Source organism: Poromitra crassiceps (genome assembly GCF_964638095.1).
Source record: "Poromitra crassiceps genome assembly, chromosome: 2".
In the NCBI taxonomy this organism is placed as follows: Eukaryota; Metazoa; Chordata; class Actinopteri; order Beryciformes; family Melamphaidae; genus Poromitra; species Poromitra crassiceps.
The window spans coordinates 92,373,005-92,433,870 of NC_139624.1; the positions used below are offsets into that span (position 1 = coordinate 92,373,005).

The following is a 60,866-nucleotide window of genomic DNA, read 5'->3' on the forward strand; positions in this document are numbered from 1 at the left end:
TTTCCATACTTTTTTTTTCTAGAGCCCGACCGATATTATTGGCCGATAACCGATGTATCGGCCGATATGTTGGCCGATATTTCTTTTATTTTGTATTTTTTAAGTTATAAACAGCATGTTGTGTATATTTGATCTTTTTTCTTAACTCATTATATTTTATATTTGTTCCATTTGTGTTTTTGTATTTCTAGTTATTTATAATTATTAAATTCCCAGTTCAGTTTACTGTTTCATTGCATTGATCTCATTTTCGACAATAAAGTTGATTGATAAGCTGTAAAATATCATGCCTACATTACATATCAAGTCAAGTGTTTGATATTTGAGGGATCATTGCAAAAAAAAGTGTAATATAATGTGTATATATAATATAAGAATATCGTCCGATATATCGTTATCGGAATTTTTTTACTCCCTAATATCGGCATCGGCCTCAAAAATCCAGTATCGGTCGGGCTCTACTTTTTTCCATACTTCTTTTCAGAGATTTTAAATAAAATGTGCTTGTCATCATCGGTTCAGACAGCAGAATTGTGTGTCACGATTTACCCAAATCAACAGATCATCACCATGATTCACGATAAATGATAATGTTGAATCATGGCCAGCTCTTCTTCCAAGTCTAGTTTGGATTTTTTTTTAATGGTAGATGTGCTTCGTTAGATACTGTTTGATGAGAGAGAAAGCCAAAACCATACGAGTGAATGAGATAATGTCCTGACTGTCTTTATTTGCAGGTGAGCATCTACCTACCTCCTCTGAAGACCATGAAGAATGTTGTGGACAGAATGAAGAACCTCTCCAACTTTCTAGTATGAACACTTCCTCCATACTTATACAGCGTTCCTATGGAAGTATGGAAAAGTATGGAATTTGATTTTAGTATTTTCCAGGTCTGGAAAAGTATGGAAATAGGAAAAGAGAGTATAGAAAAATATTAGACTATTGTCTATTGTGCCTATCTGACTATTCATTTTTCTAAATAATAAAATAATGCTCCAATATAAATTGATAATACAAGCAAGAGTGTTATCATGGCATCAGAATGTAACATACGGTACATGTTAACAGTTGGCTTCTAAAACATTTAAATTAGTTACATAACAAACATCTAGCTGTATTCCCAACCCGGTCTCACTCATGGGGAATCAAAATACACTGATTTGTCACGCCCCCTCGTCGTCATTATTGCCAACGTGAAAGGTAATATGCCGAAGGACCGTCTGGAGGCTGCCTCGCGGTGACCCCCAGTGGTCTTGACATAACAGGTTTAAGTAGGTTAAAGTTGCACTAGGGAGAAGGGGTGGGAGTGGCGGATCCGTTCGAGACTTGGTTCGAATCCCGACCCAAACCATAACCTAACCTCAACCAAGTTGCTTTGTTGTCTAAACCTAACCGTTGTTTTACTTACCTTGCCTAAACCTTGGGCTGGGCAATAATTCAATATTATCGTTTATCATCTTTAAGTGGAATCATATTGTGATAATATGAAGATATTTTAATATCTTATTCATTTACACATTTCTGTCTAAATTGATGATGAAAAGCAATTTTTCCATATCGCCCAGCCCTACACATGTGGCTTTGACTTACAACTGAACATTTAGCCCACTTGTAGACAATACATACAGTATCGTATCACCGTTCAGCCTAAAAATACCAATATGATTATTCGTCCATAATATTGTCATCCATAAGTTGTAGCTCACCCATATGGATGTGGTGCAGAAGGTCATTGGTTCAGTCCCTGCATCAGGCTCTGGCTTCAGAAATGTTCACATGCTAAGCTGCTGGCTGTAAGATGCCAGCAGTGATGCTTCTTTATCATCAGTAGTTTGAACACTGATAGAAATAAGCTGATGAAGGAGACTGGCTCTAGCTCAGTGAGATAAACAGCTGCTTGGTGTGTTCTTGTTCACTGGTTTTGAACCATGACACCTCTCACTCTTTACACTGTCAAATCAGATGCCAAACAAAGCTGACAGACATGTTGGAGAGATCATTTAAAGCAGGCATGTCCAAAGTCTGACCCGGGGCCAATTGCGGCCCGCAGACAGATTTTAAGTGGCCTTCGGCTTGTCTCTCCACACAGTATTGGTTAATCAAGCAAGTTTACTTCACATTCACCTAACGATGACAGCATGATCATACAGTTTGTAGAAAAGCACCAAGTAGCAACAAATTGTTCCTACTTGTGTTCCTACAGTACAATGCGGGCAGAACATAATTTTGTTTTCAGATGGTAAACAAAATCCTTAGAGTACAATTGTATTGTATGTGATTTTCTTTAAATAACCCATATGACGCGAGAAGCAGCTGGTCCCCCGGTATTTTCACATGATCTAATCTGGCCCCCATTCAAAAAAGTTTGGACACCGCTTTGGATTGTTAATGTGTGTGTGTCTGTGCACGCACGTATGTGTGTGTGTGTGTGTGTGTGTGTGTGTGTGTGTGTGTGTGTGTGTGTGTGTATCAGGTGATCGAGGCCAACCTGAGTGGACAGATGAACCTGAAGATCGAGACAGACCTGGTGTCTGTCACCACGCACTTCAAAGACCTGGGCAATCCTCCCTGGGGTAAAACTGCTGATCCTTCACTCAGCCTTTCCACCTGTCTTCACATTCACAACATTTTGTGATGGTCACTTTTCATTTCCTTCATGACTTCACTAGCTCCTCCCTTCTCTCTCACCTCTTTCCTTCCTTCCCATCTACATTTCTACTCCCTTCCTCCTGTTTTCTGTTTTCCTCTTTCCCTCCCCCTTCAATTTCTCTATCCTCCATCCAATCCATCCCCATAGAGAGCTAAGTCCCTCCCCTTCCGCTGTCCACCATGGTACCTTATTTAAATGTACTGTAGTCATCCTGTTTGAATTGTGCCATGAATTACATTTTATCATGTTTGTCAATTTCAAAGATCCTTTTGCAAGTCAAGAAATCAGCAGTTTGTCATAAAACTGTTTCACTATAAGACTGAAAATACGCAATTCCCACCTACAGTATGTAACCTCCCCCCCCTCTCTCTCTCCCTCTAGATGATGATGATGGCTCTCAGGATGGGGGCGTGTCAGAGAGCAGAGACCCAGAGGCCATGGCTCAGGCCCGGGTCGACATCAGGAAGCTGCAGCAGTTCCTCATGGGACAGCAGGTCAACCCCAGCAAGGCCATGTGCAGTAAGTAAACACACACACACACACACACACACACACACACACACACACACACACACACACACACACACACACACACACACACACACACACACACACACACACACACACACACACACACACACACACACACACACACACACACCCCATCACCCACATCAAATCATGTGAAGTCAAGGACAACATTTGCACATCTGCTAATGAGGATGTGAATTCATGCAATGAGAGTTGCGCACCTGTAGAATATTTTCTCACAAATATATTCTATATTCTTTTATATACATATATTATTTTCTTAGAGTTTCTAGCACAAATACAAGTCAATAACTACAACTGCTTGAATCTGCCGCTATGAGTCTCAAATGCAGTTTTTTCGCTCACAAATCGCAGTTCCCTGCGCTCTGCTTTTTGCACCACTTATCTCAGTGAAGTGTCGATTTGTAATTGTAGATTTCTTGTGAGTTGTATCCAGTGACTGTATCTGTAGAGCAGGGGCGGACACTGTTCAGAGATCAACCCTTTTGACCAATCAAAGGAGGTCGTTTTGGCACCTGACCTGTCCCTTCAAGAGACTGGATTTTCCCCTCAGAGGAGCTACTTGGCACCTGATAACCTCCAATCTCCAGCATCTTCCCAGTTTAACAGATCCATGCTTCTTCAGATTCAGCAGAACAGCTGGCACCTGATGTTTAAAGTATGCTTTCTGATATCACCGTGACTGGATATCATCCATCCCCCCCCCCTTTTTTTTTGCGTGTTTTTAGTGGGGGGGGGGGGGGGGGGGGGGGGTCCTATTCATTAATTAATCGTTCGGGGCGGGCAATCGCTTATATCAACGAATTAAACGAGCAAACTCACGGATTCCTCAAGTGCTGCAAACCACTGTCACTGACACACGACTAACTTGTGTCCTCTATAAACACTGCAGAAGCCCGTGACATTTGCAGCTCTGAAACTACACAAACAGCTAAACAATCTCTCAACCAGCGATCACACAAGTTGCACAAGGCAACTGGCATCTGGCGATGCAAATTGCAATGGGGTGATTAACGCTAACTTTTGATTCAACTGCGTTGAAAAGAAACACGCTTTTAACATTGTTTCTTCATGCTTGTAAACGTACCTTAGCAGCTGGTCCGAAAAATGAAAGGATGTTTGGCTGCCTTTTTCATCTTTACTTGTTATAGTGAGGTACTGGTGGAAAAAAATATATTTTGATGCTGAAAAAGCCAGTATGTTTCAGTATAGCTTTTATTAAACTGAGGTTTCCCCCGCGCTGTAGCTAGTTAAGGTGGAATGTTTCCTTTTCCTTCAAGCCACGAGTTGATGCTGTGTGAATCATTCAGCCCACCTTAAATATAGTTAAGGTGGATGTTTCCTTCTTTCTTCAAGCCGCGAGTTGATGCTGTGTGAATAATTCAGCCCACCTTAAATATAGGACGAATGGCAACGTTGTCAAGTTTCACTCGTTTTATTGGCTCGACATGCACACACACACTGACACACACAAAACACCCCTTGTAGAAGTATGGGAACGCCGTTCCCACGCGTTACACCGGGACTACACCACTGGTTATGATGCATTTTATACATGGATAATGTGTATTATTATACATGCACCAACTCAAAAAACAAATATTTTGTCCTTTTGTACTGTAACAACTTAAACTTCCCACTATCCTTTAAAGAATACCACAAATGATCAATCATTTGATAAGAACACGTGTTGAATATCTCAAATTATCTCGTTTCCAGATATCGTCCACAACAGGATCCTCCACCTGATCCTGCTCCACGAGGACGTGTCCCTGCAGTACTTCATCCCTGCTGTGGCCTAGAGACCCTCCTCGGTCCTTCTGTCTGTCCACAGCAGAGACACTGAGGGCACACGGCTGGCCGGGGATCACTTTTTGCCGTTTGCCCCGTGGCACGAGGACGTTTTCTATACAGTTCCAAAGTCACGCCCTCTTCCCGGTTTCGCCATACGATCCAGGAGATTTCATTCCCCATTAATTTGTCCATAGAGGTTTTGTAAAATGCTTATAAAAAGTTTTACTTGGTCAAAATTAAGTGTTCAGCTATATTCAGAATCAGATTTTTTATAAGCATTTTACTCTTAGGTCGCATGCCGACCCAATAAGAGACCATGACTTTAGCACACTCTAATTTGGGACAAACTCACTTGGCAGTAGTTTTACTGCACCTGGAAGACTTTCCACAGATTTGTATCTGTTGTCAGTAAACACTGTTTATACTGTATATATTTATGTATATATAAATGCACATCTGCCAAGTTATCTCTATGACTGCATCTACTTACTATGCGTAGTATAAACAACTCCAGTGATGCAGATCAAATTATTTTGATCTTCTCATTCCCCAGAAAATCTTAAGTGAAACCTAGGAGAACTATGACATACTTTCAAGTGATGCAGCTTGCCCTCTGGTGGTCATATTGGAGGTCCACGACTCTTTGGTGAAAGTGGCTGTGAGCAACTGATTGTGCGTGTAAATGTACAACTTGGCGATCTGAACAGAATTAAATAGGCTTGGTTCATTTCTGTGCTGTTTTTGACTGGGATCATTTCATCACTGATACTGTCGTACATCTCATTTAGTGTTTAGATAATGTCAGCTTGTTAGCTAGCTAACGGCTAACCATCACTTTCTTGTTAACACACTTTGTGCTAACGGCTAACCATCACTTTCTTGTTAACACACTTTGTGCTAACGGCTAACCATCACTTTCTTGTTAACGCACTTTGTTAGCGGTTACCACACTTTCCTGTCAAAAATGACAGGAAAACGGGGCATGGTGGCGCAGTGGTAAGCGCTGTCGCCTCACAGCTACAAGGTCATGGGTTCGATTCCCACCTGGGACACTGAAGGATGAGTGCCCACCGCCTGGGTGGGGTCGTCAAAAGCGCCTTTCTGTGTGGAGTTTGCATGTTCTCCCCATGCCCCCTGGGGGTTTCCTTCATATAGGAAGCCCACACCAAAACATGCAATATCCTGGTTGCTGATGTGGTGCCTCCTCTGGTCGTTCGGGGCGCCTGTTCGGAGGGAGCGGAACTCGTTGGAATAGCGTGATCCTCCCACGTGCTATGTCCTATTGGTGAAGCTTCCCCTGTCAGGTGAAAAGAAGCGGCTGGCTAACTGCCCATGTCTCGGAGGAAGCATGGAGCCAGTTTCGGCTCTCCCCAGATCGGCAGAGGGTGGAGCAGCAACCAGGATAAATAAATTAAAATGAGCACTGATGGGGGATAAAAAATAAAAACCGGGGAAAAAAATGTAAGAAAAAGAAAAAATGACAGGAAAACCAATAGGTTCAACAGTAGCTAAATCAGGGGTAGCCAACTAGTCAAAGCCAAATAACTTGTTGTGGTACAGTACTGCAAAGAGCCACATGTATCAGGCTGCTCTCATTCACTGTTCGTACTAGGAGGCGTAAAACACTGCTTTCACATCCCTGTGTTCAAAGTCAACCACAAGTCACATTTAACGTTTTTGCTACCCTAACCACGCCCCTTAATATGATGCAAGTGTTACGGTCTCTGAGAGCTTGACACATTTTCTGAACTGAGTCCGTTTCCAAGGTATATGATTAGTTTGAAGTGGTTCGCTCTCACACTGAAGCAGCTGCTGTACATAAGCATGGCCTGTAACAGGCTCTCACACTGAAGCAGTGCTGTATATAAGCATGGCCTGTAACAGGCTCTCACACTGAAGCAGTGCTGTATATAAGCATGGCCTGTAACAGGCTCTCACACTGAAGCAGTGCTGTACATAAGCATGGCCTGTAACAGGCTCTCACACTGAAGCAGTGCTGTACATAAGCATGGCCTGTAACAGGCTCTCACACTGAAGCAGTGCTGTACATAAGCATGGCCTGTAACAGGCTCTCACACTGAAGCAGTGCTGTACATAAGCATGGCCTGTAACAGGCTCTCACACTGAAGCAGTGCTGTATATAAGCATGGCCTGTAACAGGCTCTCACACTGAAGCAGTGCTGTACATAAGCATGGCCTGTAACAGGCTCTCACACTAAAGCAGTGCTGTACATAAGCATGGCCTGTAACAGGCTCTCACACTAAAGCAGTGCTGTACATAAGCATGGCCTGTAACAGGCTCTCACACTAAAGCAGTGCTGTACATAAGCATGGCCTGTAACAGGCTCTCACACTGAAGCAGTGCTGTACATAAGCATGGCCTGTAACAGGCTCTCATACTAAAGCAGTGCTGTACATAAGCATGGCCTGTAACAGGCTCTCACACTGAAGCAGTGCTGTACATAAGCATGGCCTGTAACAGGCAGTGTGTTAAAAACACACAATTTGATGTGAATTGAAGAGCCGCATTATTTAGGTCAGTGATAAGAACGAGCGAAGAGCCGCATGCTGCTCGAGAGCCTCGGGTTGGCACCAGTCACGTCCTTTACCAGGCCACACCTGAGCTAAATTAACTATTGGTTTGTTCCATTTTTCTACAATAATCTGCACCACTCTCAAAATGTACTGCTTGTAGTAACTCCCATTAACTTACAAGCATTGCAACCATTTCATGTCTCTTAAGGGACTTTTTTTTTTTTTTAATTCTTTTTTTATCGTTCTTCAGCATGGTATACAGAGCATCTGATACATCATTACTATTATTTTCTTGTGTCATACTTAACACGTTCACTGCCAACAACGAGTTGAGTCGTCAAACAGAATCCAACCGTTCACTGCCAACGACGAGTTGAGTCGTCAAAAAAAAATATATTTTTTTTTTGACCGTGGGATGTGCATCTAACCCTTTTACATCTCTTATATAAGTATTGGACGTGTACAACGTGTACAACCCATTCCACCGACCCACTAAGTGGCGACAAGGAAGGAGGAAGGCAAGCAAAAAGCAGTGTGACGAAGCCATTCTCATGAAAATGGATTGGCGAAAACGCTTTCGTTTTCGCGCTGATTGCTGGCAGTGCGGGATTGCAAATTTGCATAATAGATCACGGATGGAACACACTTTGAAACACGCAGCATAAATATGACCAGAATCGCAAAAGCTTCATCAAAGCTCTCAACCAAAACTCCAAGAAGCGAGCGAGTCCAACCAGACTTCCTCAAAGAGCGGCCGCGCAGACAGGCACAGCCGCACAGCAGCAGCAAAGCAGTGAGACTGGTGACAAGCTTGTAACAGGCCGCTGCAGCCAAGAAGAACGCCCACGGAGGGAGGAGTTGGAAGCAGAGGGGAGTTTCCTGCTGTTATGGAGGAAATTACTGTTCAAAACTATTGTTTAGGTCTTACTGATGCCAAAAATGAATGGTTAAAGTGACTGTTCTATCGAATTTCACAAAAAGCCGTTTATCTCTGAATAATTTTTCTGACGCTGAAACCATGCTGTATTCAACTGCTAATGCCTACATAACTACTAACTCTACAAACTAACTCTTTCAGACAGAGAAAGCACACATTCTATTAGTTCTTTTGAGATATTTTGTGTTGACAAAATCTTAGCAGAAAAGAATCCTCGGGTCTTGAAAGATGAGCCAGAATCCTCAAAAAAACCCTCTGGCAGAAGCTACCTACAGTAAAAAAAAAAATGGCTGGCAGTGAATGTGTTAAAAAAATGACAAAAGGCTGAGGAAATATATGATTTCTCTATTTACTCCTCCGCCAACAAAAATAGTTCCCTCAGCTTTCTGCTTTGCCGAAAATGTAGCCTAATCAACTGCAGGCTGTCTACTTTACTACTGTCTACTCTACAGCTGTGAAGCATTTTGTTGATTAGGGCAGCTGTGAAGCGGAGTGATCTACACACAGTGAAGCGCCAGTGCATTATCATGAAATATTGGCACTGGTAGGATCCCTCTTGTCCAATCAAATTGCCCGGCCGGAACTAACTGTTGTATAAATAGTGTTATATCATTCATACATACATACATACAATTATACCCCTGCGTTCCCCTCCCCACTCTTTCTCAATTCCCATGTATGCTTATTGACAGTTGTATTTAGTACCACACATTTCTTTATGCTCTTCTCCATACATCTACTTAGTCATCTCTATATCAACTCACTCTTTTTTTACATTCATTAACAAAAATACAAAAATAAATCATAACATGTACATATCTGTAGCTATTAAACCTTGAACTAAGGGATTCCTTGCCCTGCACAATCTCTTATACAAACTCTGCTCTAATTGGCGCTATATACTCGATCCAATTTTCCCAAATTCCTTTAAACTTATCCTGTTGCAGTCTGATAGAATAAGTCAGCTTCTCCATCACATATATATCATGCATTACTTCAATCCAATCATCCACCCTAGGTGCTTCGGCCTTCAGCCATTTCCTGGTAATCGCTTTCTTACTTGCAATTAACATCATTCTAAATATATGTTTGTCTCCTAATCGCACAAGCCCTTGGTCTACTTTCCCCAAGTATAATACCTCAAATGAGAGTGGAAGATTCACTTTGGTTATTTCATCCATACATTTATTTAACTCTTGCCAGTAACCTTTTAGAATAAGGCAGTCCCAGAATATATGGAAATGGTCAGCTCTGTCTGCTCCACACATTCTCCAGCACCTTGTGTTTTGATATTTTTTCTGTGCAGGAGTTAAAAAATATCTTGTGATATTTTTCCATCCATGTTCTCTCCAAGATGAGGAGCATGTTGTTTTCCACTGTTGTTCAAAGACCTCTTCCCATTCCTCCACTGTCATCTCAATAGTTGCTTCTCTCTCCCATTTCTCTTTTATATATATTGTGTCACTGCCCTTCAAATCTTCCACTCTCATATATAAATTCGAAATTAATTTTCTTCCCAAGTTTGATTAATGTGCCGAGGTAAACATATTAATTATTCCCAATTCTGATCCATCTAGATTCCCCTCTCTCATTGTTTGCTCTATATAATGTCTTAATTGCAAATACCTATAAAAATCCTGATTAGCCAAGCCAAATTGATCCTTCACTTCTTGAAAACTTTTAATATTCCTATTCTTCAGTAACTCCCAGTGTATCTTGGGTCCCCGCGCCCATGTTTTGAATCTCCTGTCTGTTCTATTTGGTATGAATTCTGAATCATGTGCAATCCATCTCATCAACCTACTATGTATTGTCAAATTATTTTTTGTTATTGTGGACCACATTTTAATTGATATGTCCAGCCATGGATTTACCTCCTCTCGCTCCTCAATTTATTATCGGCTATTATAGCCTGGATAGGAACCCCATCTGTTGTCATAACCTCAATTTCTTTCCACCTCGCTTTATAAGAGGGATTGCACAGATTCAGCAATGTTTTTATGTGCGCTGCTTGATAGTAGGGGTGGGGGAAAAAATCGATTCACCTAAGTATCGCGATTTTTAATGTCACGATTTTTTGGATCGATCTTTTATTCCAGAATCGATAATCGCAAATTAAATAAAAAAAAAAAAAAAAAAAAAAAAAAATTTTTTTTTTTTTTTTTTTTGGGTGCTTGCAGTCAGGCCACTCACTGAACAGCAGGCCAGGCGCCGCCTACTGGTTTACTAGTGGTTTTATTACTTTATTAGTTAGTCTGAAGTAATAATTACACTTCAGGGTTAAAGTGGGTGCATCTCATTGTAAAATTGGACCCAAATCTGGCTTCAAACGGCCCAAATTTCACGCGCGTTGGCCCATATCGGCCTGGCCTGCTTGGTATCTAATGCCCAGCCTGAATTATGATCCCAGTCCGCCCCTGTTTTTAACTATATCGCCCAGCCCTACTCATGATATATAATATACAGTCTCTAGTGTATGATTCAACTTTTCCCATGTTCTAATCTAGTGTAAAAAAGCAAACAAACTGAAAAAATAAAAGAAAAAAATAAACAAAAATCGCAATAAATCGTAATATCGAATCGCAATAATCGTAGAATCGCAATAATCGTGAATCGCAATATATATCGAATCGGCACCAAAGTATCGTGATAGTATCGAATCGGGAGATAAGTGAATCGGCACAGCCCTACTTGATAGTAACTCTTCAAACACGGTAAAGCTAACCCTCCCTTATTCTTAGGTAACTGCAATGTCCTATAACTGATTCTCGGTCTCTTCCCTTGCCAAATATATCGTGAAATCATTTTGTCCCATTCTATGAATTCCCTTTCGGTTACTTCCACAGGTAATGTCTGGAATAAATAAAGTAGCCTCGGAAGTATGTTCATCTTAATCACTTCTGCTCTGGCATTAATGCCCATAAAAGGAATAAGATTCCATCTCCTAATATAATTTTTAATTTTACAAAGCAGAGGGTCATAGTTAAGATTTTAGTTGACCTAGATCTTGTGGCAAATTGATTCCCAGATACCTCATTGATTTCAACTCCCAATTAATGTCATATCTTTCTCTAATGGCTTGGTCTGGCTCTTAAGGGACATTTAAATGGCTGTTGTCCCCCCCCCCACAAAAAAAAATTAAATGCCAGGTTTACAGCAAATCATCAGTTTATTTCCTGCACATTTAATAACAAATAAGATCAAACGCTTGTATCTATGAATCTGACAGCCCCAACATCATTTTAGAAAAACTAAACAAAAGCAGTTAGCTTGGCTCTGTGGGTCTACAAGCGGAGACCGCTCTCAGCTGCTGTGGGCAGACAAGACAGCTGGTATCCAAGTCCTGGACCAAAACATCAGCCGCCGATTAGTTTGGACAATGCCAGTGGCAGCCATGCTCCCCGATCCTGCTCGGCTGGCTGTAATGTGAGTTGTAAAATGTTTGTCTTCTAAGAGGGGGCAGCGTGCGGCCATGGTAACGCAACTTATTTGCAACAGCCACAAAGCAGGATTGTGGAGCTGTAATGGACGCCCAACTCCCAGGTCCATACTTTAGTCCAGTGACCCTGAGGCTCGTTACACACACACTGAAATCAACACCTTTCTCTGGCCTGGCTTTGCAGTGCAACAGCTGTAAATAAATGTTCCAGGCCTGGAGACTAAATCAATGTCTGCTAGTGGTAACACAAATCAAATACAGTATAGAAAACCCCGTTAAACCCCTTCTGTCACTCAGGAATAAATTAGCTTGTAATTTCGTTCTCACCTCAGCATCCATCAGCCAGTATGTACACCAGTGCTTCAGCCAGTTAAACAGCGTTCTTCTGTTTCTTACAAAAAAAAGAAAGAAATGCTACTTTTGTAAATGATTTTGAAGGGAAGCCGAGAAATCAATGCAGAGGACAAAATTTACAATATAATTACAAACAAAAGTAGAAAACAGGCACACATTGAGGACTAGAAGAGGAAGAGGGCGACAGTTTTTAGGATAATTCGCGGGCAGCGCTTTTGTGTTGCCCTTTTTGTTCAGCAGAGGGAGTGCGCTTCAGACTGACAGTGAAGGCCCGTTCAGCAGAGGGAGTGCGCTTCAGACAGACAGTGAAGGCCCAAAAAACCAAAGTGTAACCCTAGTTCGATATTCACCGTGATCCCATATGGCATTGTATTTGCATCTTCTGCCAGTATTATGCAGTGCATTGGTCATCCTAACACTGGTCAAAGTTGGGACAGGATGAAGTAGGGCTGACGATATCGGCTCGTCACTGGCATCGGCCGATAAAGGCTTTAAATTTAAATATCGACATTGGCCCAAAACGAACATTTCTGCCGATATGACAACCCATAAAATGACACTTTAATTACATGTATGCCAAAAGTAGGATGAATCAATTTTGTTTGAATGAAAATATTACATAAATAAAAATATGGCATGTTTTACATAGCCTAAGATGCAGTCGTTTTCTTATTTTGCCCAGTGAATCAGTTTTGAAAAGCATTATATTTACCGGTTGTCTGCATCTGACAGTGGGCCATCACGATAAGAGTAGGCATAATAATGTGTCAATTCCACTACAGGAGAGACTCGATGTTCTCAAATAGGTGGGAAAAAATGCCTGCATGTATCGGTAATCAGCCAAAAGAGTTGGAAAATATTGGCATATCGATTATTGGTTAAAAAAAATCCCAATATCATAAAGCTTAGAGTAGGATGCACCAATTTGAAAACTTTGGCTGTTATGGCCAATAACCGATATTTACCGATGTCGATATGATCTGTATAAAAACAAGCTTCTATGATAATCAAATTTGTTCATACTGAAAAACACTATGAATTTGAAATAGTAATGTCTTTCTTTATTTCGAAAAAATTTGGAAAAGCCCATAAATCATAGATTTACTGCATTGTTTCCTCTCAATATGAACATTTTGGCTGATACCGATAACAGATATCAACATTGCTGTTATTTTGCTCATCGGACCAATATGATATATTAAATAAAAAAATTACCAACATTGCCGATACCGATGTGATTGCCGATATATCGTGCATCCCTTTAGAGTCTAGGGGGCTAAAGGGCAGGCGTATAACCAAGACCGCATTCTACTCTGTCAAGTCGTGTTCTTTCATGTACCTTCAGTCCATTCCTGTCCACAGACCTGACAGTGCACGGCTGGAGGTGTTGAGTCAAGAGTTTCCCCAACACAATCCTCAAGACCTGTGGAGGGGAATGAGCAAAGGGCGTGCGGGATGGAAGGGGGATGAGGTAACAACCGTAATAAACAAACCCAAAATGTGCAGATTGCAGGGCGCAAAATTAACACCAGGCACCAACCAAATGCTGGTAAAATATGACATTCACTAGCCATTTGGCCGGTGGGGGGGATGGGGGGGACAAAAAAACTAACAAAGCCCCCCAAAAATAAACTGCATATTATATCATGGCCTAGTGACGCATCAGAGGGGAAAAACACAACACTACTGTCTCAATGATAATGTCAGCAGTTGTCTTGCTAAGGCAGTCACAGACAAAAGTAATGATCAGGAAAACAAATCAACCTGAAATGTGCCGTGCCTAAACCCTACACCGACCCTTTCCATCAAACTCATGAGATTTGCACTCTTGATTTACACTCCCCCTCAAGTGACAGCTTGAAAAAATAAAGTCATCGTTAAACAAAAGGGACTGTATTTTGTGGTTATGTGTGTGTCTGCATTTGTATTCAACAGTTCATAAGCTGAAAGTCGAGAGCCAGCCTTGCTGTGGTCGGTTGGCACTGTAGAAAGTTTCTCTGTAGAAAGGGGCAGGGTGCGTTCGTTCGGACAGTCGCTCCCGGCCCTCCTCGTACGCAGACAGGTGGGTAAAGTTTGGCGCGGTCGCGGGATGTCGTCCGCGTCGGGCCCGTCACTCGTCGGAGCCGGCGGAACGTTTCTGGTTCCTCTTGCGGGGAGATCGTCTGGGAGAGGCTTTATCTGAGGAGAGAGACACAGACACCAATTAGAGAATAAGGCTACTGCACACCTAAAGGACCACTTTACCGATTTTCAATCAGATCTCCCCAGTTCATTTGCTGGTTAAACCAAATGCTCCAAATGACGTCATGTCATTTGGAGCAGTTTTGCCAGCAAATGAACGTGGAGATCTCGGTGCAGGCTACATGGAGGGAAGTTAAAGGTGGTTCATTTGCATATACCACTGATTTTGTTATGATACAAAGCTGGTTGAAAATCGTCAGAGTGGCCCTTTTAATGGTGAATCCAGATGTTGCGATATTCCGATCATCTTATTAAACAAGGCCTGATTATCACCCCCAAGGGCCCCTGGGTAATGAAGCTCCCAGGGGGCTGATGATTTTCAATATAATAAATGCTGAAAAATAAGTGCATGTGTTTTCTATAATTTAATCTAGTGATAAAATTAGAGGTTGCGGCATGACAATATTTTTTTGGCCCCCAGCAACAATCTGGGTTTCTCATGTGGCCCCCCAGGAAAAGTAATTGCCCACCCCTGCTCTAGAGCCAGTCTTTGGTTTGTCCGTTCTGTAGAAACGTTGAAGAAATCGCGATTTTTAAAAATCGCATTTACACTTCAAAAGTCATAGAATTGTTCCTCATTTGTGAAGATTATCTTGCTGAACACCAAGTTTGCGGTTTCATAAACGTTTGTTAACCACAGACCTTATTTCAGGCATTTAACCCAAATCCCCATATAAAAATCCCATTGACTTTGAGACAAGGGAAGCCAAAGTGCTAACATCCAGGTCTTAAAGGTCTCATTCCTGCGCTACTCTAAAACATGACATGAATCATTACATTCCTTTTCTGCCAAGTCTGTTCCACTAGATGTCACTTCATCTGACACAAATGTTACTCCTTGCACTCCTATCTTAAAAACTAAGTGTGCACTTACATAATAGATCTACACCATTTTTCACCTCTAGAAATGCTGAAACGTGAAGTGATTTCCTGCAGTGGACAGGGTCAGAGAGAGGAGAGAGAAAGCTTTGCAGGTAGCCAGTTAGAACGCTTCATGCAGGTTAAAGCCACCGAAACAGACTTTATATACGCCAGCTACGCTCACTCAAGTCTACAGCATTGAAGCAAAGATTAAAGAAGAGTATTTACTGTCAAACTATTATCAACTGCACAGAGTTGGCTGGAGTCCATTCAATTCATTTCAATCAATTCGGGAAGGGATGCTCCCAATTGTTTTTCCCCAGCTGATGTCGATCATTGATTTCTGCATAACAAATCAGATTCCCTCAATTCAATTCGCCTCTAGACACACTTAAATGCTTTCCTTTTAACTGATAGGGGTGTAAATATAAAATATCATCATGGCTGACACATGGTATTCAGTGAAATTAGGGGATGCACGTTGATATCAGCACCAGCCCATAATTGCTTTAAAATTAAATATCAGTACTGGCCCGAAAACAAACATTTCGGCCGATATCATCCAAACCTGTTTAAGTAGGACGCATCTTACAGTTTTGTTTGAAAGAAAATGTTACATAAATAAAAAATATGGCATGTTTTAGTAGTTTTGAAAAGCATTGTATTTATGTCTGCATCTGCCAGTGGGCCATCACGTTAAAGCCCAATTTATGCTTCGTCTGCCGACACTTTTGAAACGGTCGCCGACAGAAATGAGGACTTGAGTCGAGACTTTCAAGTGTCGGCAAGCAGTGTCTGCTACCTGGTGAAATGTCTAGTGTCGCTGACTACGTCATAGTATCGCACAAGTCTGATTGGCTATATAGACGGCACGCACTTGACTTCCTTGTTTTGGTTGGGGTCCACCCGCTAGTCTTTGCTCGATTTAAAGGAATGAACGTGTCCCCGCTATTTTTATTAGCCTGTCCTTGATGTATGACTTCGTGAAAATCACAAAGAACGTTGTGACCAATTTCCCAGAGAGAGGTGGTGAGTTGTGTGCCGTTTATATGCGGCTGCAGCCAAGTACGTTACATCTTGCCTCCGAGGTGGTTTCACTGTGCATTTCGTTCCCTCTCTTCTCTTGGCTGTCAGTCTGCAGCTGCTTATAGCGTTCGAGTGTCACGTGACCGTTGAACCGAGGCGACCGTCCTCTGAAGTATAAATGCAACACCATGAGCGACACTTTCTTTTTCGTCTGTGACCATGTGCTGAGCGACACTTTATAATAAGTATAAATTAAGCTTAAGAGTAGACATTAATTCTTCTTCTTCTGTGGTGTTCTATGACAGTTGACATCTTTTAAGTTGCATTAAGAGTGTACATTCAAGACAGAGACGGACAGAGCCTTCTGTCTGTACTCTGCGTTCATTTCGTGCGTATTTATGTCCGTCCTCTGAAAGCTTACGGATACGCATGAAATGGTGCAGAACCACGCACACTCACGCATTTGACTCTCTACTGCCCACTGGTGGATATATTGCTTAACATGATACCAATATGAAAGACGCATGGAAGTATGTGGGCAGTGAGGATTACACCGTTTGAAATGGACCCATTTATCGTATGAAAATGGAGTATAATTGGGTCTTTAACCTCTCCTTCTGGATTTATCCATCCACTGTTTCCCTACGTTCTGTAAAACCCCATATCTGTGCTCGATTCCCTTCTCCACACAGACCGACTCCTCTCTGTAACTCTGTGTTAATTCCACTACAGAGAGACTATATATGTTCTCTGAAATGAGGTGGAAAAACTGCACACATATATTGGTATCGGCCAAAAGAGTTGGAAAATATCAGGATATCCGCAAAAACAAATCCAATATTGTGCATCCTTAAGTGGACTAGAGGAATCATTTATAAATTCTGATTAATCTTTGACAAAGCTTCATTCATTGACCAGCAGGCACAAAAATTAATTTGTTCCTGCTGCCGTTGGCTTCTTAAATAGCTCCATGATTTTCACTGTAACTGTTGTAATTTGTTGTTGCCGTTTGTTTGACGATGTGTTGTTTTTTATGCCTCTACTGGCTGCTTCACAAATTGTCCCTTGGGGGTAATAAAGACTACCTTAAACCTCGAACCAGAACACCTCTATTGTAAGGCGATTGGGCATACTTTCTTCAAAATGTGAAATTTCAAAAATATTTGGAATGAGATTAATTTGAACCGTCATCAGCAAATTCAGAATTGAGTAAACTTAAAGAGAAGTGACTCCAGCAAGCGTTACACATTTCGAGCACACAGCAGCATGGAAACCTCACCTCGACGACTCTGCACTGAAGACGCAAGAAAACATGGCAGCAAGGAAGGGAGAGAGGGAGGGAGGAGAGAAGAGAGAGTGAGTGATCCCCATGCACAGACAGGACCCCCGTGTAACACACAGGACCCCGTGTAACAGACAGGACCCCCGTGTTACAGACAGGACCCCCGTGTTACAGACAGGAACCATGTGTAACACACAGGACCCCCGTGTTACAGACAGGACCCCCGTGTTACAGACAGGACCCCCGTGTAACAGACAGGACCCCCGTGTTACAGACAGGACCCCCGTGTAACAGACAGGACCCCCGTGTAACAGACAGGAACCCCGTGTAACACACAGGACCCCCGTGTAACAGACAGGACCCCCGTGTAACACACAGGACCCCTGTGTTACAGACAGGACCCCCGTGTTACAGACAGGACCCCCGTGTTACAGACAGGACCCCCGTGTTACAGACAGGACCCCCGTGTAACAGGCTCAGTCACAGACACAGGGCAAGCAGCAGCCCAGTGAGGCGGCAGCTACACCTCCACATTCACTACAGTGGAATATGTGCAAAACAATTGGGGAACATGTGCGAAGACTCAAGAGTGTTGGTTTAAGTTCATTCTTCACATGATCTTTCCCATTTTACAGCCCTTTGAAATAGAGTCCGACTGATATATCAGCCGATATTGGCCTATCACAGCTATATCGTATCGGCGTATACGGTATGTTGTCCGATATGGCTGATATCTTATTTTATCATTATTAAATTCCCAGTCAAGTTACAGTTTCAGGGCACTGATGTCATTTTGGACATACTGTAATATCCTCGCTCCATTACCTTTGTCACAGGTGTTATATATAGAGAGCCAAAGTGAACATCACTTCCTGCCTTTCTGTGTGTACCAGCGTATGAAAAGATATGGACGGTGAGACAATACTTTTTTGATCCAGTTTGAATTGTGCCACAGGGTACACAATCACATAATGTTTGTCAATGAAAAAGATAACTTTGCAAGTCAAGAAAGTTGCAGTTTGTGGTAAAACTGTTATAAATCAGAAAGACTACACAAATCAGTCGCATAGGTGACGTCTCTCCCCCCAGTCCATGTTGTTGATTTGTGTGACGTATATTGTGTGACACTAGAGACGTAGTCGATTGAGCGGTTTCATACAAAACTAAATGTTACATTTCAGTTTCAGGACAAACTGCGACTTTCTTGACATGCATAGTTATCTTTTACATTGACTAAATGTACATGTGTACCCCGTGGCACAATTCAAACGGGATCAAAAAAGTAACGTCTGTCTTGTTCACCACCAATCATATTTTTGCAGATGCTAGTACACAGAGAAAGGCAGGAAGTGACGTTGACTTTAGCTCTCTATAGTGTAAAGTAAAGAGGGCGATATTTGAGGGATCATTGCAAAAGGTGTGAGTTTATATAAAGAATATCGCCCGATATATCGATATTAGAATTGTTTTACTCCCCATCATCGGTATTGGCCCAAAAAAATCCAGTATCGGTCGGGCCCTACTTTGAAACAGCCCAGTATATCAGATATACTATTGGACATATACGCCATTGTTTCTTCTTCTTCTGAGAAATACCTGGAAACAGCTGCCACTGCGTTGCCATCCTGTTAGGCCAGAGATATACTTGCTTTTGACTATGCCTTTGCATGTGTATCTTGTGTCCGTTTGGCACGTCGGTCGTACATGCAAGGCAGCCATCATGCGCACGCGAGTGCATAGATAAAAGCAAGTATATCTTCCGGCCTTACTCGTCTCATATTGATATTTTGACCGTGCTGTATCACAGACTTATGCAGCAAATTGCAGAGGCAGACAGGAGTATGGCTCATAGCAAATCATATTATGAGCCAAACCAAGTAGAATGAAAGATGTCAGCAGGGATAACAGAGCGCTACACCACACAGCCATGCAGGAGGCAGGAGCAACCGTCAGAGAGGCAGGCTTGTGACCAGAGGTTCACTGGTTCGAATCCCCACACTAGAATTCCAATAGATTTAAATTGAGTTATTTTTCAGTGAATCACCCAAATAAGAAATGTCCTCTTTTGTCCTATTCAACCGACTGGCCATAACCAATTCTGATCCTGACCCATACTCCCTTTTACAGCTGGCATTTACATGCATCTCATGTCCAGATTGTGTCTAACGTTAGAGCTGATGTCGCTGGATTATAGCTACATATTTACTGGGTCTTCAGTGACATCCATTTTGCCCTCTCCTCACCAAAATGCTGATTGGTGGTCTCCAGACCCCATGTTGAGAGCCACTGTGCTACATGATCCAGGTAGAGTCTAGAGTGGAGGCATTAGGCTGTAGGCTGAGGTTGTCAAAAGTATCAATAACTATGTAAGGGATAATCAATGACTAGGTGTGCATTATACGATTTTAATGCACGACGTGGAGGCGAAGAACCACCCGACGCCGCAGGTGGAGGGCGGGTGCCTACTAGGAGTCGATTATCCCACTTATACCATGGTCATTTGATTATCCCACTTATACCATGGTCATTTGATTATCCCACTTATACCATGGTCATTTGCGAACAATATAAAATAAAAGCATTCTTGAATTTTTGGTGCAAGTTAAGCAATCAAACTCTTCGGTTTTTCACCAGCCATAACTCTGTTTACCTAGCAACACTTGGGGAACCGACTAATACCTGGAACAAGTGTAACCATCCCGTCGGCTTCTCATGCAATGGAAACGTTGTTTTCTGTTCCAGTAAATAGGATGAACGTTGGATACGAGCTGGTATGGTGCAGGGAAGCTATAGTCCGCTCAGCTCCTAGAAGCTGAGGTAGCGAGTTGAATAACGTTACTGTGCTGTTTGATTAAACAGCTGTGCAGGTTGGGTAGCGGGAAAAATGTACAACATGTGATTAGACTTGAGCCGGACTACGTGTCCATTATAGGGTTTTAATGCACACCTGCCGGCCAATCAGAAACACTTATTCACCCACACCATGGTATAAACTAAAATATTTAAACTGATACACTACTCATTTGAAACAGTATCAATACCAGCAGTGTTTTCTCTTAATGAAAAATCAAACATACTACTGATTTTTCCCTCCCTATCATTGGTGGGTATCTGTTGTTAACAAGCTAAATGTGTTCTGATAGGCTGATGACTAGTGCAGGGGTAATCTGCTGTGTAAGTGCAATGTTTTTAATTAGTTTTATTGGGCTCTAGATTATAGAGAAGCGTGGGTATCAGTATCAAAGTTAGATATTCTAGTATTGTGAGAACCCTAGTCTAGGCCAGGGAGCAAGAGACAGTATACATACTGATCTGGTTGAGTGTCTCCTGGGGGATCCAGCTCATGTCAACGTCATTGTGGCTGGAAGTTCCCATCTCCACCTTAGCGGCTGGGCGCCTCCTCTGCACGCACACACACACACACGAGTTGATGCTGCAAGATGCCAAGTGCAGTAAAATAAATCTGTTCATCAAACCATAAAGACGAATAATGGCAAATGAGTTACTGATCACAATATCTAGCTAAATAATTCTAATTATTATTTTAGAAAAGATCGTGACACTGTGTGTAACTTAACCTCAGCTGATCTGAAAGGCTTTTTTGCACTGCGTTGATTTAAAGCTTGTGTTAACTTTGACTGGAAGCTGCATGATTTTTTTTCTTTCTTTCTGGACAATAAGGTTGCTGGCTAATGGCTTTCAATTTTCACTTCCAGTGTTTCCGTTATCCGGTCATTTCCGGACTTTTACTAAAGACTTAAGTGACTTCGATTCTGGCCAAAGTGTTTTTCAAATATGAAATATGACATGTTCTTCTAATGTATAAACTATATTTGAAGAACATGTGGCAGGTTCCCCTCATCGCAGAACCCTCTGACTCGGTCTGAACAACTACAAACTAAGGGTGTGCCATATCGTATAGTTATCATTTATCAATATATCATTACAATTCATATTCATATTCCGCTGCATAACGGTATGACGTGCGCACAGCAACAAGCATGGCTGAAAGCGGCTCCACGGTGGAGGAGTTAATTCCAAAAAGAGGAGTGGCTTCAGTGGTGTGGAAGTGGTTTGGTTACAAAAGAGCATGTAAAACAAACCACGATAATATTTTATAGGCATTTTTCAATATTTGAAGGCAAACTGTTACGGCAAACTGCTGACATACCGCTTATTTTGTTTCTTTTCTTTTAACAGAATTTGTATTAGTTTTCAATAAAAACAGGATATACATCTCACATCAACGATACCCTGACCATAATGGAAGAACAAAAACAAAGATGAGATCCACCATCAAGCGCAATGCATGTTCTTGAAATTAATAAATTTTTTCAGTATTTTGTCACATCATTATCGCAGAAATAACCTGAAATATTGTGATAATATTTTAGTGCCACATCACCAACCCCTACTACAAACCGCCTTTTTTGGCCACATTAGTCTTCACATATTCAATCATAAGCCTTCATCAGAGCATCATGATTTGTGTTTAGTTCAGCTACGGTACCTTTCTGGACTCCAGCAGCTGGTGAAGACCGACGACGACCAGCAGCCCCAGACCTGACAGGAACACATACATGAAGATCCTGGGGGAGAGAGGGGAGAGAGAGAGAGAGGGGGGGGGCAGTAAGTTTGAGAGAAGACAGAGGGATTTTGAGAGGGACGAGAGTAAAGGCAGGAACAACAGACGGGGGAAAGACGGGGGAGAGACAACTGATCAGTCAAACTGCACCTTGTCAAATAAAGAAACAGACAAGCAAACTAGAATAACGTTTAGATGGAAACTTTAAGAGATGTAAGAGGTGCAAGCCTTACGTCTCTCCGTCCAAGCCGTCTTCCCTCTCAGTGACGGTGACTGTCTGGTTGAATACGGCATCCTGGAAAACATTTCCCTACACACAGAGTGAGAGGGTGTGTGAGAGAGAGGGGAAAGAAAAATGAAGAAATTATACAAATTAAAAAATTCTTAATGTGCTCTTGTCGCTTCATTAGGGCTCTAACTAACTACGGTATTCTTTTCATTGTCGATTTATCTGACGATTATTTTCTTGATTAATCAATTACTTTTGTTCTATAAAATGTCAGAAAATGGTGAAAAATGCACAAGATGATGTCCTCAAATGTCTTGTTTTGTTCACACAACCCAAAGATATTCAGTTTACAGTCATAGAGGAGTAAAGAAACCAGAAAATATTCACATTTAAGAAGCTGGAATCAGATTTTTTTCTTTCCTTATTTATTTCCACAACATATTGCATATTCCCACAGCATTGCATAGCCTGTGAAACATAAAAACGTAGAAGCCTAGATATGTTAAAGACATTTGTGTGGGCTTTAAGCCGCAGGCGCTGCATATAGGCAGCTGCAACTCACTTTCAACTGCATCACAGCTCTTCCTCGCACTGAGCTGATGGTGCTGCAGCTGAGAGGAGCAGCCAGGCTCAGTGGTAGAGCATTGCGGTTGTTGTGGTGTTGTATGTGTACACAGAATGACACTGTTTGCAGGTGGCATTATTTTCTCCTTTCCGTTCACTTCTTCACCCGCTTTATTTTGGCAAACGATACTGTTCTCGTCTTTCTTTTTCCTCTCTTTGCGGACCCCGATGTGACTGACTGCCTGGTCAATAGGAGCCGGGTGCGCGGTGGGTTCATTGAAACATGCTTTGAAAATACACAATTTTACTGACAGTTAGAATATAACATGAGACTACACGTGGTTTGATAGTAGATCGAGTACATTTCACATGTTTGAGCAAATCATTAACGAGCAAGTAGTCGATCTTCGATTAATTGTTTGCATCCCTAACTCAAACGATTATCAAAATAGTTGGCAATAGGCTCGCCGTGGTGGTCGGTGTTACAGGTGCTACATGGTGGTGAGGCATACACCGATTACATTGCCCACCAGCAACACTGTTAATTTTTACGGAGGAAGACAAAACAAAAAACTTAACATTGGTTGTACATGTTGTGAATGTGAACACAATCCCCTCATACTCATGTAGCCCCTTAGCTAAGCCTGGGTGTGTTCTGTTGTCACTGCCATCTTTGATCATGTACTTTCACTATAGCCAAAAGTTCATTGGCATCTTTGCTAACTAGCTATCGTCATGAGTTTATAGTGAAAACAGGGTTGTGCTTTGGGATTCTACACAATAACTTGCTACTCCCATGACCAGAAACATGTTGTGAACACAATGCCCCATCCTGCACATGTAGATAAGACCCTTAGCTAAGCCTATGTGTCATCCCTGGAAATGTGCTTTTACTGCAGTTAAAGGTCCGCTAGCATTGATGCTAACTAGCTACTAGCTAGCGTCATTGCCTGGCTTACTGCTGCTTGCTGGTCATTTTAATTGCATGGCCAGAAAAAGTCAGATTTGTCGCTAGTCTCCTTTGAGAAAGAAAGTGTCCAGGAGGGTCTGAAAAGGAGGGATGCAGCCATGAATGACAGTGTGCATGGTGCAGGCTGAGCCAGTCAGCCAGTGTTGTGTCCAAGCTACACAGACTGACTGGAGAACGAGATGCTTTGCTGAAGCACTGTATGCAAATTAACCTATAGACGGACAAGCGTAACCGCTTCAAACTATTTTCGGTGGTTAACCGGACACCCCTACCACACTTGTATTGGTGACTACCTTAACGGCTGCGTCGTACTCAGAGCAGTTAAATGAAAAATCCCGACCGTGAGGACAGCTTGAGGCCGTGAGGAGTATTCTTTTTACCTTTATTTATACGGTGTCAGCGGGGCTGTCAGGTGTTTATTAAAGGTCCCAATTCGTGCAGCTGTAACCTCTTAAAAACGTGTGTCTCTGGTCCATAAAACATGATTCTGGATTAATTTGTCGAAAATATAGCAACACCGTTCGTTCTGACGGAGTTCTCACTTCCTCATCTCGTCGCTTCCCAAGAATGGTCTGTTTCTATAATATATTCAGAACTAACAGTTCCCATTGGCCGCTGAGGGAGAGCCCGCCCCAATCAGATTAGCGTCCGTGGACCAGCACGCTAGGTTGTGTCCACAACTAACGTTAGCAACGAGCTATCGCTAACTTAACGGTTGCTACGCTAAAGAGGACATCTCAAAATGCCTAGACTTACCGAATGCACCTCCGCAGTTGCTGGATCACGTACAGTTGGCGTCGCTCCAGCTAGAAGTGTTAATTTTGTGGCTATAGACAAAATGGTGCAGGTAGCTTGTGTGAGAGAGACCGCGTGCAGTATGCTTAAGGACCCGCGTGACGTAACATTAACCCGTCTGGGGAAACAGAGCGTTTGGGGGCGTGGCTTGAAGGAGACTGCAGGGGGAAGCTGGATAGGGACAAATCCAACTCTGGCAGTTCTGAGGTTGTGACCACTCATTACAGGGAGGGATGACAGCAGTATATATGCATTTACAAGTAAAAACAGCTTTTGCACGGAATGGGACATTTAAGCCATGGGAAAACATCCCTAGTTGTTTATTTATACGTTGTCAGCGGGGCTGTCATGTGTTTATTAACCCATGGGAAAACATCCCTAGTTGTTTATTTATACGTTGTCAGCGGGGCTGTCATGTGTTTATTAACCCATGGGAAAACATCCCTAGTTGTTTATTTATACGGTGTCAGCGGGGCTGTCATGTGTTTATTAACCCATGGGAAAACATCCCTAGTTGTTTATTTATACGGTGTCAGCGGGGCTGTCATGTGTTTATTAACCCATGGGAAAACATCCCTAGTTGTTTATTTATACGGTGTCAGCGGGGCTGTCATGTGTTTATTAAGCCATGGGAAAACATCCCTAGTTGTTTATTTATACGGTGTCAGCGGGGCTGTCATGTGTTTATTAACCCATGGGAAAACATCCCTAGTTGTTTATTTATACGGTGTCAGCGGGGCTGTCATGTGTTTATTAACCCATGGGAAAACATCCCTAGTTGTTTACGTATACGGTGTCAGCGGGGCTGTCATGTGTTTATTAACCCATGGGAAAACATCCCTAGTTGTTTATTTATACGTTGTCAGCGGGGCTGTCATGTGTTTATTAACCCATGGGAAAACATCCCTAGTTGTTTATTTATACGGTGTCAGCGGGGCTGTCATGTGTTTATTAACCCATGGGAAAACATCCCTAGTTGTTTATTTATACGGTGTCAGCGGGGCTGTCATGTGTTTATTAACCCATGGGAAAACATCCCTAGTTGTTTATTTATACGTTGTCAGCGGGGCTGTCATGTGTTTATTAAGCCATGGGAAAACATCCCTAGTTGTTTACGTATACGGTGTCAGCGGGGCTGTCATGTGTTTATTAACCCATGGGAAAACATCCCTAGTTGTTTATTTATACGGTGTCAGCGGGGCTGTCATGTGTTTATTAAGCCATGGGAAAACATCCCTAGTTGTTTATTTATACGTTGTCAGCGGGGCTGTCATGTGTTTATTAAGCCATGGGAAAACATCCCTAGTTGTTTATTTATACGGTGTCAGCGGGGCTGTCATGTGTTTATTAACCCATGGGAAAACATCCCTAGTTGTTTATTTATACGGTGTCAGCGGGGCTGTCATGTGTTTATTAACCCATGGGAAAACATCCCTAGTTGTTTATTTATACGGTGTCAGCGGGGCTGTCATGTGTTTATTAACCCATGGGAAAACATCCCTAGTTGTTTATTTATACGTTGTCAGCGGGGCTGTCATGTGTTTATTAAGCCATGGGAAAACATCCCTAGTTGTTTACGTATACGGTGTCAGCGGGGCTGTCATGTGTTTATTAACCCATGGGAAAACATCCCTAGTTGTTTATTTATACGGTGTCAGCGGGGCTGTCATGTGTTTATTAACCCATGGGAAAACATCCCTAGTTGTTTATTTATACGTTGTCAGCGGGGCTGTCATGTGTTTATTAAGCCATGGGAAAACATCCCTAGTTGTTTACGTATACGGTGTCAGCGGGGCTGTCATGTGTTTATTAACCCATGGGAAAACATCCCTAGTTGTTTATTTATACGTTGTCAGCGGGGCTGTCATGTGTTTATTAACCCATGGGAAAACATCCCTAGTTGTTTATTTATACGGTGTCAGCGGGGCTGTCATGTGTTTATTAACCCATGGGAAAACATCCCTAGTTGTTTATTTATACGGTGTCAGCGGGGCTGTCATGTGTTTATTAACCCATGGGAAAACATCCCTAGTTGTTTATTTATACGGTGTCAGCGGGGCTGTCATGTGTTTATTAACCCATGGGAAAACATCCCTAGTTGTTTATTTATACGTTGTCAGCGGGGCTGTCATGTGTTTATTAAGCCATGGGAAAACATCCCTAGTTGTTTACGTATACGGTGTCAGCGGGGCTGTCATGTGTTTATTAACCCATGGGAAAACATCCCTAGTTGTTTATTTATACGGTGTCAGCGGGGCTGTCATTTGTTTATTAACCCATGGGAAAACATCCCTAGTTGTTTATTTATACGTTGTCAGCGGGGCTGTCATGTGTTTATTAAGCCATGGGAAAACATCCCTAGTTGTTTACGTATACGGTGTCAGCGGGGCTGTCATGTGTTTATTAACCCATGGGAAAACATCCCTAGTTGTTTATTTATACGTTGTCAGCGGGGCTGTCATGTGTTTATTAACCCATGGGAAAACATCCCTAGTTGTTTATTTATACGGTGTCAGCGGGGCTGTCATGTGTTTATTAACCCATGGGAAAACATCCCTAGTTGTTTATTTATACGTTGTCAGCGGGGCTGTCATGTGTTTATTAACCCATGGGAAAACATCCCTAGTTGTTTATTTATACGGTGTCAGCGGGGCTGTCATGTGTTTATTAAGCCATGGGAAAACATCCCTAGTTGTTTATTTATACGTTGTCAGCGGGGCTGTCATGTGTTTATTAAGCCATGGGAAAACATCCCTAGTTGTTTATTTATACGGTGTCAGCGGGGCTGTCATGTGTTTATTAACCCATGGGAAAACATCCCTAGTTGTTTATTTATACGGTGTCAGCGGGGCTGTCATGTGTTTATTAACCCATGGGAAAACATCCCTAGTTGTTTATTTATACGGTGTCAGCGGGGCTGTCATGTGTTTATTAACCCATGGGAAAACATCCCTAGTTGTTTACGTATACGGTGTCAGCGGGGCTGTCATGTGTTTATTAAGCCATGGGAAAACATCCCTAGTTGTTTATTTATACCCGTGGGAAAACATCCCTAGTTGGCGATTAATTTAACAGTTTCAGACACTTTGACGTGGTAAAATGTTTTCTCATCAGAACCAAAAACCAGAACCAAATGTTGGCCACTGCCCCTCCTTACATTGCTGTCCTTGTAGTTGAGGTTGATGACCAGTCCGAAGGGCCGTCCTCCCATGGGCTCTGCGGGGATGAAGGAGTACTCAAAGGTGGCCTGTCTGCCGGGCGGAACCATGATGCCTAGCTGCAGGGCCGTGAAGTTCTGGATGTAGAACTGGAAATCCTGACAGAGGAACAGACACAACCATGTTAGAGGGGCTGTGGCTTTTCCCCAGGCGCAGAGTAGAGCAGAAATAACACAAACTTAACACCTGATATCTGTTCATTACATATCTGATAACCGCTGCTCTATTTTGGTGATATCTACAGTTAACAGAACACCTACAGTTGGTTTTCGTCAATCTGAACCCGGGTGAAAAGTTACTTTGTTGCAGGTTTTTTGTTGATGATTTCGGTTCTCGATTCCCAATTAGAACAAGTCACATGGACCTACAACTGGCTCATTTGTGTGTGTGTGTGTGTGAGTGTGATTATTGTAAGCATGCTGAATTTGAGATATTAAGTTACAGTTACCAGGGTTCCCACACCTTCTTAAACATCAAATTCAAGGACTTTCCAGGCGCAATTTTGAGACACGGATCGAGGTTAAATGTGGTTACATCACTGAGAATTTTATAATGAGAACTAGCAGAAGCCCCCAGACAACAATTACAAAGAGAGGCTTGAATGTGTGAACACTTCTCAACAACCCATTTAACGTTCAGTAAAGAAAAGATCAAAAGAACTTAAATTTATATTCTTGTACAAAATATATAAATTCAAGCAGTTTCAATGACCCATGTCTATATTTTCAACAAGCTTCAAGGCCTTAATTCTTTTCCCCCTTCAAATTCAGAAACTTTCAAGGATTTCAAGGAGTTACTAATATTTTTTGTACTGGTTGCAATATACCCAGTATGCCAAATAACAGCCTGTTATTAAGTATGTTATCATGTATTGGGAGGGAATGGGAACTTTTATTGTGAAGGTATTGAAGTGTTTTGTTGTCTTAAAAACGTGTTTTCTTTTCGAGTACCAAGAGACACCTCAGGAATTTGTGGCTTACTTAAAACGGAGGAAAAGACGAAGATTGAAGAAGCTTAGAAAAACAAAACCCAGACGTTTTCCGGACTCTTTCCATTCCTTGAATTACTGCAAAATGATAACGCTGGAAGCTAGTATCTGTACTGTTCTGTACAAACTGAACTTCTCTCTGCAATAAATGGCATTGTATTTAAACTCGGGATATAACGATATGCCTGGTTGCCAGCTGCATTAGGAACCGTTTATCTGACTAAAACCCATTGAAAGTGCTGGGAAGGTGTGAGAAGTGGTCTGAGGTTCTGTACTTGTGGGTAGCGGAAAGACGCATCCAGAGACTCCACCACAAAGTTCTCTGATGATCCCTTGTTGGTGAAGCCCAGCAGGAACTTCACAACTTCGTTGGCCGGGAAGTCTGGAGACACACAGGGAGAGAGGAGTGGATCAAACATGCACTAGAATACATTCAGGTTCACAAGACAAAAAAACAAACCATAATTTTTATAAATCCTGCACTTTAAAAGACAATAATAGAGCCAATACTAGCAAGATGACCAGCTAAATCCAGCACTATTGGTTCTGGTTTTGATCCTTGACCTGCTTACTATTAGTTGGATCAGAGAATCAGCTCAATGCTTAAAGTATAAATGTATTTTTACCAAAAAAGAAGAATGGTTAGTTTTCACATAACCATCAACTGGGAACGAGTCGCTTGAGAAACCGTTTCAAAGGGCAGGCAATTTGAAAAATACCTGGCAGGTGATTGGATGAACCAGCTGTCTATCACGGGCTCGCTCTCGCTGGCGTCACACCAAAGCCCGCCTGTAGCTGCATCATAGGACGCTGATTGGTGTGAACCACTGGTGGTTCAGATTCAAACCAATAGAATGGAGTGTGCCAGTGTGGCCAGATGGATTTGTGATCATGATCTCACGCATGAAAGACCCACCTTCTGACCAATCAGCTCTCTGGAAACAGTGTGTCACCATTCATATCACGGATATATGCCTCCACCAACAAGTGAGCAGTCGACATCCATGTCTGTCCAAACTTTGACGTTTGAGCCAAATTAGATGAAATTCCATCAAGGCGTTACTGAGATATAGCATTAACGAGCAGTCGTGATGTCACAGTAACCTTGAACTTTGACCATCAAAATCTAATCAGTTCATCCTTGAGTCCAAGTGGAGGTTTGAGGCAAATGTGATTAAATTCCATCAAGGCATTCCTGAGATATCACGTTAACAAGCTTGAAAATGGCGTTCGAGAGGTCACAGTGACCTTGACCACCAAAATCTAATCAGTTCATCGTTGCATGCAAGTCAACGTTTGAGCCAAATTAGATTCAATTCCGTCAAGGCGTTCCTGAGATATCGTGTTAACGAACATGGGACGGACAGACAACCCGAATCCATAATGCCTCCAGCCTGGCTATTGCCGGGGGAGGAATAAAAAACATTAACAGCTCCTGTTGAATTAATCGAGGACTGAAGCTTTGCACTTGTTGTACATAATTAAATGAAGCCTACTTACCACTTTGGAATATGTTTTTACATTTATTAAATTAGTATTTGTTCCCAAGTAGTTACATTTGACCCTGCCGATTCCAGCTGAATGGTGCATGGAGAAATATCACTAAATCCCTGGCTTAGGTTACCTAAACGTCTCCAAAGCAGTAAGGTGCCGTGTGCGCAACGGAGCTGAGGCTCAAGTTGGATTAGGAAATTGTCATACACGCCAGAATAGCCTACAGTACATCATCTAAGCAATTTAATGCGATAGCCTACTAGGGCTGCCCTCGACCAAAGATTATCCTGGTCGTCCAGAAATCGACCACAGCTCGACCAATCGATTGGTCGAAACAGGGTCTTAAAAAAATAATAATAATAATAAAATTGCAGTGCACTTTTTATTTTGTAAAGCTATTTGCAGCATTGTAACATTACCGGAATGGACAGACTGATCAGCGTGCCGTGCAACTGCAACACATATTAATCAATTATAGCCATATTCAGCTAATGGGAAACAGCTTTGAGTTGCGTGTGCGATGGTTATGGTTATGTAACGTTAGCACACGTGGCATGGTTAATAAGTTGGGAGAAAGGACAGCTAGACAGCTTTTGCGATTTATTCCAGTAACATCTTATAAGTCTGTCTAACATTACCGGAGTTGGAGTGTATCTCTGTGAACATCCAATCTCACCGACGACTGTAGTCTCAACTCATAAGGTGCGTACTGCGTAGTTAGCCGCTTGTTAACAGCTGATGGTGGCTGCGTGCTGAAACGTGTCCATTGTTTGCGCTGATAGCTGAGCCATTTAATTGTTAATTCCATCACTCTGCTGGTTGCACTCAGTCTAGATAGCCTGCTAACTATTAGCCTGTCTCTCTCTAGCCTGGATCACTTCCTGTGTGCTACAATAAGAACAATTACAGTAGTTACATGTTTGCCGGTTCCGATTTCCGATTCTTGAATAGTCTGACTTGCCGATACCGATTTTTGCCGATTCCGATTTTCTTTCTAAGAACAACAATTGACAGCTTACACAAACGTTTTTGTAACTTTCTTTGAAAATTAAGATTCATATAACAATTCTTATCATTTGCATGAAGTAGGACCATCTCACTCAAACACATCTCAAAATAAAAGTGTTCCAGGTTACTGGACAGAGCTTTTTTGTGCAAATACAATGAATACAAAAATAAAATAAAATCCAATAGCCTATATCCCACAGCTATCATGCATTTACTTTTCCAAAAGAAAACCGGTGCAACAGAACATCAAAATGATCCATGGACAAGGAGTTTATAGCCTGGCTCCAGACCAGTCCTCTTGAGTAGAGTGGAAATTAGTTTATGAGTTACAGTAACGATCTTCAGTCTGAATATCAGGCGGAGTTTACACACAGTCCGAAATTTCGTATGCGTTTTTTTTTTAAATCTGCCATCCGAAAAAAGAACGTCACGCACAGAAAACCTTGCACACTTGCGAGTTTTATTATTATGTCCGTCTTTCTATTTGCAATACGAAACAAATAGTCTCTCCTGTATCCACGTTACAACATGACTGACAGGCTGAGGCAGCAGCGCTGATGTGGAATGGAGAAGGCAGGTCGGGGAATGGTTATACTGGACACAATGCTCACGTTCACCTCGCCAAGCCAGCTGTACGCGGTGGCCGGGTGCAGCAGCGCTGCTTCCCGGGTAGAGAGAGCAGAGAGAGGGGGGCCAGTGAGGTGAAGCGAGCCGCTCAGACTGGACTCCAGCCGAGCGGGACTCGGCCGCACCTCGGTCTCCACGGCTTAATTTCGACTTGCATGTGTGACAAACTGCGAGCTTTATCTACTTCACTGACGGTGAAAAAATTCCACAACGAGGAAGGTATGCTGGCGTGTGTGGTGTGGTGGCTGGGTGCCTGTCTCGGTGCTTTGGGGTGCGCGCACGTCACGTGAAAATCGGCTCACAGAATCTGCTATTTAGAGTGACCGGCGCAGATCACCGATCGAGGCCGATCACGTGAAAATTGGCCATTTCCGGTCACGTGCCGATCGATCGGTGCATCCCTAGTTACATGTTAACAGACAACAGGTAAAACAAACAGGATAGAGGTAAAAGTACATCAACCAAAATGTCTGATATGTGATTGAGAACGTGTTCGATAACAATTGTCGCTCAGACTGATGAGCGAGGACAGGTAGTCAGGAAGCTTCCCAATCAAGGCTTCATAAATAAATAAAAGACAATGATGCTCCCTTCGAGCCGTCAGAGGCCAGCCCACCTTTTCAAATAAAATACAACGGGCGGTTTCAGGATGGTAGGTACTGGTAAATTCCGGACTATAAGGCGCACCGGTGTATAAGCCGCACCTTCAAAGTTGACTATTTTTTTCTTATATAAGCCGCACCGGACTATAAGCCGCGGGTGTTTTAATGGTTTTTTTTTTTTTTTTTTTTTGTGTTTTAATGTTTAATTACCATATGTAATGCTCCCATTTATTAACATTTCAACAAAACAACATAACACAACACCACCTGTGTTGTTATTTACAGTGCACACAGTGTCATACAGTGTCATACAGTGTCATACAGTGTGGTGAAAAGAGGGCAAGAGAGGAAATTAAAACAGAAGTGGATTTATAGTTAGAACGAGTGCTAAAAAAGAGAGATTTTTTTTTTTTTTTTGAAAAAATCCATAGATAAGCCGCACCGTTATATAAGCCGCAGGGGCCAAAAAAGGCCAAAAAACGGGAAAAAAGGTGCGGCTTATAGTCCGGAATTTACGGTAATTTTCTCCTCAGTTTCTTGGTGAGGTGTTCTACAAGGGTCTGGAAGGACAGTTTGGTATCCAGCCAGATGCGAAGGTATTTGTACGCATCAACAGTTTCAATAGACTACTTGCACAACTCCAATACTTCCTGAAATGAGTAGGGCATCTTGGTTTCCTGTCCTACACTATTGGATAAACTGATTAATGTCAGGTGTGCCTGACTGCTGCAGTCCCAACAACAGTGATCAGGCACACCTGACATTAATCAGTTCATCCAATAGTGTAGGACAGGAAACCAAGATGCCCTACTCATTTCAGGAAGTAGTGGAGTTGTGCAAGTAGTCTATTTGCACACCTTGGAGTGTGTGAATACAAATACTGTTGTCAACACCAGAAGACCGTGAGAACAAGATTGATTTGGTTTTGTCTGAATTTAAAACAAGTTTAAGATCAAGAAGAGATCGTTGAAAACTATTAAAAGCAGTCTGCAGACTTGCAGCAGCCTGTGCCGTGTGCCGGGGTGCAGGAGTATCTAGGCTACTCCTGCATTTTGCAGCTGCAATGTGTTGCTTTTGGCCTGTATGATGTGATTGAAATCTTCTTTTTTTCCAGCATTACTCCTGTATGAAATATGCAACTCTGCTGCCAAGATGTGACCACAAAATAGGCAATTCTTTATCAATGAAATCTATTCTGCACCGTGTCGATTCAGTTCAGCAGCTTTTTTTATTTATGTATTATCATTATTTCTTTATTGGTATTATAGGAATTATTCCATCAATGCGACCAAACACATCATGGGTGATAAGAGATCATTATTCATTGAGCCTACGTTTCTAAATCTATGGTCTAAATAGGCCTACCGATTTTGGAAATTTAGAGTGAGATTACACATTACTTCCACTCACTAAAAAGACATGCAGGTTTTATTGAGTTTATAAGCTGCTGTAGACTGATGTGAATAAAAGCGGTAACGTTAGACAGTCCTTCAGTAACAGACTAATATCCAACACGGATTTTGATTCTGACATACAGTAAAGCTCCGCTATAATTAATACACTTTGATGTGTGCTTTGAATGAATGAGGAAATAGGCGTGTCTGGCACTGTAAAAGCTGGAGCTGTCCATATTGCATTGTGATTGGCTAGCTAGTTGTTACAAACCGCACCTGTTTCGTGGGCACGAGCTCCTCTGCACAAGGATGTTCGCGTGCACAAGCTCAGAGCTGGATAGGGAAATCCTAAATTGACAGACCCAGCTGATAACGACCGTCGTGGTATCATTTAGCTCGATTGCGATTTTCTGGTTAAGTCAAACCAGATCAAGGGGACAGATCCATCCATCCGTGGTACAGGTCCCAGGTGCAGGACAAATACCAGTGTTTCCCCTACCATTCTACAGGCCTGGCAGGCCAACAGCGCCCCCGCCAGGCAAGAAAAAAGTGTTCGGGTTTTTTCTGCTCTCCCAAAGATTTCAATAAACCTTTATGGCATATTATTACAATACAACAATACTGGTGTTGACAGTGTTAACAGTAATAGAAGATGTCAAATCATTCAAAACAATAAGCATTTTGCTTTTAGGAGCATCGTGCCAGCGTGCAACGCTGTTCCAAAACGTGTCAATGTGTGTCGTTGGCTGGGAAACGCATTTCCCATAATACAACTGTTTGCATCGCATCCCATAATAGTATGATGATACTTGGGATGCCATTGCAAAAATAGATGTTAACAGGTTAGCTAAAAGTTTAGCGTCGCCAGCGAGGGCCCCCACCGTTGCGGTCGGGGTACGTTTCTAAATCCCTCCAGGCCTGAACATTTTTCTAGGGGAAACACTGAATACATAATAAACTTAGAAAAGAAATAAAGCCCACACACTGAAAATACAGCTCCCAGGTCAGTTTATTGACGTTTCGAGAACTTTCGACAGGTCGATACTAGGGGTCGACCGATATCAGTTTTTCAGGGCCGATACCGATATCGATTATTGGTAATCAAAATGACCGATAGCCGATATTTGGAACCGATATACATTTGCAGTAAAAATAAAAATCTTGGTGTCAAAATTTTAAATAACACAACTCGTTGTGGAAATGCATTTTCCTCAGTTTATCTAACTGCAATATTAATTGAAAATATTCACATTAAAGTGTTGATCTGTGTGTGTGTGTGTGTGTGTGTGTGTGTGTGTGTGTGTCACAACCTATAACCTGTTCCCATTTCCATGTGTATGCTCACTCTAGTGGAGACTTGGGAACATCAACTGTGGAGACAAGGGTGTATTCACACCTCTAGGTCGTTTGGCTTTGGTTGGATTCAGGGGCTTAATTTATACAATTGTTGCATTTGTGCCTTGGTTCGTTTGTGTTCACACAGCCACAAATCAAACCGGTAAATACAGTAAGAAAGCAACACAACTGACTACAGTGTGTAGGCTCCAATAAAACAGGACAGGTTGCTGATATGGGATGGGATTCATGGCTTCTGTTCAGATATGAAAGACGACATGTTTCCAACCATATAAAGTTAGTCAGACTTTTCTAGTAGAACAATGTAGCCTACTATATCTTATACTGAAGTAGAACCATACTGTAACTGTAGTAGCCTAGGCTACATTACAGGTTAATTTGAACAAAACATTAATTAGAGCAGCTTATGGAATTTATAAATGTCCTTTGTAGCAGTGTAGAGACTAAATATCTGCAAATTACATCTCAAAGACAGGATGCTGTTGAGAAATATTTGAGGCTGTCTTCAATTCTGCTAAAACAGCATTGGAGAGTTTTATGCTGTTGGTATCCTATTTTATGGTTAAGTAGCCTATATTTGCATGCCTACTCATGGCTGCAGACAGTAGTGTCACGAGCAGAGCCGTGATCCCAGTCTCATCTCTCTCTCTCACACAGCTGCAGATGGTTAAGTGACGTTAACGAGCAGGCCACTTTGTGCAAGCCGTGTGCCGTGTGCTCTCTCTCTCTCTCTCTCTCTTTATCTATCTCTCCCTCTCTCTCTGCCTCGCGCAAATGCGGGACATCGTCTCAATTTGCGGGACGCGTGAAAAGTGTTGAAAATGCGGCGCAGTCCTGCACAAAGCGGGACAGATGGTCACTTATCACTGCAAGAAAGTGCATTCGGCGGATTTCAACTCACGCTTCTATCAAACCTACCATATCTCCACGCTTAATTTGCACTGCATGCCATGCAGCCAGGGAGCGCTTCATACGAATCATCTACTAATAAGAATGATAGATCAGACGATTGTGGTGTTTATGCAATGTCAGCCTAGATAACTATGATGTTTATTCACTTTATTGCAAGCTTGGCAGCCTGCTGCGGACTGCGGACTGTCAGTCAGTCCGCTGCGCTGCACAGACCCACACGGCACGCTGTTGAATGAAGGCACAAGGCAGCTCGGATTTCATCTGAGAAGCCCTCTGATAGGCTAATACTCACCAATCAGATAGCGCTGTGGGCAGGACATTTGCACAGCAGCAACACAGAGCAGCAACACAGAGAAACACACAGGCTGTTAGAGCTGCATTCTGAGCCAATAGCGCATTTTTTAATTAATTTATTATATCGGCAAACAGCCAATGAAAATGCCGATACAGATAATCGGCAAAATGCTGAATATCGGCCATAATAATCGGCCAAACCGATAATCGGTCGACCCCTAGTCGATACATCAATAAACTGACCTGGGAGCTGTATTTTCAGTGTGCAGACTTTTTTTTCCGGTCTGTTTTGTTACCTTCTCCTTTGACAAACAGGATGGTGGTGTCTGCGTTGGGGGAAGCCTTCACCTCTCCGGCTAATGCTTCTTCCTCTTCTTCCTCTTTGTCTTCCGTCTACACACACACACACACACACACGTACGTCACTATTTTTTCCATGGAAATGGACCTTTGTAGGATGGCTGGTTAGCTTCCAAAGCGGAAGTAGACAATGATGATGATGGTGGTGATTATCCATAATGACTCAGCCACTCACCAGTTCAGCATTGTCGTCGTCTTCCACCTCCGCCTCATCGTCCTCATCCTCAGCAGTTACATCATCCACCACGTCTTCATCCACAGACTCTGCCTCCTCGTCCTCTGTGGGATCTTGAGCCGCTGCCACCGGCCCTGACAGGGGAAGGGAGAAGAGATTTTAAAAACGTTGCATTTTTAAACATTATTTTAATGTGGTTTCTGCGTTATTAGACAGTATACAGTAAAGCTGAACAATAGAGCACCGCAAGGATGAAGTATTTTTGTAGGCCAACGCAGAAGTCACGCACTTCCTGGTTCCTACATCTGGAAGTTAATGGGATTTCTGTATGGTGATTTTTGTGGTTGACAAAGTTTACGAAACTGAACTTTGTGTTCAGTAAGATGCGACCATTTTTATGTTATGTTTTCTGAAAATTGCCATAATCGCATTTATGCTTCAAAAATCATGAAAGTGGTCCTGATTTGCGAAGATTATCTTGCTGAACACAGACTTCACAGTTTCAGAAACTCTTGTTAACCACAGACCTTATTTCAGGCATTTAAACCAAATCCCCATACAAAAATCTCATTGACTTTGAGACGAGGAAGCGCTAACATCCAGGTCTGAGGGATCAGAGTCCTAAGACATCCAAGTCTTTAGGACTCATTCCTGTGGTACTCAGAGAGTTCCCCAAACCTTTGAGTAGCCAGTCAGATTGAAAAAGTAGCCGGCTCATGTTCGCCGTGTTTGTTCCAGTGGTCCTTTTCCCAATTAATAAACAAACCTCAAATATGTATCCATGAGTGTGACAATTGAAATAATACAAATAAACATTCATATAAATGCCCAATGCTAAATTGAATTATAAATAAAACAATATCCATATTGCAAAAGACAAACAGGCAATGTATATTTTTACAGGGACGGCACCCGGGTAGCAGTATGGGTTAGCTCCCCAGCCTGCGTCTTCCGTGAGGAAGAAGCCCAACAACCCACGAGAGGCCTTTTAGGAGGGCCATTCAAGCCGCAAGTGGAGACTGCAGTGCCACCAAGTACTGGTACTGCATGGTATCCACCAAGATACCATCACCTCGGAATGAGATGTTTGGAGCGGGGCAGTCTGGTGCAGCGCACAGGTCCTAGACCTGGTGAGACGAGGGAGGAGGCCGGCCTGGTGGCAACCCACAGAGCCCGGTCCCTCTAGGTACCAGAGCCCCCCCCCCCCCCCCCCCCGGTCCCGGCAGAGTAGTTCCGGAGCAGCGGATTGAGTGGCCCTGACCGCGTGACCAGACCCTTCCTGGAGGGCTGACCGTGGGTAGCTACTGGGACGTAAGTTGGGGCTTGGCCAGCCCCGGCTGGGTCACCTGGGCGAGGGTGTATGATGTTGTGAGACCCGAAACATCCTATGACCCCAGGGTACATCACTGAGGATACGTCCCAGTTATGCATCCATGCGATGTTTTTTCTTTATAAGGACAAAGACAATACTAATAACTATGTTTCCCACAATATTTGGAGAGATTATGGTGGATAGACCTTGCTTGGACCGTCTTGGGGGGTTCGGGGGGCCATGCCACCTGTAAGATTTTTTTTTACATTTTAAACTAAAATGCATGAATCTGGTTCACTTTGAGAACCAATTTAAGAGGCTAGATCAGGGGTGGGCAATTATTTTTCATGGGGGGCCACATGAGAAACCCAGATTGTTGCTGGGGGCCGAACAAATATTGTCATGCCGTAACCCAGGAACTTTGATGATAGAGAGGACCACAAAAAAATGTCCTCGCTACCAGAGGGCCAGATTTTGCTGAGGGTTGGGGGCCAAACGACGCCGGCGCAGAAAAATGTTGGGCAATTGAAGTCAGGTTTAGAGGAATAACTCATTTTCTGTGTTTTTGATGGCTGCACCAGAGCCCCTACTGAGAGGATAGGAGAGGCATGGCAGGAGGAACTTGGAGTTGATTTATCAGAATTTATATGGGACAGGAGTCTATCTCTGGTCCAACTCTGCTCAATCAACAGCAGACACCAGCTGATCCAATTTAAAGTCACTCACCGTCTTCATTATTCGAAGTCTAAGTTGCACAAGATTTATCCCTCGGTCTCACCACTTTGTGATAGGTGTCAAGTGTTAGAGGGTACATTGTCCCATGCCTTTTGGTCTTGCCCTTTATTATCTACATTTTGGTCCAAAATATTTGATTGCTACTCCAAGGCCTATAAAGTAACCCTTCAGCCGGAGGCGGAACTTGCCATCTTTGGCTGCTCTGAATCTTCTCTGCTCCTTCCTGCTGCTGTGCAGCAGTATCTGACGCAGGGAACGACCGTCGCCAAGAGACTCATCCTAAGGGAGTGGAAGTCCCCCTCCCCACCTTCTTTTCAGCTATGGCTGTCAGACATGGTTTCTGTTATACGTATGGAGAGACTCAGGTTCCTGAGGACCAATTCACTTAGGAAGTTTTCTACCATCTGGGACCCATTTATGGCATACTTGGACGAGGTTAGGGGCAACGGGTAACTCACCCAACTGATATCTCTTTTATTCCTCACTGGATTCTTTATATCATGGTAGCACCTCACTACGATGTTGTAATGTTGATATGTGTATGCTTTTTCTTTCTTTTCCTTTCCTGTGACTGAGCTTGTGTCTTTGTTTTTGTTTTTTGTTTTGTTCTTGTGTATCTTTATTGCATATATAAAAAATGAAAAATAAAATATATAGAGGAATAACTCATTTTAAATTAACAGTTGTGATGTCATTATTCAGTCTTAAACACCAATATTTGATCCTTTTCTCACTCACTCCTATGTCACCACTTGCTCTCCCTGCAGGGCTTGAAATTAACCTTTTTGACCATCTGCCAATATGGCTGCTAGAAGTTACCAGCCAATTAGAATTTCCACTAGCCAAAATGTTTTTCTAGAAATAAACCAGAATATGAGTGGGTTAATTTAAGCATAAGTATCAGTAAGTGGCCCGGGATTCTCAAAGCCTGTGTTGAGGGTCACACAAGAACAAAAATGCACTCTTGAAGCTAAATAAATCCAAAACCAACAAGTTAATTATTTACAGTTTTACTTAATTGTAGAACAGTCATTTCTTACACATGAGATTACTTTTAGCCTTTTAGTCATAAAGATTATTGAAAGATATTCCATATTCCAGACTGAAATGTTATAACAGAAGTGTATTGGCCAGAATGACATGAACATTTGGACACTTATTCAGCGGGTATCTTGTATGTTGCGTTCAGGTGCACTGTAAAAAAAAAAAAAAAAAAAAAAAATTACAGTGTATAAAGTAACCGGGCCAGTAGGCGGAGAAATAGCCGGCTGCCGGGGCTTTGGGAACTCCCTGGGTACTGTAGGCCCAATCTGGGAACGCAGAGTCTATTTTTATTTAGTCTCGCTGGCCAGCCTCCCCTCCCTACCGTGAGATGAGTCTATCGGCGCAGGTCTCAATTCTTGAATTGCGATGGGCGGCACTTAGCGGCAGTGCCCTTGGAAAACAGTTTCCAACAATCAAACTTGCCATTTTCAGCATGTAGCAACGAGCTAGTGTGTAGGTTTCTGCCGTTAGCTTGCTAGCTAGTTAGCGTTGTTGTTTTCACTGAGGTGGCAGGGCACTATTTACAGCGACACACATGGAGGAGGGAGCGGAAGCCGCTCTGAATGACATGGTCGGAACCAATGACAGAGCTTGTAATAAGCCGGGAGCGGACATCCGGCAGCGACTGAAACAGTCGCTCCAATGGGGAGCAGCTGTAGAGCAGGGGAGGGCTTATCCCAGTTGCCTGTTTCCGTGCTGCAGCCAGACAACTCTGGTAGGGAGGGGAGGCTGGCCAGCGAGACTAATTTTTATTTGAAAAATAGACTCTGGGAGAGCCTTACCGTTTATCCCAGCCTCCTGCCACCGTCACTTCCTTTTCAGCATCCGTGCTCCACTGTTTACAGTCTAAATAGCAACTTTATTAGCGTCGGTTAATCGAAAGTGAAATTAACCGAAAATTGACATCCCTAACCGTGACTTTATAGTAATTTTCCACTGTTGTTGCAAGACGAGTTGACATCTTCTATGCAGTGTGTTTATGCGTTAACATTAGCAGCAAATCATTTTTCGCGTCCATTTTGACTATTTGCTAATAACGTTAACGCATAAACACACTGCATAGAAGACGTCAACTCGCATTCTGTCAAATAATCACAATGAGATTTTCTGTCAATATCTTTCAGTCCTAGTTTCCAGTGAGAGGATGTAGTCTAATGTGTAGTATCCTGTGCAGCATCCAAACTGTTAATGTGAGGGACGGGTACTGAGGGTTGGTCCCGTCCCAACGGGCCACCGTAAAAGCCCTAGTGTTTATTAGGAGTTCTTCTTTTTGCCAGTTCAAATCCCCGGACCATCTGGAAATTTCCAGGAGCAAGACAGAGCTTTCCTCCTCCCTCAAAACTACCAGCAAGCAACTATTTAAACCCTCAACCACTCAGTGGCCAACAATTTGGGCAAGTAAAAAAGTATATGGGCTAGTGGGCTTTGCAGGTAGTGTTTATTTATTTATTTTGATTATGATTTTTGGCTAATCATTGTTTCTGATATTTCTCTTCGTGGCCCATTGGCCTGGGCTGCTCTCCATTTTGCACTTCCTCTTTGTGTTTTCAATAAATGATCAAAATTAGAACGTTAAAGTTTGTGCATGTTGTCCAATAGGCTCAAGTCCAAGAAAGACAATGAAAGAGACTGTGAGAGAGTCTAGAGACAGTGGTTCTACACTTGACAAGGGTTTCTCTTCATGCATTTAATATTTTTTAATTGTTAGTCAAATTATATATATATTTTAAAATATGAAAATAATGAATGGAATGGTTCACAATTGAAGTTTTTTGGTATAGGAATAGCCTTCAGCGTGCAGATAACATAAAACACAATAATAGGTCATTTAAAAACATTAGGGAGGGACGCTTGTGTAAGAAAGAATGTAAACATGAAAATATCCAGGGAGTAACATTATTTGTATGTGACAGTGACAGTTCTATTTTGGGGGCAAGTGAGCTCAACAGTCTGACAAGTAGATTGATGCTGTTCTTGCCCAAGGGGCAAGTAGAGCAATCACTCATTGTTAACTTGGTGAGAGTGTTAAAGAAAGTAAACATGTCTAACGCTCCTGCAACTCCTCCTCCAGGGTGTTGCTGTAAATCTGTGTACAGTACTTAAACAATTTGATTGATTAATAAGACTAGTTTAAAATAAAATAAAAATATGTGGAAGATTATGCTACTCAGAGACACTGTGCCAAGGGCCACAACAACCACAGCCAGCATTACGCAAACCATAGCCTCAACGCGAGACTCATCAGTCATTCTTCCTTCTTTGTCTTGGATGGGCGGCCTCTATATCCACTGCAAGATCGGCTAAATGGCTGCACACGATATACACGTTATCAATCACAATAAAACTGTACCCACCTCTGAGACAATGTTGTTATCCAAGATGTGGGTGCCATGGCATTCCCAAATAGTGCGAGTGACGAAGTTGAAGCTTAAACACAGACTTCTTTGGCCGTTTCATTTTGGGTTCAGCTGCTTAACAGTGCCGGATGTATCAGTTCGGTGCTCATTGGTTGCAAGGGTGTACTGCAGTTTCCGGCATGTGAATAAAGGCGCTGACAGGGTTCTGCGCAGGCTCGACTTGGAGCCTTGCTGCCGACAGCGAGACTGTGCATACTCGAACGTAACTCAGCGCGTTGGCTGTGGTACACGTCCAAAACACTAGGTGGCTTGTGGTACACTTATGTCCATTACATATGACGTTATCATGTCGTTTACCAAGAACTTGCAATGATGTTGGTGGGGGGACATTTTATTGTCCCTCAATTTCAAAACTCATTCCGGTGAGCCTGCAGAAGGCTTTGCTAGATGAGGGACAAGCACTGTTAAATAAGGAAATGGCATTTCCTCATTGCTCACAACAACTACGTCAGCGGATATGTGCGTGGCCCAAAGCAACGGCCAATCACAGCTCTAGTGCTGGTCACGTCGACGCGGAGTCACATTTTCGAGGAGGTGCAGTGCTGCACGCCCCCCTCTGCCACCCCTTGGCGCAGGCGATTTCGCGTAAGCATAAAACCAGTTTAAGGGCTCGGTATTGGAAACTACGCACTATTTGGGAATGCCATGGCAGTGGCACCCACATCTTGGATAACAACATTGTCTCAGAGGTGGGTACAGTTTTATTGTGATTGATCACGTGTATATCACGTGCAGCCATTTAGCCGATCTTGCAGTGGATATAGGACGAATCAGCGTGATGTCACTTGCCACCCAGAAATGCGGAACCCCGCAGTAGTTATTAGTATAAGTTGTGCCAAACAAACGTTAATATTTTGACATTCTGAGTGAGAGTCAGACACTCAAGCCTCCCAAAGTTCAGGCTCCATAGGGTCCCATTACCGTTGCCACCCAGTGACGCGGTTTGTTTACCAAAATGCTGCTTGGCTGATCCCTCATATAGGGGCCGCCCACGATAGAAGGAAGAATGACTGATGAGTCTTGCATTGAAGCTACGCAAACCATAACCATATAACCGTTGATGCAGACTTTCCTTTATATTATATATATTACACCGTATGATTAAGAAGCTTTGTTGTTCTAATGAAATACATTATACTACGACGACACATTGTACAGGCCAAGTTTGCAGTAATTCAAAATGATACAGCCAATAAGACTACGTTACAATGATTCAATTTGAGCAATGCATGCATAAATAGGGGCCAAACTTAAGAGCTAACTAGCTAGTTGGGTACTATTAGAGCCAATGTGCGCGGTTAGCTAGCCAGCCTACTGTTAATGAGCCTTGATCATTTGAGCTAATTTAATTCATTGGTTAAGTTGGCTGTCCAGTAAACTGTGGGTGACAGCTTGGTTTGGTGAGCTACTTAGCAAGCAAGCTAACTAGCTGACAGTAAGGACACGTCAGTGTAAGAGAAGCAAGAGAAGGCACACGTGTGGTATTGATCTAACGGCAAATCATAGGCAATTTAAATTAGGTATCGATGATGTATAATCGCTTTAGCATGATCGTTACGAAATTACATGAAAAAGTGAGCAAGCTCATCGTATTTATGGACTCAAATGCTCGCAGCTAGCACATGTCAAACACACGGCCTTCCTTCCCCTTCCTGGACAGGGGCTAGTTAGCCAGTCACCGCCGTTAGCTAGGTAGCATGTATCGTTTTAACTAGCTGTTCCTTTCTCTGCTTCATCGAGTAAGAAAGTAGCCCTCCCACTGCCTTACCTTTCATGATGAGAGTTGCAGGAAAAGCTAGTAGCACTAGCAGCAGCAGTTTGGGGAGAAACTTCATCATTTTGAGTTGAAATCAGTGTGCTGTGGTCTCATTCACTGCTGTCTATATCAGGTCAGTCTGTGCGCTGCCTGTTAACAAAACTACAGCGCATGCGCAAAAGACAGCGTCTTCGTCGTCTTCTTCTTGTAAGGTTCCGGCAGTGTGGACGCTAGGCGCATCACTGCCCTCCGCAGGACAAATATGTAACTATTTATTATTTATTTGCACATTATAACACCCCCCCCCCCCCCCACACACACACACACACACACACACACACACACAGGAGGGAGGGAGAGAGAGAGAAACAGATAGAATGAAATCAACAAAAACATGTGAAGGTAGACATAGGAAACCATGTGGGTTTATTCTGGGTCAAGCAAACAATGAATGAGAAAAAGACAAGCAACAGTAAAAAAAAAAGTAACTGTAGCGATCCTGGGTCTGTAAGGATAAAAGCAAGCACGTGGACCTTAGCTAAAGGGATTGTCCCTTTAGCTTGATGGTTAACGTGTTGGGCTTGTAAGTTGGAGACTCCGGGTTCGCGAACGGCCTCGCCTGTGTTGTTACATTGGCGTCAGAAGTTAAGCGGTGAATATTGCCTCCGTAATCGGCGAGATGGTGAACAAGTTCCTGAAGAAAGAGCGGAGAAGAATCAAACGAGAAGCGGGAAGAGAAGGAACCGGGGCAGACAGCCAGGCGTCCGAAGAAGAGGAAGACTGGGTAGACGCAGCCGCTACTACAGAGATCCAAGCGGAGCAGACAGTAAGAAGCCGGGTGCTGGTGGGGATGAAGCCCGAGCTAGACAGCGCTGCCACCGTAGCCACGGAAGCTATCCCACGGCCCAGCGAAGCTAGCCCGCGGGTCAGTGAAGCGGGAGAAGGAGCGGAAAGCCGGGGGCTGGTGAGAGTGAAGACCGAGCCTGACGACGTTGTCGCCGTAGCCATGGAGGCTGTGCCGCGGCCCAGCGAGGCTAGCCTGCGGGCCAGTGACAGGGAAGTGGCACGGGTCAAGGCGACACGGGACAGCGCCCGCCGGGGCAAGAAGGAAGTGACGCCGCCGAAATACAATGGTAAAGGCGAGTGGGAGCCATATTGCACAATGTTTAACGTAGCAGCAGACATGAATGGCTGGTCGAGAGAGGAGAGAGCCAGCCATCTAGTGATGTCCCTCGAAGGCGAAGCTATAACGTGTGTGGCGGCGATGGCCGATACAAAAGACTTAGATGTGGTGATGGCGGCCCTGAGGAGGCGTTTCGGCCAATGCAAAGAAGAAGGCATCGTGGTCGCGGAACTGTGTAACAGGCGTAGACGACCGGGGGAGTCGCTGCGGGCACTGGCAACAGACATTGAGATCCTCAGCCGGCGCGTATACAGCCGGCTGCCGCCAGAGTCACTGGATGAGTTAGCCAGAAATTACTTTATCCAAGCAATCGTGCCGCGAAGTCTAAGAGATCAAGTAATGCTGCAACGGCCAAAGACACTGGAAGTGGCGCTGGAGTTGGTGTTTGAAAGAGAGACAGTGGAGGGCTGGGCCATGGGCGGCGACGCGGGGAGAGCTGTCCCCGTGGTGAGAATGGTGGCGGAGAGCCCGTTACAAGAAGAGCCAGCGTGGAAGATGGCTTTGGCGGAGCAAGGCAACATGGTGAAAGAACTGTCCGAGTCGGTGCAGCAGCTAAAAGAACAACTGCTCCGAAGCGCGACGCTGCAGCCCGTCCCCGCTCGGCAGCCCACCCCGGGGAACGGTGGCTGGAGCAGAGGGAGAATGATCTGCTGGGGCTGTGGACGCCCCGGACATCGGGAAGCAGAGTGCCGCCGGAGAACGTGGAACCAGGGAAACGGCACGGGGCCCGTCTAGATGGGGCGAGACGGGTCTCCGATGTCACATTCCCCGTAGCCACGTCGTCGCGGGAGGGAGCCCACCGACATCAACGGGGAGGTGGGGCTCCACCTCCCCCCGAAGTAGACAACATCGCCGGAGCTGTCAGCATGCAGAGCGGGCCGTGCACGATGAACGGCTGCCATGTTCCAGTCTACCTGCAGGGGAGATACTGTGTCGCCCTGGTGGACACGGGGTGTACGGCAACGCTGGTGAACGTCAACATGATGCCCGAGGGGACGCTTCTGGAGCAGCCAGCGGCACAGCTGCTGAGGACAGTATCCGGTGAGTTGATGCCGATGAGGGGAAGGGGGTACGTGATGATAACAGTGGGGGGACAGACAGTGAACTTTCCCGTATGGGTAGTAGAAATAGCGGGGCCCTGTATCTTGGGGGAGGACTACTTGACGCTAAACCAATGCACAGTAGACCTAGGGAAGAGCACGCTGACGTTCGCAGGGGGGCCAGTGGTTCAGATGGGTCACCCTCCCACTGCTCCAGGGGAGCGACCTAACGTCAATAACATCACTGTATATCGCGTCACCGTGGAGCACGAGCCCCACCCAGCAGCATTTTCGCGATGTCTGATGATGAGCTAGGCTGTACCCACCTGGTACAACACCAAATAGACACTGAGGGGGCGCGGCCCATCAGGTCGTATCCCCGTCGAGTCCCAGCAGCGAGGAGGGACATAGCGAACGAAGCTGTAGAGAACATGCTGCGGGCGGGGATCATTGAGCCGTCAGAGAGCCCGTGGGCGTCGGGGGTAGTGTTGGTGAAGAAGAAAAATAGCTTGAAGATGCGATTTTGCGTGGACTATAGGGGGCTGAACAAAGTGACTAAAAAAGACGCGTACCCGCTGCCCATCATCGAGGAGCTGTTAGATGCGGTGGGAGGGTCATCATGGTTCTCATCCCTAGACCTCCGCAGCGGGTACTGGCAGGTGCCCCTCTGCGACGATGCCAAGCCAAAGACCGCCTTCCTCACCGAGAGGGGGCTGTGGCAGTTTCGAGTACTCAGTTTCGGTCTGTGCAACGCGCCAGCAACGTTCGAGAGGTTAATGGAGAAACTGCTGGGAGACATTCCCCAAACCGAATGCGTCGTGTACTTAGATGACATCTTGACACACGGGTGCTCGTTTCAGGCAGCCGTGGGGGCGTTACGAAAGGTCCTGCAGAAGATAGCAGAGGCGGGTCTGAAGTTACACCCAGATAAGTGCCACTTCCTGAAGAGGAGGGTGGAGTTCAGTGCATGGCATCGGCGCGGGGGGTATTCGCACCCTGGAAGAGAAGGCACGGGCGCTCGTAGAGTGGCCCACCCCCAGAGACAAAGGAGAACTCGAGAGCTTCGTAGGGTTAGGGTCATACTATAGGAAATTCGTAAAAGGGTTTTCTAAAATCGCAGAGCCACTGTTCCGGCTAAAAGAAAAGAACACAGACTTCCACTGGACGACAGAATGCCACCTAGCTTTCGAAGCCCTCAAGAAAGCGTTGACCGAGTCTCCGGTGCTTAGAGCACCAGACCCCACACTGCCGTTCCTACTAGACACTGATGCCAGCAATGGGGGTATGGGGGCCGTGCTGTCCCAGACGGGGCCGGACGGGGAGCGGGTGGTGGCGTACTTCAGCAAGACATTTGATAAAACAGAACGAAACTACTGCGTCACACGCCGGGAGCTCCTCGCCGTCGTAGAAGCACTACGGCACTTTAGATACTACCTCCTGGGACAGCCTCGGTTCACCATACGGACTGATCACTCGGCGCTGCAGTGGCTGTGGTCCTTCCGGGAGCCGGAGGGGCAGGTGTGCCGCTGGTTAGAAAGGATGGCGGACTACAACTTCACCATAGAGCACAGAGCAGGGGCACACCACGTCAACGCAGACGCCCTGTCACGACGACCCTGCGCAGAGAGGGGGTGTGTGTACTGCGAGAAGAGAGAGGGAAGGGAGAGGGAGCTCCAAGAGGAAGCGAGGATATGCCCTAACCATACGGGGGACGGACCAGTGTGCAAGGCGCTGCGGATGGCAGAAGCGGCAGATTGGAGGGCTCATCAAGAAAACGACACGGAGCTGTTGCCAGTACTACAATGGGTAGAAGAGGGCCAGAAGCCGCCGTGGGAAGAGGTGGCAGGGGTCACTGACGCAACCAAGGGGCTGTGGTCAGAGTTCGAAACCCTGAGATTGAGCAGCGGGGTGCTGATGAAGTCCTGGAAGGAGCCAGCGACGGGGGAGAGCAAGTGGCGGAAAGTAGTGCCGACGACGTTGAGAGAGGAGGTGTGCAGGAACTGCCATGGAACTGCAGGGGCCGGGCACTTTGGGGTAAACAAAACCCTCCGTCGCATTAGGCAGGGTTTTTATTGGGGGAGGATGAAGAGAGACGTGCAGGACTTTTGTCGACGTTGCGACCTCTGCGCAGCGTACAAGGGTCCGTTAGACCAGTCTCGCGCCCCGCTCCAGCAGCTAGCAGCAGGAGCCCCCATGGAGAGGGTGGCGGTGGACGTGATGGGACCGTTTCCGCGCACAGACAGTGGAAATCGATACGTCCTGGCCGCCATGGACTATTTCACAAAATGGCCAGAAGCATACGTGCTGCCCGACCAGGAGGCGGGAATGGTGGTCGACGCACTGGTGACGGGCATGTTCAGTAGGTTCGGAGCACCGGAGACCCTCCACAGTGACCAAGGGAGGAACTTTGAGTCACGAGTGTTCGCCACCATGTGCGAGAAACTAAACATAAAAAAGACACGGACCACAGCACTGCACCCCCAGAGCGATGGCCTGGTGGAGAGATTCAATGGGACACTGAAAAAGCAGTTGGCCATCCTCACCGAGGAGCACCAGAAAGACTGGGACACGCACCTGCCTCTCATCCTCATGGCCTACAGATCTGCCGCCCAAGAGTCCACCTCCTGCACACCCGCTCTGCTCATGTTAGGCCGAGAACTGCGGACACCGGCAGAAATGGCGTTCGGCAAACCACCGGACGCACTGGATGCGCCCCCGGGGCGAGAGTACGCCAGGAGGCTGCAAGATCGATTAGAGTCCGCTCACAACTTCGCTCGAGGCCAGCTAGAGAATGCGGGCATGAGACAAAAAAGGAACTATGATGTGAGGGCGAAGGGAAACCATTTCCAGGGGGGGGAGTTGGTCTGGGTGTACGCACCCCGGAGGAAGAAAGGGCGAAGCCCTAAACTGGACTGTCACTGGACAGGCCCATGCAGGGTCCTGGAGAGAATGGGGGAGGTGGTGTACCGAGTGCAGATGCCACTTGGTGGCAGGAAGGTACTCCACCGAGACAGGTTGGCCCCGTACCGGGGGGGGGGGGGGTGCACCCTTCCCCCAGATCTCGGCCGCCCAGCGGTCTCACCTAGAGGTGCTAGGAGAAGGAATCTGTTTCCACAGAGAGGGGCGTTCGGTTATGACCGGACGGCCACCACCCAGGGACTTGAAGTCGCAGAGACAGAATCACAAGGAGTAACACGGCCGCGTAGAGAGCCACGGGCTCCGGGACGATACCGGGACTTTGAGAGTTATATAAAAAAAAAAAAAGGAGGATGATGGTGGTTGGAAATGGATGTAAGAAAAAAAAGAAAAATAATGTACATGGCATGAGATATTGTGGGGGATGAAAGATGTGGGAGAAGCTGGAGAATGGAATATAAAATGTGGTTAGAAAAAAGAAAGTTGCTGAAAAAAAAGATGTTGGGTGTGTTTTGGTACAGGGGGATGTGTGGGTTGTGGTGCCAGCGTGGGAGCTGGCCTTATTGTTGGGCGGGGAGTACGTAGCGAACCAGTGTTACACATAATGTGATGAGCAATAGAAGTGTCTCGACTGCAGATAGGAACTGATGTGGGGGAGTGTTACTGGGGGGAACACTATGCATGTGGGAGACTTCCGGGAAGACAGAGCATGCGCGGGGCAGTCTCCAGATAAAAAACACGATTTCAGACGGACAAGCCCGTCTTTATTGTCACACGGTCACACATCAACACATGCACGGAGGGCCACAAACACACACATGCTGACGGTGGCTGGTGAAATTTGTCCTCTGCATTTAACCCATCCTGGCTTTGTCCTTTCCTCCGGGGGGCAGGCCAGGAGCAGTGGTCGCTTTCTCGTACAGCGCCCGGGGACCGACTTCGGATGTTGTCGTCACTGGTCGGATGACGATGACGATCTGATCTTCTGCATGTTTTTGATGGGGGGGGGGGGGGTTATATACGGAGGAGCCCCCCTGGGGGAGCATGGGGAGAACATGCAAACTCCACACAGACAGAAAGGCCCTTACGACGAGATACCCCACCTGGGCAGTAGGCACTGAAGATATGGGGGGAACACAACCACAGCGCCCGCAGTGTCCCAGGCGAGAATCGAACTCAGGACCTTCTGACTGCGAGGCGACAGCTCTACCACTGAGCCACCGTGCCCCCGATACCGCCAAAGGGAGAAGCAGCTAGCTAGCTATGTGCGTGACAACCGCCTAGAGTTGTAATATGACTAACTGTAAATAAAGAACCCTGTACCAGCAAGAAGCCTCTGACTCATGAAATACCAGGAACACTACATTAATGTAACAACACAGGCGAGGCCGTTCGCGAACCCGGAGTCTCCAACTTACAAGCCCAACACGTTAACCATCAAGCTAAAGGGACAATCCCTTTAGCTAAGGTCCACGTGCTTGCTTTTATCCTTACAGACCCAGGATCGCTACACTACCTCCAGGGAAGCGCAGCCCCTGCGTACTCCCTGCCTCACCAGCTTGGTGCAGCAACTGGCGGACGATTTTGGCTCCCTCACGCATCCCATTCGCGGCTGCCTTCCGATGACCGCGTGGCCATCCTATCCCACTTCTGACACCAATGTAGTGTTCCTGGTATTTCATGAGTCGGAGGCTTCTTGCTGGTACAGGGTTCTTTATTTACAGTTAGTCATATTACAACTCTAGGCGGTTGTCACGCACATAGCTAGCTAGCTGCTTCTCCCTTTGGCGGTATCTGGAGACTGCCCCGCGCATGCTCTGTCTTCCCGGAAGTCTCCCACATGCATAGTGTTCCCCCCAGTAACACTCCCCCACATCAGTTCCTATCTGCAGTCGAGACACTTCTATTGCTCATCACATTATGTGTAACACTGGTTCGCTACAGAACATATAAGGCAAACAATATGAGTAAGTAGACAGACATGTAGACAGTTAAAAAGTATGTGTGATTTTGGATTTGATATGAAAGAGTTAAGAGATAATGCTTGATTGGCGATATTGATATCAGCATTCCATAATATAGCACCTCAGTAGCATATTGAAAACTGGTTCTTAGTAGTGTGACAGTGGGGGGGGGGGGGGGTGAAGATGATCTGAGTCTCTTGTATTCTGTGTGCTAGAGCAGTGGTTCTCAAATGGGGGTCTGGGGACCCCCAGGGGTCCGTGGCACTTTGCCAGGGGGTCTGCAAAAATAAAAATAATAACTTTTTTTGTGTGTGCAAAAGCTTCATAGTTCAACGAAAATATTATATGCTTTAAATCTAAAATGGTTCATGGATTCAATTGTAATCTAACAAACCTATCAATTTAAAAGGCAAGCACGTTACTGTGGAAACAATTAAGCTTAGCCCAAAATCACAAATCAGAATGAGGGGGTCCCCGGTAGGCTATATTTTCTATCTTGTAAGGGGTCCTTGGCTGAAAAACATTTGAGAATCTCTGTGCTAGAGCGTGCGCGCTCCTTTCTGGCCTACCATGCCTCATCGTCGTCCTCCTTTTTGTCCTCCTCATTGCTCATTTCTACCGTCCCTCGTTGGTTTCCCCTCAAGATGCACCCGGCCTCGCCCACTATGCGGGCTCACATATGCAGCGTGACGCCGGAACCCTCTCCAATTATAGTGTGGTGGAATGTAGGCTACTGTATGTAGCGATGTATGCATGGTTTTAGGAATACTGATGTCCAAATACCACGCTGGGGTTCCCGCCGAACCCCCATAGCCAGTGTGGTATTTGGACCTCCCCTGAAAATTTGGGGATTTCCCTGGTCTAAATAGGTGTATTTTAAGACATTTGGAGGGCAAACATTGGATAACAATATAGCTTAGTTTAAACCCATATCAGTGGGCAGTAGCATAAATAATCTGGGTGTGTCTGTGTGTGTGTGTTCATTCAAAGAGACAGGCCAGTAACCTGGTCCATGTAGACTCACTGATATTAGCCTACATGAATGTTATGGTGTTATGGTACAGACATGGATGTAGCCTATGTTATACTTTTGTAGTAGCCTATAGGCTACGCGGTGCAGGGAGAGAGACAGGTGTGTATGCATTTATAGACAAAGGTGCAGACTTGAAGTGTTGTTGATATTATGTATGGGGAGTATTTTGAGTTTTTAAAAAGAGGAGCTGATAGTTGGAATCTGTTAGAAAATGTAGCCAACCTAACACATTTTTTGTGATGTGAATTCTGTGACGATTGGAGATATACTTGCCCATACAATATTTCCATAAAAGAGTAGGGCGCTATGGGTAATTCAAACTGTAGTAAAGGGTTAAGGCAAACACCTATTTTTAGTTCTCCTTTAAGATGACTAGCACACGTCTTTTGATTACAAGAACAACCACATTGCTGTTGACAAATCAGTTTTTTATTTCGTCCACGTGTGACACACAGCAATTCTAATAATGGCAAAACAAGTGAGATCGAGTGATAGATCATTTTACATATTATGTAAATAAACTTAGTAGAATACAACAGACAAAAAGAGAAATATCTTTACAATGGAGACAATTAGAAACTACAAGCAAAACAAATCCTCAACACAAAACAAGGATTTAAAATGAAATTGATAACAAATTGCCTCATTCAAAATCAACACATATAACATGGATATTCGGTAAATGATTGCATCTATAATAAAAAAAAAATACAAAATAGAAAGTGACGACATGGGATATGGGATGCAATCAGTTTCCACACAGCAAGACATCAAACCTGAGCAACACAACTTACTGGATACATGAACGACTTACTGAGAGCAGAGATCATGAACTATAGAGACTGCTTATTCCAGGCTCCGGTAATAGTATAGTATATTGTTCCTGTCTCCGAAATGGGTGTGGTCACCTCTCCCCTAGAAGTGTTGTGCTGACCTAGCTAACTTGAGCTAAAGATCGTGAGTTCTCAAAACTGAATAAACACCACACATATAAAACACAAAATTGCCCCTTAGCTCAATCTACTCAAGCTACACATGTAGCTTTAGCTCATCGCTACCTGCTAAAGTTAGCTCCTGTTGCCAAATGTCATGAGAGTGTGTTGCTGAGAGAGAGACAGGTCTCCAATGAAGTAAATAAAAAAAAAATCTGAAATTTTTCATTTTAGTGTCAGAATGTTCAGAAGATATGTGGCTTGTGGAAAATGGGCGAAATATTTATTTTGATGACTATGGGGCGAAATAATCTGTCATCATCTGAGATCACATTCACTTCTCCCATTGACTCCAATAGACTCAGGACGTGACGCTAGTCTCCTAAAGGGGGCATGGCAGTGGCGAAACCCACATGACGCAGATAGAGGAAGTGACTGGAAGTTGAGCTGTCTCTATTATCCATTACACAGGAGCCTGTGTATCAAAATCGAGTTCAACGTACGGAAAACTCACAGCGTCCTTTCAGATCACACTGTTAGTGTGCAAAAGATCCTCAAAACAGCTGATACAATATGATGTGAATACTTTATATTTATATTTTAAGAAAAACCCTTTAAATGGTCTGATACAAGAAACGATACGACACAGTGTGTTAGTTTGTGTTCAGGACAGGATTTGGGTCAATTCATGAACAAACTCATCAATTCCAATTCAATTGATTCAATTCACGTTCTGTTTCTCTCCCTCCTCCACAAACACAGAGGTTAGTGTCAGTGTTAACATGTACACAATACACTAAAGCCCCCTACAGATGATCCGCGGTAAAACAGCTCTGCGCCCGCTGTCCCGTTGTTTTCCTCTAGGGGGAGAGCAGCGCTGCTCAACTAGGCGGCAGCGCTACCCTTGGCGACGCACACAGCTCGATTTTGACACTTTTGCGCTGCGGCCAGACTTCAAAATATCTCAACGCTGACCTACTTATCACTGACCTTTCATGAGCACAACTAATCAGAGGAGGAAAAGAAGATGGACGGTGCTCGTGCTGTTGCTCTCCTCTGGTCCTGCAGATTTGCGCTCCGCTCAGATCACTCTACCACGCTTATCATGTGAAGACGCCTTAAGATACATGCTCTTTCTCTTTCTTTCTTTCTTTCTTTCTTTCTTTCTTTCTTTCTTAACATCGTGTAGTGAGTAACTAAACTAACCTCGCAGCTCGCATGTGAAGTAAAAATCAGGATAAATGATTCAAATACTTAGCCTCTAAGCCCTTTCCTCCTCCACTCGTTCTTTCACTCATCCCTCACTCCTCCCTTCTTCCTCTGGTTGTATTGCGTCAACAAAACGTCAAATTGAAAATGCTTCCTCCTACCCATCTGTACTACAAGCAGGGTCACCTTGGTGAAAGCGGAAAGGAAAACTCAGGGAAAATAATGAGCGATGATAGGGGGATGTCCTGGATGTCCCGCCTATAAAGGCAGGTGATTGGAGGAATACGGGCGGGACATCCGCTATCATCGCTCGTTATTTTCCCTGTGTTTCCCTTTCCGCTTTCACCAAGTTGACCCTGCATGAAGTACAGACTGTGATGCATTCGCAGAATGTAGAAGAGATAGTCTGGCTTGAGAGACTACTTCAATCCCATTATCTTCCTCCCTTCCCTCGCTCCTCATTGTAACACTCGCTCCTCATTGTAACACTCGCTCCTCATTGTAACACTCGCTCCTCATTGTAACACTCACTCCTCGTTGTAACACATAGCGGTCATTTGCAGACAGCATGCCCAATGTAGCCTGGGTAAACCCTATCAGTCACAAAGAGTGACTGAGAGCGCATAGATAGAGGTCACGTGGAGGCTGGGTTTACCCAGGCTATGCCCAATGTATCTCCTTCCTCCCGTCTCTCCTAAAGGAAAAAACCCATCCTGTCACACTGTTAGCTATTATCAATCTGTGATGTTCAATACATTCCAGCTATCTTATTTTATGATGATTATATAAATATAGCGAGTGAGCCAAATAGTTTAGGGCGTGTCTACGGATACGCCCCCTTACTCAAACCCCAAACTGTCTCTCTAAGCTGCATTGCCTGCTGGCCTCTCTCCTGTTGTTTTAGGGGAATTTTTCCTTCAAGTTGTAACACTGCCTGACTTTTACCCTCTCTCCCTCCCTCCCCCCCTCTCTCTCCATCTCTACCCTCTCTCTCTCCCTCCCCCTCCCCCTTTCTCTTCTCTCTCGTCCTCCCCTCTCCCTCTCTCCTATCTCCCTCCCCCTCTCTCTGCTCTCTCTCCCTCCCCTCTGTCTCCATCTCTCCCCCCTCTCTCTCTCCCTCTCCCTCCCCTCTCTGTCTCTCCCTCCCCCCTCTCTCTCCTCTAGTTGTAACACTCCACATAGTTGGCGGGCAGCATGCCGGACTGTCCAGTGCGCTGCACGGTGCCGTACATCCAGCCCTCGTCGATGGGCTGGGCGTTGATGATGACATCGCCGTCCCGGAATGACACCTCATCGTGGTCCTGAGCCGCGTAGTCGTACAGCGCCCGGTACACACGCTGAAACACACACAGGTACACACACTGAAACACACATAGGTACACACGCTGAAACACACACAGGTACACACACTGAAACACACATAGGTACACATGCTGAAACACACACAGGTACACACACTGAAACACACATAGGTACACACGCTGAAACACACACAGGTACACACACTGAAACACACATAGGTACACACGCTGAAACACACACAGGTACACACACTGAAACACACATAGGTACACATGCTGAAACACACACAGGTACACACGCTCAAACACACAGGTACACATGCTGAAACACACACAGGTACACACACTGAAACACACATAGGTACACACGCTGAAACACACACAGGTACACACACTGAAACACACATAGGTACACACGCTGAAACACACACAGGTACACACACTGAAACACACATAGGTACACATGCTGAAACACACACAGGTACACACACTGAAACACACATAGGTACACACAGCACATGCTGAAACACACACAGGTACACACACTGAAACACACATAGGTACACATGCTGAAACACACACAGGTACACACGCTCAAACACACAGGTACACATGCTGAAACACACACAGGTACACACACTGAAACACACATAGGTACACATGCTGAAACACACACAGGTACACATGCTGAAACACAGGTACACACACTGAAACACACACAGGTACACACGGCACATGCTGAAACACACACAGGTACACACGGCACATGCTGAAACACACACAGGTACACACAGCACATGCTGAAACACACACAGGTACACACACTGAAACACACACAGGTACACACAGCACATGCTGAAACACACACAGGTACACACGGCACATGCTGAAACACACACAGGTACACATGCTGAAACACACACAGGTACACACGCTGAAACACACGGGTACACACACTGAAACACACACAGGTACACACAGCACATGCTGAAACACACACAGGTACACACAGCACATGCTGAAACACACACAGGTACACACGGCACATGCTGAAACACACACAGGTACACACAGCACATGCTGAAACACACACAGGTACACACAGCACATGCTGAAACACACACAGGTACACACGGCACATGCTGAAACACACACAGGTACACACAGCACATGCTGAAACACACACAGGTACAGTACACACAGCACATGCTGAAACACACACAGGTACACACAGCACATGCTGAAACACACACAGCACATGCTGAAACACACACAGGTACACACAGGACATGCTGAAACACACACAGGTACACATGCTGAAACACACACAGGTACACATGCTGAAACACACACACGTACACATGCTGAAACACACACAGGTACACACAGCACATGCTGAAACACACACAGGTACACACAGCACATGCTGAAACACACACAACACATGCTGAAACACACACAGGTACACATGCTGAAACACATAAGTACACACGCTGAAACACACACATGCTGCGGTCAGCTTTTTTTCTTCAGATCTTTCTCCCATTTTTTCTCCCCAATTGTACTTGGCCAATTCCCCCTGCTGTCCCGGTCGTTGCTCCACCCCCTCTGATGATCTGGGGAGAGCTGTAGAGTTGTTGGGAGGATCACACTATTTCAGCAGTCCCCCTCCCACGCACGAACAGGTGCCCCGACCAACAAGAGGAGGCATTAGTGCAGTGACCAGGACACATACCCTTCATCCGGCTTCCCACCCGCAGACATGGCTAATTGTCCCTGTATGGACGCCCGACCAAGCTGGATCTAACACGGGAGCTCGAACCTGCAACCCTTGTTGGTAGGCAGGGAATCTACTGCTGCACTACTTCTGCTTAAATGTTTGAAATTAGGTTCTTAGTCAAATATAAATAGTGAAGTTGATCCTATGTATGAATTTCTTTCCAAAGCCTTTGCCTTTCCGTTCACTACATAATTCCATGTGTGTTATTTCACAGTTTTGATGTCTTTACTATTATTATAACATGGAGAATAGCATTATAACATGTGGAGAATAGCTACAGTCATTCAGATGTTGTGGTTGGAACGGTGTGATGGGACGTACCATGGTGGCAGAGTGCGGGGGGGAGGTGAGGGATCTGACGGAGGACATGCTGGTCTGATGCATGTAGCCATGATACTGCTGCTGCTGCTGGGGCACGCTCTGATGGTACGCCCCTGGGAGGACTGGAGCTGAGAGAGAGACACAGGGAGAGACAGAGAGAGAGACCGAGGCACAGATAGAAAGAGAGAGAGAGAGACGGGGGCAGACAGAGAGAGAGAGAAATAGGGACAGAGAGAGAGAGACGGACAGAGAGAAAGACAGAGATGGACAGACAGAGAGAGAGGCAGACACAGAGAGAGAGAGAAAGAGAGATAGGGACAGACAGACAGAAAGAAAGAGAGAGAGAGTGAGGACAGAAAGATAGAGAGACTATAAGTCAGTTTGAAGGTTGAAAGCTACAGATTGTATTAGAAGAATGATTGTGATTTTGGACGTCTCCTCTGCTGTCACTGTGAATATTAGACAAACTGCTGAGTTAGGGTGACAATCCAAACTGTTAAAGTGTATCAACAAACACAAAACACACTTGGTGACTTTCTCACACACACACACACACACACACACACACACACACACACACACACACACACACACACACACACACAATCAGTTAGGTGCTGTGTCTGTGGGTTAGAGACGGACAGAGCAGGGGCAGTGAATGAAGAGTTTTACCTTCCAAAACCAGACATCCATGATTTGAAAACATCACAACTATTCTTCCAAAAGGACTGCTAACATGACAGTAAACCATATTATTTGTTACTGTTAAATTTAAGTAACCTAAAAGGGATCAAAAAAAAAAAATGATATCCATCTAGGTCGTTTTGTTGTGAGTTGCCGAGTTTTGGAGATATCGACCACTCGGATACGGAACTGGATGGCACTGAACTACACATGCTATAGCGAGCAGGTGTAGTTCTACCTGCAGCTAGCAGGTGTAGTTTGGTTGAAAGAAAATAGTTCCTACATGAAACTGCTCACAACAAGATCTGTGGATTATCTTGAGTAACACGGTCATGATTTCTGGAAAGAGACATTGCTGTTGAGTTTTCCCCCACGTTTTGAGCACCACAAGCCGAGTGCCATCCAGTTCCATTGTATTGGAGAGAAGGCAGACATCTGTTGCCGATATCTCCAAAACTCGGCAACTCACACCAAAACGATATATGGATAAATAGGATAACAAGTAAGAGGAAACATCTGTATAGTATTTTTGATTTTGGGGTGAACTGTCCCTTTAAGACCTTTTTTAAATTGTACTTTTTACACTTTAAATAACACTTCTCCTGTTAAATTTTTGCTATCTTCATAATTTTTGTTTGAAATGTGATATACGTGTGTGTGTGTGTGTGTGTGTGTGTGTGTGTGTGTGTGTGTGTGTGTGTGTGTGTGTGTGTGTGTGTGTGCGCGTGTGCGTGTGCGTGCGTGCGTGCATAGTAAAAAAAGAAGATGACTTGAATACAAAATACTTCTTTTTCAGCATCAAATCCTAAGGTCTTCAAAAAATGGCTAATAACTTTCAGGAGGCAACATTTCCGAACCTGGATGTACGAAGTTTTGGAATTAAACTCTTTCAAAACCAAAGGAAAACCTGAAAAAACAGATAGATAGATAGATAGAGAGAGAGAGAGAGAGAGAGAGAGAGAGAGAGTGTGTGTGTAGTTCAGTGTACCAGGGGTAGAGGTGCTGCTGCGGTCCCACAGCTCAGAGGCCACTGAGCTGCTTGAGCGAGAGGGCTGCCTGCTTAGCCTGCGGCCGGCCCGCTCTGACAGAACCATGCCACCAGGGGGCGACACAACAACATGCAGCATTGCAGACGAGAGAAAGAGATGACAGAAAATCAAACTCAGCAAGTGAGGAGAGAGAGAACAAGGAGCAGAAAATATGATTGATAGATAGATAGATAGATAGATAGATAGATAGATAGATAGATAGATAGATAGATAGATAGATAGATAGATAGATGTATAGATAAAAAGGTGTAAAAGTTTAAAGTCTGGTTGGTCGGGGCGCCTGTTCGGGGCAGAAGGGAACTGGTGGGAATAGCATGATCCTTCCCCATACTATGTCCTGCCGGTGAAGCTCCCCGCTGTCGGGTGAAAAGAAGTGGCTGGCAACTGCACATGTATCGGAGGAAGCATGTGTGTGACTGTCTGCCGATCTGTGTCCCCAGAAGGGGTGGGGCAGCGACCGGGGCAGCAGGGGGAATTGGCCAAGTACAATTGGGGAGAAAATGGGGGTAAATCAGAGGGGTGTGGGGGCGAAGGGACCCCCCAACCCTCCCAACACGATAACATCATCAGTGAAATCATTAGTGATGTCACATGTAAAAGTATGCTGACTCTCCCCTCAGAATTCAGACTTTAATCTGAGAATTCTGACATTAAATTCAGAATTCAGACTTATTTTCTCCTCAGAATTCAGACTTTTTTCTCAGAATTCTGAATTGAATGTGAGAATTCTGACTTGGCTAACTTCCCCACTGTTTTACTAGAATGTGGTCAGCTTGGGTATCATGTCACTCAACTGCTGGGATATTCCTAGTTCCCAATACAAATGGAATGCGCATTACCTACCTAACCATAACCGTAACAACCAATCTTTGGGATGTAATTCAACATTTTCAAATTGTGGTATCAGTGCTCGGCCTTGGAGGCAAAGTGTCACACTGACACGGT

At 44.5% G+C, this 60,866-nt stretch overlaps 3 protein-coding genes across 4 annotated transcripts in view; 1 reads left to right on the forward strand and 2 right to left on the reverse strand.

Moving 5' to 3' along the window:
- The window catches only part of hus1 (HUS1 checkpoint clamp component), a 21,266-nt gene extending 15,571 nt beyond the window's left edge, over positions 1-5,695 (forward strand). The window contains exons 5-8 of the mRNA XM_083657682.1: positions 738-812; positions 2,477-2,576; positions 3,035-3,172; positions 4,925-5,695. Coding sequence (XP_083513808.1) covers positions 738-812; positions 2,477-2,576; positions 3,035-3,172; positions 4,925-5,007 — 396 coding nt within the window. The 3' untranslated portion in view covers positions 5,008-5,695. The remainder of the gene's footprint in view (positions 1-737; positions 813-2,476; positions 2,577-3,034; positions 3,173-4,924) is intronic.
- Positions 5,696-12,537: 6,842 nt separating this feature from the next.
- On the reverse strand, positions 12,538-44,674 carry ssr1 (signal sequence receptor, alpha). 2 transcript variants are annotated; one of them, XM_083654602.1, is made up of 10 exons: positions 44,522-44,674; positions 37,246-37,379; positions 37,007-37,103; positions 29,299-29,405; positions 27,975-28,133; positions 22,493-22,569; positions 22,185-22,263; positions 20,983-21,076; positions 17,672-17,686; positions 12,538-14,442 (listed from the first exon to the last, which is right to left on the reverse strand). In XM_083654602.1, exons 1-10 carry the CDS (start codon positions 44,589-44,591, stop codon positions 14,375-14,377), a joined length of 900 nt encoding a protein of 299 aa, XP_083510728.1. In that variant the 5' UTR covers positions 44,592-44,674; the 3' UTR covers positions 12,538-14,374. The 2 variants fall into 2 exon arrangements, with proteins under 2 accessions (XP_083510728.1, XP_083510729.1); XM_083654603.1 differs by lacking the exon at positions 17,672-17,686.
- An 11,272-nt stretch (positions 44,675-55,946) lies between these two features.
- nebl (nebulette) overlaps positions 55,947-60,866 on the reverse strand; it is a gene marked incomplete at its 3' end in the record, with an annotated part of 325,766 nt that continues 320,846 nt past the window's right edge. Inside the window, exons 6-7 of the mRNA XM_083658846.1 lie at positions 58,189-58,316; positions 55,947-56,123 (exon numbers count right to left, since the gene is read on the reverse strand). Of these exons, the coding sequence (XP_083514972.1) occupies positions 55,947-56,123; positions 58,189-58,316 (305 nt within the window). The remainder of the gene's footprint in view (positions 56,124-58,188; positions 58,317-60,866) is intronic.

Excerpts from the sequence above, each read along its gene's own strand:
- ssr1 (XM_083654602.1), bottom strand. The coding sequence starts at position 44,591 with ATGATGAAGTTTCTCCCCAAACTGCTGCTGCTAGTGCTACTAGCTTTT. Across the intron at positions 37,380-44,521 it reads TGCAACTCTCATCATGAAAG|GGCCGGTGGCAGCGGCTCAA; the intron begins GTAAGGCAGTGG and ends TTCCCCTGTCAG. Across the intron at positions 22,264-22,492 it reads GACGGCTTGGACGGAGAGAC|GATCTTCATGTATGTGTTCC; the intron begins GTAAGGCTTGCA and ends TCTCTCCCCCAG.